This window comes from Sciurus vulgaris (genome assembly GCF_902686455.1).
Source record: "Sciurus vulgaris genome assembly, chromosome: 1".
Lineage (NCBI taxonomy): Eukaryota > Metazoa > Chordata > Mammalia > Rodentia > Sciuridae > Sciurus > Sciurus vulgaris.
The window spans coordinates 19,832,755-19,904,843 of record NC_136461.1 but is presented as its reverse complement, the minus strand read 5'-3'; the positions used below and the strand labels follow the sequence as shown (position 1 = coordinate 19,904,843).

Sequence of the window (72,089 nt, the reverse complement as noted above, 5' to 3'; positions counted from 1 at the left end):
CCACTGGAATATACACAACCCCTCTGGGTGACTTCTCACCGTTAGAGTGTCAATGTAAGCATCACACTCTAAAAGACTCCCCTGCACCCCTAGGCAGAGTGCCTCTCTGTTGCACCCTTACACACAGAAAGCATAGTGCATAAAATGTTCTTTCACATTCTCTCTCTCTCTCTCTCTCTCTCTCTCTCTCTCTCTCTCTCTCTCTCTCTCTCTCTCTCTCTCTCTCTCTCTCAGTACTGGGAATTGAACCCAGGGGCACTTTACCACTGAGTTACATCCCTAGTCCTTTTAATTTCTGAGACAGGGTCTTGCTAAATTGCTGAGGCTGGCCTCAAACTTGCAATCCTCCTGCCTCAGCCTCCCAATTGCTGGAATTACAGCAATTGCCTGGCTCTGCGGTTTCTCTTCTTAATATTTCTTCCTAGTCAGCCTGAGTCTCACAATGGCCAGGCATGTCTTTTTCTCATGTGTATCCACAGAGCTTGGCATTTGTTGAATAGTTGACTGGAGGATTCTGGAATGTGGGATCTCACCAACTCCTTCAGCCATACTATCCTCCAGGTCCATGAGAGGGACCCCCTCCCCCAGGGGAGAGGGACATTCCCTGGGAAGTTCAGAGCCTGAGTACCTGACTCATCTTAGTCACAGTCCCTTCCCAGGGCTGCCGGAAAAATTAGTATCCAGGTAACACTCAGGCAATAGCTGTGACCCTCTCTCAAGCCTTAGTTTTCCTAGCTGCAAAGGGAGAAGATTGAAGTTGAAGATCTTCGGTCCTTCTTCCTCTGTTCCTTAGAACTTCCCAGTCCAAGACCCTGCCTTACTGCCCACAGGCAGCATACCTGCCCCGATGTCCTCTGTCCCCTCTAGCTATGTCTGTTCCAACCATCCCCAGCCCGGACATGACATAAACTTGAATCTTCCTGCATATGGGGTTGGTGAGGGGGCCTGGCACCCTGGGAGGGAAACCTTGCAGGCTCTAAGCTCATAACATCCTGAGATGCAAGCTTTCTCCTTCTTTCCATTTCACAGAAAGGAAGACTGCCACCTGGAGAGGTAAGCCGTGTGCCTTTAGCCCACAGCCAGGAGAAGGATGAGAACAGCTCTGCGCATGTAGCTGGGAGCGGAAAAGCCCTTCTGGCAAGTTCCCCTTCTCAGATCTCCAAGCCCTCCCCACAGAAACCCCCTTGCTCTGTCTCCTCATAGCTTCTACCTCCCCTGAGGGTTTCAGACTTTCTCTGAAACTTCAGTGCCGTGGCGTCTTCTCCAGCACTCCTGAGCCCCTGGTTCAGGGCTGCGGCCATATGGTGGTGCAGGTGAAGGGCCACAGCTCAGGACGCAGACTGCTCCTTCTGGCTGGGAGGGAGGGTGGTGTTAGCTGCCCACTGGTGGGGAGGGATCCAGGGACCTGTGAGGGAGAAGGAGGAACCGTCTCAGTCATGCCCACCTGTTTAGGGCCTGCATGAGGTTGCCAGGAAACAGACAGTGGGTGAGAATTACTCAAGGGGCCCTTCCTTCTGCAGCCTGGGAACCAGTGAAGGCTGCCCAGAGGAAGTGCTGGGTGACTGAGGGCAAGCGGAAGACAAAGGGCAGAGACACGAGAGCAAGTTGCGGAAGTGAAAGAAATCGAGTGGGAGGCAGGGAGGGACCAGTCATGCGGGGCTCAGAAATGAGCTTGGCCTTTGTCCTGGAAATTTTGGAGAGGAGAGTGATGTGATGTGAATTGCCTTTTCCCAAGATTCTGGTCCAGGTGTAGAAGGGTCTGGTGTGGCAGGGAGGGGGCGGGATGGGGCCCAGCCTGCGGCAGATGGGAGGTGGGAGAGGCATGCAGGAGGCAGAGCTGAGCCCACACGGCCTGGGTGAAGTGCTCACCCCTCTCTGGGCCAGAGTCTGAGGGGCGGGGTGGTTGGGGTTACTGTGACCTGAACCGCTTGCCCTAGAGTCCTGCTGGAGCATGCAATGGTGACAGTGGCTTGGATTTTCTCTAGCGACCCCCCATAACGGCCTCAGAGGTTTGAGTCCCTGGGCCAGGTGGCTGTCTCCACCTTCGGGGGTTCTGGTTCCAGAGTACGGCTGCTGCCAGACGACTGTAACCCAGAGTACTGTGCTGCGTCTTTTTATTTATTTTTGCAGCACTGAGGATCCAACCCAGGGCCTCATGCCAGACAAGCGCTCCACCGCTGAGCCACACCCCCAGCCCTGGCCCTTTTTAGTTTCTAGAGGCTGACCTCGAGTTTGTGCTCCTCCTGCCTCAGCCTTCCCTCTTGCCGGGTTACAGGTGTGCTGCACTGTGCCTGGCTTCTTTCATTACAGTGAGAGTATTGGCAAGTTTGAATGCTGCTGTGAATGGCCCAGAGTAGACAGGGACGGTGTCTGGGGTGAGGGAAGACAGGCTGCACAGAGCTGCAGGAGTGAGAGGGCGGTGGGATGTGGCAGGAGCTGAGATGGTCAGGCTGGGAGGTTCCCTTCTACTGGGCGCCTGCCTCTGGCATCTCACCTGCAGTTCCTCTTGGGAACCGTGTGCCCAAGCAGTGAGTGCAAGGGTCCGTGAAGAGCTCCCTGGCCTTGACCTGGCCTAGGTATATAGACTTAATACTTTGAGCCCCACCTACCACAAAGGGACCAGTGAAGGGCAGCAGAAGGGATAGGAAACTGAGTAAGAGAGAAATCAGAAAGAGACCAAAATCCAGAACACTCTCTGACTCTGGAGCAGATGGGGCAACAGCCTGAGTCAGGAGCGACCGGTGCGGTTCACACTCCAACACATCAGGGACAGGTACGAACTCCTACTTTACCCCATGCCTGCGGATGACCATGATCTGTGTGCTCTGAACCTTAAGTTCTCCGTCTGTAAAATGAAGATACTACCAGCCCTCTCTCGATGCTCTTTGGGGAAATTGAGGCAGACAATACCAAGTATCTGGCAGGATGCCCAAGAAGAAGTCAGAATGGTTTCCTCCCCTTTTTCCCCAACTTCCGCCCTGCGGCTCTGGAGGTCATAACTGGTTACCATAGTGCTTCCAAGGGTGGGCACAGGGCCCCACCTGCTGGTGAACCCTGGAACTGCAACCCTGAGCCAAGGTGAATGCCCGACTCCAACAACCTCCAGGGAAAAGGCAATGATTTTAATCCCTAGCAACAAGAGAACTCTGGAGGTATCCAAGGGCCTTCCCATCACCCATGTGCCAGAGGCTTCAATCCATTCTGCCCCATCTTTACTTCTTCAGTTGCCTATTTGGAGTGTGGCCTCCCTCCATCACTTGGATACAACTGTTGCCCTTTTTGAATCTTCAAACCATGACCCTCTTCTCAGCCCCCTCCCCTTCACAAACTGAATGGGGACATTCTGAACACTTAGGCTTATCTCTAGTTTTGCAAAAGTGCAGGAGAGACAGACAGAACTAGAACACATTCCTGAGGGTTCTGGAGGCCAGGGCATCACCTTATTCACCTGCTACCAGGGGCATTTTCTAGTCACCATCTGGGCCTGAAATGCCCGAAGTCTCCCCAAGGAAGTTTCCTCCCAACTCTGGGTGAGGAAGGTGTGCGTGTTTGGGGGACTGTGTGTGTGTGTGTGTTTCTGAAGTAGACATACAAGCGTTTTTTTTCATATTTTGTTTGTTTTGTAGTGCTGGTGATCGAACCCAGGGCCTCCAACTTTCTAGGCACTCGACCACTGAACTACATTCCCAGTCCTTGAATTTTTTAAGTAAAGGTAAAAAATGCTTCCTGGTACTTTCAAATTCCCCAGCAGGGCTTAGAGGGTAGACTCTCCTCCCTCTTCAGATGCTGGCATCCCCATGCCATGTCCTCCTCCCATGCTCCTCTTGGTGGTCCCTCCACCTGGAAAGCTTCGGTCCACACTCCTCGGCTACTGAGTTCCCACTTGTTCTTCCGTGCTCAGCCCACTGTCATCTCCCCAGATGCCTCCCTGACCCCTCAGGTCTTGGTCAGGGGTTATTGTTCTCACCCTCACCTTATCTCTCCCTCCATTAAAGCTCTCAGCCATCTAGATAGACAGCACCTGCAGTGTGTGACTGCTTCTTTCTGGAAAGTGGGTCTCTTGTGGGCAGGGGCATTGCACTTCCATATGCCCAACTGAGACATTCAGTCCTTGGCAGTTGAATGCGGAGTCCATACTGCCAAGGTTTTCTCACCAGAAAATGAGGAATCTGGACAGATCTCCTGAATTCCAACATGTGCATGATAAGCAAGCAGTCATCAAACAGCTGATCCTGAGCAGGGACCCCTGGGCACCAGGTCTGTTAGTAGGTATTCTGAGACTAAAATGCATGGCATAGTTCCTTTTACCAAGAATATATTCTAGGGGCTGGGGAGATAGCTCAGTTGGTAGAGTGCTTGCCTTGCAAGCACAAGGCCCTGGGTTCAAATCCCCAGCACCGCAAAAAAAAAAAAAAAAAAATTATATATATATATATATATACATACACACACTATCTAAATCCTTTAATATAATTCCAGGAATTATTCAGTTTGGACATTTTTAACTTCAAAACAAATACCCATGAGAGAAAATCTAGCTATAGCCAAGTGTAACAGAGTGCCAGCCCCAGGCCACATAAACCTAAGGTGCTGGATTCAGAAGTTTCACACCAAACTTTATATTATAGTGGGCACATAGGCAACTTATTTTGTCCCTGAACCTGTTTTCTCATTTCCAAAACAAGCATAAAGATACCTCGTAGGGCCATGAGAATTAAATGACATGTTCTAATTGGTCAGGTGGCAGGTACATGCTCAGCAAGCAAACATTCACCACCCCTAGCCTTTCCTACAATGAGGAAGGAAGGTATTAGCCTCAAAGATGAGGACTCTTTTTTTTGTACCAGGGATTGAACCCAAGGGCACTCAACCCAAACCACATCCCCAGTCCATTTTTAAATTTTGAGACAGGGTCTTGATAAGTTGCTGAGACTGACCTTGAACTTATGATCCTCCTGCCTCAGCCTCCTGAGCTGCTGGGATTAGTCATGTGCCACTGCACCTGGCAAGGACTTTCTTTACAACCTGCTCAACTTTTTGAGCAGCTGTGATTGCATGGACCTCTGTTCTTTAGAAGGCTGCTCCTGCTGAGCCCACACTCTCCACCCATAGGATTTGGAACCTACTTGGCATCTCCATCACAGGTGTGAAAACACATCTCACCATACTGTACTTATTGCGAGATTCCAGTATGCAGGACACTACCATTCCATCCAAACTCCTGCTGAAATCCTTTCTAAAGTCACTCAACTCACTCAACTTTAGCTTCTTTCTGTTCCTGTGCCCCAAGCTGTAGCACAAATGCACACAGAGTGGATGGATAGGGTGAAATTGTGCACATCCCAGGACAAACGCCAGTCTCCCCTCATGAGGTCCCTCCACCACCTCTTAACCCACTTTGCTTTATGAGGCCCCAGTCTGGGGACTAGAATCTCTGATCAGAACTTCCACATTCTTCTGATACTATCTTTATTTGTGATAATAAAAGGGGACAGGGCATCACCTCCTAAGCCTGACAGTCATATACCTCTGACCTAAATGTACTCTGATCCCAGTGGGAAATCAACTATGGTGATGACAGACTCAAGACTGCACCCGAATGACAAAAGTTACGTTTAATTTACAATGTAATAAAGGTTACAGGTAAAAAGCTACACATAAAGCGTGAAAAGGCCTATTACACAAATGTACAAATCTCTGTACAAAGCTCATATCAATGTTTCCTACCTGTCTCCTGTTTGTTAGCCAGGTCTAGTCTTGGAGCTCTGAACAACCAAAGCTCTCAAACGAGGGGGGAAAGAGCCGCCAAACCAACAGCTAAAAAGTCCTCTTAATTGACTTCAATTACTTGCAAAGTAAATCTTTTCATTTTTAATTGGAGTTGCCCTAACTAGTCATATCCTTTAAAAATTGCCTCATAACACACTCAAAAAGAAAAGTAATGCCTCAGACAGTTCAGGACAGCACTCTGAAATTAAATGAGAAACACAGGCAAGTGGAGTGCTCAGGTTTGACAAGAAAAGTTCACACAACACTGTAAGTTAAAACTATAAACCTGTGCCTCTGGCACTGGTCACAGACAAGGGGAGTCAAAATGTTCACATTCCAACAGAAAGGACCAAAGAGAAAAGCCTAACCATTGGACCTCAAAACCAAAGACCCGAGAAAACACTTCTGAGTTTAAACCTTAGCTTAACTGAAGAATGCTAAACCTTTTTGCTCATCCTGGGATCCATGGCAACCCTTCTGCCACCTGGGACTTGCAAAGACAGTAAATATAAATGAGGCTGCAGGGACTCCTGAGACTGGTGAGGCTAATGCTACCTCCACAGCTCTGGATTCAACCTGGGGTATGTGACTTCACATAAAAATGATCCTAGAAAGGAGAAGGAAGGAGGAGGCAATAAAAGGCCTTGGGAAAGAGCCAGGGCAATCTGCTTAGAAGGACCTATGAAACCTTTCTCTGCATGGAAAGTGTTCTGAATACAGGTCTTTATGATATCTTAGCCCCACCCCCAGTCTTAATATTACATGGTTAGGACCCCAGGAGACATTCTGAAAGACGATACTGCACACATGGAACGTTTTCTCCCTAGTTCATTAGTGCCCCATCACCCTTCCACCCCATTCCCACCCAATCCCACCCTTCTCCATGACCAAAAATATCAAATCAGTAAGGAAGGTGTGGGCTTCTTGCCCGGCCAAGCCTCTTTTGCATATTTCTTCTTCTTGGGTTCATTAACAGCTTCAGGGTTATAGACTGCAGGATTTGGTGTGGGGTTCATGTTCACTGCTGATGGCACGACAGGAGTCAAGTCCACATCAGGGGCGAGGTTCGGGTATGGCATGGGCAAGCCACCGATGAGTGCTGTCCCATGAATGCCATGTGGCTGAGAGCCTGCTTCACTGTGTGTGGGGGGCAGGCCCCCGTAGAGTCCTCCACTGAAGGCAAAGTTCTGCATGCGCCTGCTCCCTGATTCCTCCAGGCCCAGGGAGCCAGGGCCCTCTACCCGTTTCTTCTGTGGTTTGCCATAAAGAGAGGGAAAAGAACAGAGAGGAGACAAGAGGTCAAACAAAAGAGTAGTTTTTAAAAATATTTCTCCCCCATTCCAGCCTCTGGTAAAGGTCCCTAACTTCTAGCCTGTTCTGCTTCCCAGACAACCTATTCCATGGTCCTGAAACCTTACAGTTTGAAGAGATCATACAGTAGTCACCTAATACAATGGTCCCCAATGCTGCCCTACCAAGTTTTCACTATTCTATGTAATCAGAAAATTGAGGACAGTGTCGTAAATTTTATGGAAAGCAAAACATATTCAATTTAAATGACTATTCTCTATTTTAGTCATAACCCTTGCTCTCATGTTAATGTAAGAATACCTTATTAGGAAATGGAAGTAATAATTCATCTATTTTCTTTGGGAGGGGGAAATAAAAAGCTGGCATTTCCATGTTGGGTGCCCAATTCTTTTTTCAATTTATTTTTTAACAAGGGACAGGGTCTCACTGTGTTCACAGGCTGGATTGCAGTGGTTATTTACAGGCATGACCCCATTACTGATCAGCACAGGAGTTTTGATCTCTGACCAGGCCAATCCATCCCCTCTTAGGCAACCTGGTGATCCCCGACTCCTGGGAGGTCACCATACTGATGCCAAATTTAGTACACAGTGCACAGGCCATCAGATCAGCATAGCATACTACAGCCTGAAACTCCTGGGCTCAAGCAATCTTCCTATCTGAGCCTTTTGAGTAGCTGGGACTATAGGTGTGTACGCCCTCACCCAGATGGGTGCCCATTTCTTTTTTTTTTTTGATACTGGGACTGAACCCAGGGGTACTTATCACTGAGCCACATCCCCAGCCCATTTATTTATTTACTTATTTAGGGACAGGGTTTCAATAAATTGCTTAGGGCCTCATTAAATTTGTTGAGGCTACCTCTGAACTCTTGATCCTCCTGCCTCAGCCTCCTAAATTGCTGGGATTACAGGTGTGCACCAGGCTGATTGCTCAATTTTTGAAGATTAATCAGAAAGCAAAACAATTTGCAGTGGAGAAAGTAGTCTACTGGTGGCCTGGGAGTTGAGTAGGAGGGGAATGGTTGCAAAGGGACAAGAGGGTGCTGGGCACAGTTACTCAGGAGGCTGAGGCAGGAGGATTGAAAATTTAGGGCCAGCCTGGGAAACTTAGTGAGACCCTGTGTCAAAAATAAGATAAAAGTGGGTGTGGTGGCTCACGCCTACAATACCAGCAATTTGGGAGGCTGAGGCATGAGGGCATGAGGCCAGCCTCAGCAACTTAGTAAGACCCTGTATCAAAATAAAAAATAAAAAGGGGTCTAGGGATATAGCTCAGTCGGTAGAGTACTTGCCTTGCACGCACAAGGCCCTGGATTCAATCCCCAGCACCACAAAATAAATAAATAAAAATAAAAAGGGCTAGGGATGTGGGTGGCTCAGTGGTTAAGCACCCTTGGGTTCAAGCTTCAGTACCAAAAAACACAAAACAAAACAAAACAAAACACCATCGCCAACAAAAAAACCCCAAAAGCAAACAAAAAATTAAGATAAAAAAGGGTTGGGGATATAGTTCAGGGGTTAAGCACCCCTGGATTCAAAGCCCAGTACTGCAGGGGTAAAAGAAAAAGTACTTGAAGGATATATTTTTTTTTTTTTTTGGTGTACTGGGAACCCAGCAGTGCCCTACCACAGAACCACATCCCCAGTTCTTTTTTTTTTTTTTTTTTTTTTTTGAGACACTGTCTAAGTTGCTGAGGCTGGCCTTGAACTTGCACAAAATAATGGCATGGCAAAAGCCACAGGGGCTATGCAGTACTGCAGTAATGCTTCTCTTCACATAAAAGCTTACTTTGAGTCAGAGGGAATAGCCACAAGGAAGGTGGGTCTCTCTGCACCATTCTCAAAGTTAAATTTTACAGATTCCTATTAGCACATAATTTACATTTCACATCAAACTGGGTGGTCACCTGCAGCCTTTCTGTGGTATTCCAGGATTCCCTAGACATAAACAGGATAAGGGTACTTCCAAGGAATGAAAAATATGAGGAACACAGAATGTGTTTTAAAGTTACTCACTAGGGTTGCAAACAGAGACTCTCAATGGTAGAGCACTTGCACGTGTAAGGCCCTGGATTCAATCCCCAGTACAGGGGGGCGAAAAATAATGCATATAACAGAGACCCCCCTCCCCACATAGAGTGTTGGGGTTCAATCTCAGGGCCTCAAATCTGTTACGCACACGTGGTAGCTATACCTCCACCCCCCAGAATGGGTTTCTGAATCCAGACCACATGTGATTTCAAATACTGTTAAAATATGCTCCCTACCTTCACTGGGACGACTGCAGTCTGCACCATGTTCCGGAAGCGACCAACTGAGGGATCTACATCCTCTGCAAAAAGAGATGAGGGCAGGGTTTGGTTGATACTCTGCTGGGAGGAATAAGGGTATAGGGGTGACTGTACACTAAACCACAACTCAAACGGTCAAATGCAGCTAACACTGGAAGTGTTTACTGTGCACTGGACACTGCTAGCTCCTCCCAACAACCCCATGAGGTAGGCACTACTGCAATCAGCATCAGGCAGATGAGAAAACAGAGTGAGGCTGAGAGGAGTGAAGGGACTGGCCCAGTCTCCCTGCTGGAGGGGAGCAGTTGAGGCTGCAGCCTCAGCAGCCAGAAACATGGCTATGCTCTACACCATGATACTGCACTGCCTTCCCCAAGTTCTTTCCCATTCCATGCATTTCCCTCTTTTAAAGGGAGAAAAAGAGTAGATACTATCAATCTTATGTTAGTGTTAAAACAATGATAAGAGGTCACACATCTTGCCAATGCCTGCTCATTGGTGAAGAACAGATTTAGGACCGAGAATCAGAACTTCAATTTACCCTGGCTTTTTGACCTGAATAATGAACTTTATAAAGCAGTATACATGTATGCATCTGAAGCCTCCTGTCTAGATAGGATGGAGAATGGCTCCCTTAAAATGGCTTATACACATATCACTGTACCCTGTAAAAGTTCCTGGCTTTATTCACTCTGCAGGGAGAAAGCACTAGGGTCAGGTCCTTGCTTTTCAATCACTCAAGTTTCATGTACTGGTCACCAGGTATGGAGATAAAAGTAAGATAGTGTCCTGCCTTTGAGGAGTACACAATAACAGAACCAGAGAGATTACAACACAACAGAAGTGCTTCTAAAGAAGGGCCAAACAGCTGGGCGTGGTGGTGCACAAGTGTAATCCCAGAGGCTTGGGAGGTTGAGGCAGGAGGATCTCAAGTTCAAAGCCAGCCTCAGCAACGGCAAGGGGCTAAGCAACTCAGTGAGATCCTGTCTATAAATAAAATATATTTAAAAAATGGACTGGGGATGTGGCTCAGTGGTTGAGTGTCCCTGGGTTTAATCCCTGGTACCAAAAAGAAGTGCAAAACAGGAGTCCTGGAGCACAGAGCACAAGACAGATGGGCTGAGCCACCTAGGATATGGGAGTCTCCTCACCAAAGGCTGAGCATGTGGAAAAGAGCAGGCACAGACACATCACTACTACAGAAAACTACTCCAAACCCCATTTAGCTTATCATGGTGGGAGAGAAGGAATTCTTTTCCTCATAGATGTTGTACATCTTCTTTTTCTTTTTTTGGTACTGAGGATTGAAAGCATGGTATTAACCATTGATCCACATCCTCAGCCCTTTTTATATTTTATGTTGAGAGAGGGTCTCACTAAGTTGGTGAGGGCTTTGCTAAGTTGCTGAGGCTGGCTTTGAGCTCATGATCTTCCTGCCTCTGGCTCCCAAGTTATTTAGATTACAGGTGTGCACCACCATGCCCAGCTGTACTTTAAAAAAAATTTTTTTTTAAATTTGTTCTTTTTACATATACATGACACTGGAGTGTATTTTGACACATTATACATACATGGAGTATAATTTATTCTAATTAAGATCCCATTCTTGTGGTTGTACATGATGGGAGTTACACTGGTTGTATATTCATATATGAACATAAGAAAGCTATGTCTGATTCATTCTACTGTCTTTCCTATTCCCATATACATTTTATTTTAAATGCACTGAAGTTGTCTGCTATTGAAAAAAACATTCCTATGAATCCCCTTGGTAAATACAGAATCCCTATTTAATTTGAATAATTTGCTTCTAGTTTATTTAAGTCTAGGTTTTCACATATTAGGATGCCTCTAAAGAAAACCTGGTATCGTGTTCATAACCAATCTTTGTTCAATGAAAAAAGATGGCTTCTACTTGGAAGAAAAGAAAGGAAAAGTCCGAGGGTCATTAGGAAAGAGACGAGGTCCTTCCAAAGGTGCTCTATCTTTTCTCTCATTGCTGTAGAAGTGCTACTCCAATCGCTTTTTCAGCAAGGAGGGCTAAACGAAGCATAAGAAGCCAGATGCAGGGGCTGGGGAGATAGCTCAGTTGGTAGAGTGCTCCCCTCATAAGAAGCCAGATGCAGTGGTGAACATCTGGAATCTCAGTTATTTGGGAGGCTGAGGCAGGGATATTCCAAGTGGAAGGCCAGCCTTGGCAACTCAGACTCCCATCTCAAAAAAAAAAAAAAAAAGGCAGTTGGTAAGCTTAGCCAAGCAGAGCTCAGTCCTCCAGGCATCCCTGTCTGTGCTGGCTAAAGGGTGCTCAGGGTTTTACCCTCTGCTCCTTTTTTCCAGTCATTCTAGTTCTAGAAAGGATACACTGTTTCAGGTTATCTGTGCTCCAGAAGACCTATGCACAAAACTCCTTGTTAACTTTACCTTTGGTGTAGGAAAGGTGGCACAGATGAAAGACAGAGGATGACAAGTGATACCAGTTAGCATTTATTGAGAACTTTATACTAAGTGTTTTTGTTTTTCCTTTTTTTGGGAGGGAACAGGTACTGGGGATTGGACTCAGGGGCACTCGACCATTGAGCCACATCCCCAGCCCTATTTTGTATTTTATTTAGAGACAAGGTCTCACTGAGTTGCTTATTAGCACCTCACTTGTGCTGAGACTGAACTCGAAATCTTCCTGCCTCAGCCTCCTGAGCTTCTGGGATTACAGGCATGCGCCACTGCGCCTGGCAAGAGAACTCAATAGTAAGTGTTAAGCACCAAATATACTTAAGTATTTTTAAATATACTCACTAATTTAATCTTCCTGACAATCCTGTAGGTCAGTAGTCTGCTACTTTACTTGGCCAGCTCACACAGTTACTAAGTGCAAAGGTGGATTTCAGACCCAGGTCCCCTGATATCAAAGCCCTGTTCTAAATCACATTGTATTAATAAAGCTCCAGGGTGCTAATTTTCAAGGAGAAAAATAGTAGCTCATACCATGACTACCAAGAGACTTTGGAGATGATCTAAGTATTTTCCAAATTGCTGGCTGTTTATTAGTATATAAACAGAAACTGTTTATCTGTTTGTTTTGATGTTAGGGATTGAACCCAGGTGCTCTACCACTGGGCTACATCTCCACCCCTTTATTTTGAGACAGGATCTTGCTAAGCTTTGAGGTTGGCTTTGAATTTAGGATCCTCCTGCCTCAGCCTTAATTTGTTGGGATTAAAGGCATATGCCACAGTGCTTGGCCAGGGTCTTGTTTAAAAACACAAAATTCTAGGTGGCTAGAAGGGTAGCTCATGGTAGAGAACTTGCCTAGCACGTGCAAGGTCTTGGGTTCAATCTTTAGCATAGGGGAAAAAAAAAATCTAGGTCTAACCCATGGAAACTCTTATTCAATAGGTCTGGGGTCCAGAAATAGGTTTCTCAGATTGGTCTAGTCCCTGTTCTGAACATTTTTCTTGCATACTCACTACTTTGAGAAGGAATCTGTTCCACTTAATACACCATCAGAGAGTGAATCTGTAGTCCTAGCATGAATGCCCTGATCTCTTTTTTTCCCTAATGAACCCATTTTTAAAAAATTAGAGCATTATAACTATATAACTATATATAGCATTTGGGTTCCTTGAATTTGATTTCAACGCCCATTCCCTCTCCCTTTTCCTTCTTCTACTCTACCAATCTTTATTTAAAAAAAAAAAAAAAAAAAAAAGAATTTGTTTTTAGTCGTAGATGGACATAATACCTTTATTTTATTTATTTATTTTTAAGTGGTGCTGAGATTTTATCCAGTGCCTCACATGTGCTTGGCAAGCACTCTATCGCTAAGCTTCAACTCTAGCCTTTTAGTTATTTATTTTTTAAAGAAGTATGTTCTTTTTTTTTTAATAAATATTTTTTTTTAGTTGTAGGTGGGCATAATACCTTTATTTTTCTGTGGTGCTGAGGATAGAACCCAGTGCCTCACATGTGCTAGGTGAGCACTCTACCACTGAGCCATAACCCCAGTCCCTATTTTATTTATTTTTGATTGGTACTTTCTACATATAATAAAGCAGAAATTCCCTTTGGCACATTTATATATGCCCTAATCTCTTATAGATGATTCTTTAATTCTTTAAAGATAAGTTCAGAGATTTGCTGTTTTCCCCTTTTTCTTTTTTCATGATACACCACATACTTGGTACCCACTGGTTCTGATTTTGTCCCACTCCTTCCTGAACACAGTGGCCATGCCTCCCTCTTCTGCTGTTACATCCTTGGCACCCAGGGGACTTATTCTATAAGCCTTCCTACAGGACTACACAACATTTTGGGGGGTGTTCTGGTCAGAATACAGACTGGTATGGTTACTATTCTCCCAGTCTACTGTTAATAAAATCCTGAATTGCACTTGATTTGTTTCTTCATCCCCTGATGATTCAGACTGCATTTTAATTAACCAAAATCTCTAGATCTCCCCCTGACCCCTTGAGCTGTCAGTGGAGTAGGTGTCCATTTGAATAATTTTAAACCTAATTCCAGGACTTGAAAGTTATTCTCATAGCACTTTAATCTGGGAAATAAAAGCAACTTGAGAGGCTGCATTCCTCATTTGTATCCACTGAGATTTATTTTCAAACAAGGTTTAGAAAAAACAACAACAACAAGGGCTGGGGATATGGCTTAGTTGGTACAGTGCCTGCCTCGCGAGCACGAGGCCCTGGGTTTGATCCCCAGCACCGCAAAAAAAAAAAAAAAAAAAACAAAAAACCAACCAGTCCTATTGTAGTAACTATATATACTCCCACCCCCATGTCACCCATCTACCAGAGCACCTCACATTAACATAAGCCCAATAAACGAATGTTGAGCAATTTAACACACTGGCAAATTTTGAGGGTGTTCCTATAAACTGAAGCGTGAATCCTGCTCAAACTATCCATTAAGTGACTTCCTTAGAGACAAGCAAGTCTTCAAGTGATTAATGATGGCAGGAGAAGGTATTCAAACCTTGGAGCTACCAATCCTACTCAGAACCTCATACATACAATAACGTTCTATTGTGAGGTAGAGATAAATAACCATATGTTACTTAAACTTCCACTATGATATGAATATGCTGGATCAGCAAAGGTTAATTATAGCCTTATTATGTAACATCCAGGGCTCTTTGTCATTGTACCTGGATAATTCTTGAGTGTTTAGGCTACACCACCTTTGTTGTCTCTTATCCTGAACTTTGTTGAGAAACATCCCAATTGACCTGTAGGTTGAATACACTACTGAGACCAAAACATTTTCAACAGAAAAAACCAGGAAGAGACCTCACCTGGGTTGATGATCTCATCATCCTCGCTGAAAGTCACCCGTGAGTTCTTCCTCTTCCTCTTTGGTCTCTGAATGTCCAGATTTCCCTCCTCAATGGTGAGGGTAGAAATCCGTTTGTTATGGGCAGTGTTGAACTCTGTCAGATTCTAGGCCAAGATTCACATAGCAAAGACAGGAGTCAATACTGGGGCTTTGATGGAAAAAATAATACTAAATAAAGGGCAGAAAGGCAGTAGGGGCTTAATCAGACCTCCAAGGCAAATGAGACTCTCTTCTGCATTTAGGGAAGATTCACACTGTCTTTAGATTGCTAATTCTAATAAGCTTCATTTGAAAGAAAGTGGAATATCTACACTGACTAGTGAGGGAATACTATTCTAAAGAGGAGGTGAAGTGCATTGACTGAATACCCTTGAGTTTTGTGTGTGTGTTGTTTTTTTTTTTTAAATCATGTTTTCATGCTGAGAATTAAAATGTGTCTGGGAGGACTCCAAGAACTGTTTTAAAGTAACTAAACAGATGAAAAAGGACAACTGACTGTTCTTTTTCAATAGGGCTCTCCTTCAAAATTCTTAAGGACACTGCCAGTGCACTTAATTTTTGGCATTAATATTTTGTCACTCTCCTTCCTACGTCTGGCCCCAGTTCTATTCATAAGCATCCATCCACCTCTCTTGATGATTAACGTGGCCTTAGCACTGCTGCCTGCCTCCTTCTCAGTCCACTGGACTTATTCCAATCTGCAATGCAGTTTGAGATATTCAAATGTCTTAGAATGAAGACCAGATAAGACCTAAAATACTGAACTAAAATACAGGCAAACAGAATGGGGATGCAGCTAAGTGGTAGAGGACCTGCCTAGCATATGTGAGGTCCTGGGTTCAATCCCCAGTACCTTAAGAAACAAAACAAAACAAAATACAGAGGGAAGCAGCCTGGAGAGGAAAAGAGGAAGCATAACCGTCAGCAAGAACCTTACAGTGACTTCTAAATTACAAGAGTTCTATCGTGTCATTCTTCCTAAAGACTAGGAAACAGGGGCTGGGGAGATAGGTAAGTCGGTAGAGTGCTTGCCTTGTAAGCAGAAGGCCCTGGATTCGATACCCAGCACCCAAAAAAAAAAAAAAAAAAAAAAAGACTAGGAAACTGCTGCCTTGGTAGACAGGAAGAGTAAATGCATGTGGGTGGTTAAAGACATGCTTCCATTTGGTCTAGCTGAACCAGTGCAGTGATACATGTAAAGGATAAGGGCCACTTCACAAACTACTAATGTTGGCCTCTAGAAAGGGAAACGGGCTGGGAATATAGCTCAGTGGTACAAGTGCATGTTTAGCATGTACAAGGGCCTGGGTTCAATCCCAGAGCCAAAACAATGACAAAAAAACTTCTAGCATTTTAAATTTTGTAAAAATTCATGGCCTCAGGGCATCCAGGCCCATAAGGATAAAAGCAGTTTAATTCTAGTTAGAAGACTCCTGGGCCGTTCAGATGGTACCAAAAAAGCTACATAATTGAATGAAACTGTCAGTCCTGCTAAGCTAGTGCTGTCTGACAACTTTCTGCAGTGATGGAAAAAACTGCCCTTAGGTATCTGAAGGAGACTGGTTCCAGGATCCCTTCTCCATGGATACAAAAATCTACAGACACTCCAGTCTCTCAAAAAAGTGCATATAATCTATGTACATCCTCCCATATATTTTAAATCATTCTGGATTATGAATAATATATAATACAATGCAAATGATGTGTAAACAGTTATTATACTGTATTATTTAGGAAATAATGACAAGAAACGTCTGTACATTTTATATATAGGAGCAACTTCCCCTCAGTGAACAACTCTGATCTATTGTTGGTTGAATAAAAAAAAGCACAATCCGCTAATGTGGAGCATCAACTGTATTCTTATTTACACTATCCAAAATGGTATCCACTAGTTATATGCGACTTCTAATTATTTGAAATGTGGTTAGTAGCTACTGTATTGAATGATGTAGTTCTAAGCAGTCACAGGGACAGAAAAATATAATTCCCACTGGCTTCTAATAGCCATTGAAGGAGAACAAGACCCCTAAAAGGTCTAGTGGCAGACCACATTGTCAAGAACTCATTACTGGGCTCAAGAGAACCTCCTGCTGCTAAGTCGTTGGCATTTCAAGCTACACAGAACAGCAAAAACCAGGGTCCAAAAAGACAAAACATTGGATAAAGAAACTGAGGTATATTCAATGGACTATTACTCAACCATAAAGAATAAAATTATGGCATTCACAGGTAAATGGAGTTGGAAATATCATGCTAAGTGAAATAAGTCAATCCCCAAAAACCAAAGGCCAAATGTTTTCTCTGATAAATCAATGGGGGGCGGGTGAAGAATGGAGGAGTGTTGGACTGTGTAGAGAGAAATGAGGGGAGGGGAAGAGAACAGGGGAAGGAAAAATGGTGGAATGAGATAAATATTATTACCCTATGTACATGTATGATTATACGAATGGTGTGACTCTACATCATGTACGACCAGAGAAATGAAAAGTTGTACTCCATTTGTGTGCAATCAATCAAAATGCAGTCGGCTATCACATATAACTGAACAGAACAAACAATAAAATAAAAAAAAAAAAAAAAGTAAAAGCAATAAATTAAAAAAAAAAAAGAACAATGACATAAATTCGGAATTACATCAAGCTCGGTTTCTTCTTCTGGAAGCCCCAATAGGCCCTTGAGTTCATCATCCTCTCCACTCATCTTTTCATCTCCTTTCACAGCTGATGGCAGTGTCTGAGGCTTCTCACGCAGAGTGTATGCCCTTGTGGAAGCACCAAATGAGACTGTGGAATCGATGGGAATTTGTTGTGGCTTGTGAGGTTCCAACCGTATGTGACCTAAGAAAGTGCCATGTGCTGGGAATAACCAAATCAGAAATGTGTAAGAGGAGACACCAATAACAGCCTGAGTTTCAGAAGGGAGAGCATCATCTTTGATTCTCTTATCAAATCAGCTCCTCCCAGAACATCAGTTTTGCTTTTTAAATTGTTTTTAAGTTATAAAAAACAATTGAAAATTGAAAATGCCCACATTCAGGATTATAGTCATCAGAGAACAAGGCTTTTAAATTGAAAATGGCACTGGGTCTCCTGCATCCTCTGACATGTGTTACAGTGAGAAGGAAAACTCCTTCATTAAGCCTTCAATATCTTCAATGGATTTTTTTTTTTTTTTCCTGAGATGAGTTCGTGCTAAGTTCCTGTAGCTGGCCTCAAATTTACGATCCTCCTGCTCTGCCACCCAAATGACTGGGACTGCAGGTATGCACCAGTGTGCCCAGCTTCTTCAGTGGATTTCTTATACATCTTCAGACCTGTTTCATTCATATAACACCACCATTGCCTTTTCTCTGCTATCAGACAGGCTTGGTTCCTCTGGGTCTAGTAGCAATGGCTCCAACCCAATAGAACTCAAACTACCAAGGCATGAGATAGGCATTTCTGTGGTCTGCCTTCTCCAGCTTCAAGCCTAAGGAACATAAAAATTGCTGGCCTGGTGGTTTCTCCAAGGACCAGAAAGGGGCTTGGCCAAAATAGGTACACTGTCAATGCCAAGGCAAGACAAAAATTCTACTAGAGAGTCTAAATAGTTTTTCATGTTGCCATTCTGCATGTGATGAAATGCAGAAAAAAGTTCTTTTGACATGAGGTTTACCCAGTACCTTGTATAAGGTATTTGTCTACATGGTTGTGGGGTGATGGAAGAGGAGTCAAACACAATGATGAGCCTTACAGGAAGCAGGACCCTTTACACTTCACATTGTATTGATACACAGGCAAAATGAACAAACTTCAGGGACACACACAGTGAAGTCTTAATCATTCTTCTGTTATCTTAAGTTTAAAATCTTACTAGTTTAAACTAGTTAAATTAAAACTGATGTAATTCACAATCAAAGCAAAAGAGGGCTGGGGATATAGCTCAGTTGGTAGAGTGCTTGCCTTGCAAGCACACGGCCCTGGGTTCAATCCCCAGCACTGCAAAAAAAAAAAAAAAGGCAAGAAAAAGCTGGGTATTGTGGTACATGCCTATAATCCCAGGTATTCAGGAGGTGGAGACGGGAAGATTGAAAGTTTGAGTCTAGCCTGGACAACTTAGTAGACCCTGTCTCAATATTGTAAGAATGAATAAATGAATCTGAAGATGTATCTCAGTGGTTGAGTAACCCTGGGTTCAATCCCAGAACTGGGAGGGGAAAAAAATAAAAAGCAACCCAAATGTACTTGGGATAAAGAACCTATTATAAATAACTAAATTTTGCTCAAGTTTTTTGTTTCTTTGTTTTTGGGGGATTGAACCCAGGGTACTCTACCATCGATCTACATGTCCAGCCCTTTTAAAAGTTTTTATTTTGAGACAGGGTCTCATTAAATTTCTGAGGCTGGCCTCATACTTGTGATCCTCCTGACAGCCTCCTGAGTCACTATATTTTTTAAATGTCTTATAGTGTTGCTTTCTTACATTAATGCAGTTAATCATGGCTTCTGCTTAAATTGAACCACAATTTATCATGGTCTTATAACGCTCTAATATCAATACTCCCTAGTTCCTCAGAGCCATTTTTGTTTTCTGTGTATACTTTGTGCCTTCCCCAGGACAATTCTATGCAAAGTCCTCTTCTCTCCCTAGTCAGTCATCAATTACTTCAGGAAAACAGAAGCACTGAAACAGAAAGACTGATTTAAAAACCAAACAAATTTTTTCCTTGATGAATGAAACATGTTTTCCAAATTAAAAACCCAAAAAAGCATTTTTATACTGCCAACGTTAATATGTAAAGTGGGAGAGATACTTACTACTGTTGAGATCTATCAGGAAAACTCTCTTCAGATGCTTGTGGTAGACCAATGCAGCATGGACCCGAGAGCAAGACTGGTGGTCAATGGTAAAGTCACACAAATCAGGGTTTCTCCCAAATAAGTAATACTTCTTCTCATCAATAATGAGTTTCTAAATAAATATTAAATTAAATATTACTTAAATCTTGTTACAACAAGGTTTACCAAAAACCCCAAATCAAGTAAGGAAGGACCTTGAATTGATACAATTTCTTGCTAAGGAGGGAAAAAAAATTTCTATTGTTTTGGTTTTTTTTTGGTACTGGGAATTTAACTCAGGGGCAATTTCCACCTAGTCCCTTTTTATTGAGACAGGGTCTAACTAAGTTACTTCAGGCTTTGCTAAGTTGCTGAGGCTAGCCTTGAACTTGCAATCCTGTCTCAGTTTTCCAAGCTGCTGGGATTACAGGCTTGCGTCATGGCGCCTGGCTTTTTTTTTTTTTTCCTTTTAAACTTGAGGGCACAATAAAAATCAGTTTAGGTACCCCTGCCCCAACAAAGATCCCACTGTCTTTCCCACAGCAGGCTCCAAAGCAATCATCAAGGTCTAATCAGTCACATAAACTATCAAATAGGGATTATCCTTTACATTCATTACATTAATTCCTAAATGGTTAATATCCAGTATTTTCACTTCTAGGTAAGAGAAAAAGCACTTTGGTACATAATTTCACCTACTGGCTCCTGAAAGGCTTATTAACCAAATCTGCCATTACAAAAATGTGTCATCGATATCTTGAATGGACTTCTCTCCTATGGCACTGGACTCATCCAACTTCAGCAGAAACTCCTTTGTGGTGAAACTGTTGGGAGAACTGAGGTCAGGGGCTACTGAACAGGAAAATATGTCTCTGTTCATTCCATAAGCATGTCCTTTCAAGTCACTACCACCTCTCCCAGTCAGAGGGTACAGATGACCTCAAGAATGCTTCACCCACAGACCCAGTTGCACCTTAGTGTGCCCATTATTCTTTAATATAAAGAATAATTTATTAAGATAGTTTTTTTGGGGGGGAACACTAATTTATGAAATGCAGTGTTTAATTGTCTAGTGTTGGTATGAAAATAGCTTTTCTTAATTCTACTAGATGGCAATAAGTCTGTCACCAAGAGATAAAGAATTATACCAAGAACAGCTGTCTTCTGCCTATTGGAAGTTTTGCTGGTTCTTAATTTAGTTCAAACAGGAAATAAGAAGTGCAAAGTATGTCTATGAAGTAATAAGATTGCTCTTCAGAAAATAATACATTCAAAAGAAGATCATCACTTGGTTGGAAAAGGAATGAGGAATATTCTAATCATGCAGCCATATCCCCAAAGAACTCTCTTTAGATACTGAAATTACATTAGACATCATTGTATGAACCCCCAAATCCAACTTTACCATTTCATTTTACTGATTACAAAAAAAAGTATTATATAGAGTTAATTCTAAATGAGTATTTACCATGTCCAAATGTGGAAACACCTCACATAACAAAGACTTCCTAGGTTTGGGGCAGGATAGTATGAGAATTAACATTTACTGAAAGACTATTACTACTAGGCATCTACTACTGTCTCATCTAATCCTCAAAACAACTCTGTAAAGTAACTATCACCTTTATTATTTTTTTTGTGGGGGAGGGGATAACAGGAATTGAACTCAGGGACACTCAATGACTGAGCCACATCCCCAGCCCTATCTTGTATTTTATTTACAGACAGGGTCTGAGTTGCTTAGTTCCTCACATTTGCTGAGGCTGGCTTTGAACTCTCAATCCTCCTGCCTCAGCCTCCGGAGCCGCTGGGATTATTGGCATGTACCACCACATCCGGCTGGCTTATCCTCTTACCTTTATCAATGATGAGAGGATAGAGTCAGAGATGAAGTCAGCCACCTAATGTGGTTGGGCAGGTTAAGTAGCAAAGGTGGGACTTAAACACAGATATGACTGAGTTGCAACACTAATATCCTAAACAACGTGCCATGGGTCTGGGGCAATTCTGAGAACTCCACAATGTTTTCAGTTGCTATATGGCAGTAGGGGGGAAAACTATTTAATACCATAATATAATAGCAGAAAGGGGAATTTCACAGACCAGCAAGTTATTATTTAAAAACGGTGGGGCACTGGGTTTGATTCCCAGTACAAAAAAGAAAAACTGTGTGGGGGAGAAGATGCAGACATAGGAATGTAAACTTTTTATTTTGTCAAATAAAGGCGCTTGTATGTGTGTGGGGAGGGGTGCTTGGGACTGAAACCAGGGCCTCATGCATGCTAGGCAAGCACTCTACCACTAAGCTATACCTCCACAGCACTTAACTGTCATGACTCAGAATCACCATCTTCTATACAAGGGTCACTTTATCAGAAAATGAGTAGGTAGGGCAAGGATGAAGGATCATTCTTTAAGTTGAATTTTGCTTTATGAAAAATTCACCCCCACCCCCATCTTTGTTTCTTTTAATCCTGATCAATAAAGGCATTTGCCATAGATAGGTGTAAACCAAAGTGTCAAAGAGGAAGAATGCTAGGTGAATTTTTACTAACACTTCTTCCAATTCTAAGAGTCCAGACCACTGCTAATAGTTTAGTAATGTAGTTTGCCCACTGAAGAAAATTCTTCATTCATATATGCTATATTTTATTTATTAAAAAAAAATTTTTTTTGGTACTGGCAATTGAACCCAGGGGCCCTCTACCACTGAGCTATATCTCCAGCCCTTTTTATTGAGATGCTGTCTTGTTAAACTGCTGAGTATAACCTCAAACTTATGATCCTTCTGACTTGTCTCCCCCCAAGTCACTGGGTTTACAGCCATGTGCCTGTCTTTCTCCTTTATATTCAAGGTATCATTAAGCGCTAGTTCATATTTCACATTAACTCTTTCTATAATCCCTGAGAAAAGACAGCACAAAGCTGAGAAGTATAGTCAAATTAGTACCAGACTAGTAATCAAGGAGTTGTATTTATTCCTGGCTAAGTCCTTGAACTCAGTGAGCTACTGTTCTCAACTATGCCTCTAGTGTCGCAGTATCTCATGCAAAGAGACTCTCAGCAGTGATAATGGTAACAACTGCTGAACATTTATGTGTCACATGTTGTGCTATGAAAGTTTTTTATGTTGTCATTTTATGTGAGGACAAGCATCCTGTAAGGTGAGTAGGTACTATGCTTCCTATTTTTATAGATAACAAAACTGAGACATAAATTAACATAATCAACTTCACACAGCTAGATATTTGTGGGGCAGGTTAAAAATCCAGATTTCTCTGACTTTAGTGCCTGGTTCTTTGAACCAGATTATATATTTTCTTCATTCCTAAGATCAAAAGATGCACCATATATCAAGGAATATTTTAAGGAGTGAATAAGTACTTGGGCCACACTGTTAATTTTTCTATAAATAACCACTTACCTAGTTTCTTTCAAACTTAGCTTGAAGGTTCATTGAGTTCAAGTTAGCTTGGATATATGGGTCACCTCTGGGAAATCCACTTCCAGCAGTGTCCATCTACTGCTGGTAGCACTCATTCCAGGCCCACACTACTAGAGAACACCAGGACTTAACAACAGGTTGACAATTCAATTAGATAGTCACCTTGTGTCTGCTTTGGCTTAAGTTTTAAGACTTGGGTTAAAAATAAGACATTGCAGGGCTGGAGTTGTAGCTCAGTGGTAGAGCGCTTTTCTAGCACGAGTGAGGCACTAGGTTTGATCCTCAGCACCACACAAAAATAAATAAATAAAGGTATTGTGAAAAAATTCTTAAAACAAAACAAACAAACAAGCAAAAAACCACAAGATTGAACTGGGTATGTATTGTTGAGACCAGCCTGACCCGAGCCAGGAGGACGGTGCTGGGGACACAAACAAGAAAGCAGAAGTGAATCAGGATCTCACTTCCACCATGCAAAGTCCATCAGATTCGTCTGTGATCCAACCTACGACTCCACAGGCCTGTGTGGATCCACCATCTCCCCATACGGATAGTTCACCAAAACAACCTACGAGTGCAACACTTAAAGACAAATTAAAGAAAACAAGATTGTCATTTAATTCCTGTTGCAGTGTGATAAAACGTCTTAAAGTAGAGAAGGAAGAAAATGACCAGACTATTTCAGAGAAACCAGCATCTTCAAAAGAAGAAAACGCTTTGGAATATCAAGAAAGTTCTAAAAACAAAGGCAGTGAATCTGAAGAAAATGCACATTCGAAAAATACCAAGAATATCAGTGCATGTAAATCTGAGTCACTTGATTTTGTGATTGAGAATCCTAAACAAGAGTTAAATGAAGAAAAAGCAGAATTGATGAATCAGGTTCAGGACAAAGAAGAGCTTCTTTGGAGGCTAAAACTAGTCAAAATGTATAGGTCAAAGAATAACCTGTCTCAGAGTTGTTAATATCGAAGTGGAGAAACTGTAGCCAGCTGTTGCTTTATGAGCTTCAGTCACTTATGTCAGAAGAGAACAAGAAACTAAGCCTTACTCAATTGATAGACCACTATGGGCTGGATGATCAATTGCTGCATTATAACAGACGTGAAGAAGAATTTACAGGTGTTTAATTCATAATTTTTTTCTTGAGAAATATCTTTGAGAATGACAACTCAATGACAAGATACTTGCACATTTTAAAGGGGGGATATGCACATTAGGGCTTAGAAGAAGGTGTCTTGACATCAGTTTAGGGCACTCATAAATTTTAAGTTCTAAAATTTAGTGTTTTGGATAGATTTGGTAAAGAAAACTTGACATTAAAAAATAAAATCATTTAAGAGTAATTTGGATAGTTCTGGAACCCAGTTTTAGTATATCTGTTGCTTTTGTAGCAGAAAATTTTATTTTCAGTGTTAAAAAATAGTTCCATCTAGATGGGAATCCCTGAGGACTTGTGTTATTCTAGTGCCTACCAGGCAGCCTCCATCAATCACTACTGCTTTTGGGGGGTGGGGGGTGGAGGGTGGAAAGGCAGGCAGTAGCAGCTAAATGTGGCAGGGGAATCATGATGCTCCTGGTGGTAGTGGTGATGGGTGGTTTTTTGTTTTTTAATTTTTTCTTTTTAGATATTTGTGACAGTACAGTGTATTTTGACATATACATATATGGAGTATAACTTATTGTAATTAGATCCCATTCTTGTAGTTGAACATGATGTGGAGTTAAACTAGTTGTGTATTCATATATGAACATAGGAAAGTTATGTCCAATTCATTCTACATGTTGGTGGTTTAAAAGTGCCTTTCCCTCTCTAGGTTTATGAATCTTGTTTCCATTCATTTGCCATATTTTTTCATCTGCTGATCTGATAGGGTTATTAAACTTTTTATGTCCAAAAAAAAAAAAAAAAAAAACCACAAGAGATTACTTGAGAATTAAGAGCCCTGAAATTTCAACTTTTTTTTCTCTAGGTAATATTTGTTCGGTCTGAATATTAATGCATTTTTCATTCATATCAATATGCACACAGATTATGTTCTCACAAACTTAAAAATGCTAAACACAGTGTTCACAGTGGGTCACAAGGAATACATAAGACCACCAGTTCTTGGAGTCTGATGTAACAGTGAACAAATTTTATTATTCCAGGGTGTCACAGACATACCAGAGATTGAGAGATTTGTTTGAAGCAAAAAGAAGGGGCCCTCAAATTAAATGTACACATTCACTATTAAAGGCTTCCCAATTATAGCAATGTTCAAATGCATGAAATCTTAAAGGAAAACAGTATTTCTCACAATCAAGGAAACATGTTAAGTGAATGAAATAATAAATTAGTTTTTCTATAGTCGTTAAGTTCAAAACTCCTTGACCAGCTATGGCCAATGCCACTATCCAGTTGTGCCTTTGAGTTATAACTCAGAGTGTATCTTTACACACTGGGCTTAAAAGACTCATGGCTTTGTTTTAATATTGCACTTCTTCAACCCAGCTATCACAGCACATCACAAGCCTTTGACAAGGCTAGGATATAGACAGCTCGGTTAGTATCAAGTGCTGATGAAAGTCTAAATTCTTAAAAATCTGGGTTAGGGGTGTAGCTCAGTGGTAGAGCACTTGCCTAGTATGAATGAATACCTGGGTTTGTTTCCCAGCACTGCAAAACACATTTCTCAGGTCTATTCCTGTTAAGAATAATACGGAGATATCTAAGGACTGCAACTTGATAACTGTGTGGCAACTCAGTATGCCTAAGAGCACTGAAAGACAGAGAACACTATCAGCAAATGAAAACCAGTACTCATAGGGGTGCTGGGTAAGTTAGAGTGCTTTGAAAATATAAATTATTTTACAAAAGAATATGATACTACCATTAAGGCTAGGCCTCTTTGCCTGTTCCTGTTGCACACAGGAAGAAAAAAAGATTTACTAAATTCTTATAACAAAATAGATTTTTATATGCCTTCAAGCTTCAAGTTATTCTATTTAGCAACAGATATATTTTGTATCTGTGAAACCATCTATAGCAAAAGAGGTTTTACAGATATTTTAGCTATTTCCTTGAATAATTTTCATATTTTAACCAGGGGGTTCTATGGGACTGGCTGAGAGCAAGATGAATTAATAATAGAATTAAAAAAATAATAATAATAGAATTCATTATAACTCAGATGCTTTCATATTTTGCAAAGTATCTGGTTACTGCCACAACATTCTAAAAGTGACAATACATTTGCAGAGCATTCTTCAGAAAATGCCATTAGCTTTTCAAGCTATCAACCACGGAATTACAATGTTTTAATTCTGTACATTGAAGAAAAACAACTGCACTCAATAAAAGGCCTTGAACCTAAATTCTAGCTAGGCAACCAGTGGGCTTAATCTCTACTTCTTAGTGAATAACAGAATAAGGATTTAAAAAAAAAAAAAACTTACAGCTAACTTGTGTTCTCTTGAAAATCTATGTGGTATTCACTCTAAAGACTTGTATAAAAGCAGAAATTCAGCTAAACTTTCCCTTTATTGTACTTATTTCAATTATAATTATGCAATTTTTTGCGTGATTCTCTCACTGGATAATTTGAGGAGAGAAAACATGTTTGTTCTGTCCTCTGTTGTAGCCTCTTCTGCTAACTCAGTGACAAGTACATAGTAAACACCCGGTCTTTTGAATGAATGTATGAATTTTACTGTCATTCTATTTGGTGGAGAAAGTGGCTTTGTTTACTATACTTCTTTGAAGGTGTTGGGCCTGAATCTCATAGAAGCAACTCAAAAGTTAAATTCAATCTACACCATTCATTTTCTTCTTCAGTTATCGCATACCTTGTGCCTTCCACACAATTCCATGTACTCAGAGAGAAGGAATTCACCAAGTTAGAAGGCTTCCAGTCTGACTGGGGCCCATAGGCCCATGACCTATTAAAACTCTTCATTTGGAAGGTGAGAGAAGTCACAAAAAACTGAGTATCTGTGGGAGATATGAGCTTTGAATGTGTTATATCGTCATGAGCTTTTAATAGAAAAAAATTTCAGGATGAACGAAAGTAGCATTGCTGGAAAACAAAGCACAGGAGAGGGGGTGGAATAGTGAGTCACTGGCAAAAATCTTTAGAATGGGGGGTAAGGAAAGACATATATTTTCATACCTCAATTAGTTTGTCTCCTTTGACTACATCCAGATGTAAACCAGGTGGGGGTTTACCTGCCCTGAAAAAAAGATGAAAAAAAAAAAAATTTTCAGGATGAGTTCATAAATGTTATTTACAATTATTGTTCCATTCAATATTGCAGCTCCCTTACCAGCCTATAATTAGTTCATGTTCAGGCAGAAATGTCATCTACTTCACTGTTATAGCTCCTTTCTACATTTGACACTTATTTCCCAAGTGATTCAATTGCTCTAAAACAGATTTTAGTGGCTCTGTATTTAGAGCAGCACCAAAGAAACCTATATTTTAACACTGGATATTCACTTCAAAGAGAAAGCAACAAAGAGACTGAAAGTACTAGATCTGGTCACCCAGAGTGTGAATCCTACCCTAATATATAAAGATAGAATAAATGAGTTGTTGTTTGGTGCTGGTCAAGATTGGTCTCATCACAGAATAAGCATTGAACTCTAAGAACAAATCAGAGGTGCATCATTATTGCCTAGGGCAATTCAGAATCATGCCCACGAAAGCAAGTACCAAATTCAGGAGCTGTGTTATCCTTGAACAAGTCTTTCTATAATAGCATAATTACGCAAACTTCTACAATTCACCATACTGTTCAAGGGGGATACACCTATGTCAAAGTACCTAACACAATGCCTGGTACATAACAGATCTTGATGAAATGGGAGGTGATCTCAAAAGAGTCTCTTCTAACTTTGTTTGCATTTGAAATCAATGGACCAAAATGGACACAGAATTTGTAGATTGAAAGCAACTGGATGTTACAAAACTGTAAAGGAATCCATAAAAATATCCACACATTCACTTGCTTCCTGGATTTACTCATTTGATGTTTCAAGACAGAACAACCTTACCAGAGACCCTACATTTGAACTTGAAAAATGTATCCTATCTAAAACTGAAGATGCAACATAATCATCTCACAGTCCTACCCAACTTCTCTATGGCAATAACTAAAAGGACAGCGCACTGGACAAAAGCCATTTGGACCAGAAAACAGGGGAAAATGTTACATCCAAAACATACTTTCTTAAGTCCTACTATGTGCCTGACTCATGCTTTGGAGCTGAGAATACAAAGATGCATCAGTCTTTGCCCTTGAAGATCTCAATATAACAGGAGACAGAGGAGGAACACTTTAACAATACACTGTGATGAGCTACAGCAGAGAAAGCTCTAAATGGGAAGCGTCTCCCCACAGAGCAATTCTTAATTCATTCATCTTGTACCCTACTCAAAGGTTATATTAAATTATTTCATTATTCTCAAAAACTTTCGAAGGGATGAGACGCGCTCATTTCAACAATCACTGATGCTTTTTGTACCAGAGTCCGAGAGGACCACTGAGAACAAGGGGATAGGTCAGCGCCATCCCTACCCTCAGGAAGCGCCCAGTCTATGAAGACATTCAAGTTTCATACGCGGGATGCAGCAACGACAGAGGGATGCTGGACTGAGGCTGGTTTGGGGTCGGGAAGTTGGCTCGTGCACGCTCCGGACGCACAGGAGGGGGTCAGGTACAGGGCTCCCCAAGAGCACCAGGCACTCAGTCAGGAGTTGGGGGCAAGTTCGGGGCCAAGGCCCTATAGCACACCAGCGAGCGGCCCAATGCCCAAAGGGCTGCCTAAGTGGGCTCCGTTGAGTCCCCAACCCCAGATTTCCTCAGTTCTTGGGCCCGAGCTCCAGGTTCCCGGTTCCTTCACACGTCGCCCGGCCCCTCAGAGCGGACAGTTTTCCCTTAACTATTCCAGGATCTTTGAGCCATTCGGTTCGCCGCCAAAGAAAACCGACCTCCCTTCCAGCCCAGGATTGCTGGAGCTAAGTCACTTCAACCCCGGCCGCCCCGCCACTTACCAGGTTGGGCAGTCGAACAGCGGGAGGCTGGAGCCGGAGTTCGCGGCTGCCGCCATCTTGCGTCTCCCCCTCCCATTTGGCGGGCCCGAAGCACGCCGGGAAACTGGAAGACCGGGAGGGAAGAGGCGGCTTCCCAGCAGCCTGCGCGCCCGCACGCACGCGCGCACGCACGCACGCGGGGCGGTGCCTCTAAGTGTGTACTAAGCTGATTTTGAGATCTTTTCAGAGCTGACCTCAGGGATTCTGTGGAAGTTGGTTTTTCTTGGCCGGGAGGTATCAGTGAAAAATGGGCTTGAAGGGAGGAGTGTCAGGCTCCTCCGTCCTCCTGCAAACGCTCATGAACTCTATAAATCTTGCGACTGAATGGTTCCCCAGAGCTTGCCCTCAATCTAGAGAAAGGATAGAGGGCAAAATTCAGAGAGCAGAGTGCCCATTCATTCTGTTTCTCCTCTTCCGACCCCTTTCCTGAAAGCTGCACCCTACCCACTTGCCCTATGTGTGAACCTTGAGGGCATCTGTAAATTATCTGGGAATTTGCGTTAGTGTGTTTATGAAAATTGGACAAGCAGGAGCAGATCCGATCAAAAGGCAGGCGTCCAGATTGTTACTGTGCATGTCTCAAATGGTTATAATCAAGTTGCAACCCGTTAGGATTTTTTTCTTTTCATCATAAGGATCATACTGTGCAAGAAAGCATTAGAATTGCAGTCTTGCCCTAGGCCACCAGCTGGCTGAAAGAGACCACTAGCAGGGCCTTTGGTTGTTAATAGCTTTGTGTATTGAGTAAGTACTTACCTGAGCCAAGTATGTATTTTATGTGAATCTTTCATTTAATCCTCACAACACTTTTTTTTTTTTTTTGTACTGGGGACTGAATCCAAAGGTGGTGTTTTACTACTAAGCTACATCCCCAGCACCTACCCAACCCCCACTTTTTAAAATTTTAAGACAGGGTCTCCCTAAATTGGGTAGAGCCTTGCTAAATGGCTGAGGCTGGCCTTGCCTCCTCCTGTCTCAGCCTTCTGAGTTGCTGGGGATTATAGGCATTTGCCACTGCCCCCACGACACCACACTCTTGAGATAGGGATTATTATGATCCCTGAGTCTATATAATGCCAAATGCTCATTAAACAATACCATCTTTCACACTTTTATTTTGGTATAACCATACTTTTTGGTATGCAGCAGATGGCCACTTTTTCACGAAGTCAGAGAATTATCTGACCTGCAGCTTTTCTTATTTTAAAGAAACTAATTGTATCGTTATCATTCACCCAGAAATAGGTATTGCTCAACAAAATTGGGGATCATTTTTGTATGATGAAAGTTCTCTATATTAATTCCCTGCTACTGTATAGCTCTTATGTAGAAAATCAACTTATCCAAAAGATTTTGCCCTAATTGAAGTCTCCAGTACTCAAGATTTAACTGCAATATAACATTAACTTGAAATTTAACAAGAGAACTCCTAGGTAGGTTAAAGAATCACTTTTTCCTCTGCCTTTGAAGCACAATAAACTCATCCAGTAAGGGTGGCAGATAATCAGATCACTTATTAAATGGCCTGTTAACCCATTTTGTCCCATCGTTCCAGATGTAGAACACCTTTAAAAACTTGGGCAACAAAAATGCCACTTATGGCAACTTTGAAATAATCATGTTATTGGAGGTCTTTTGAGAAAAGTAATAGGTGAATGGTTAAGAGTGTTAGAAAAAATTTACATGAAATAACATGTAAAGGACATATAAGCTCTAATTATGATTTCCAACCTGTGGGAAACTGATGCATCTATTAATTTGGTGAAATATACACATAATTAAAAACTTGGTAATTAATGGATTCATATCTTCCTTTTCAGTCTGGTGATCCCAAATTAAGACCAGTCTGAAAGAAAAAGTCTTACTACTCCTAAACTTGATTTCAAGAAAACAAGTAATCCTATGGCTCCCTCCTTTGAGCACAAGGACATGATTTTTTAGAAAATATGAAATAGTCTCAAAAGTGTTCTGAGTGTAACAAAGAATAACATATTTTATCTACAGTGATTATGTGGGCCTTCGAGGTTCATGCCCCTTTCAGCATGAGGCAATGTTGAAGCCATTTCTAGCTGTCAATGACCTGACAAAATCTGAAGTCAGCTTTGCCTTTCAGTTTCTCAGCTTCTGCACATGGTCCTTCCAGTATAATCCTCACAGCCAAGAACCATAAAAGTTATAATCTTACCCTTGTAATTCTTTACTCCTTGGCCATGTTCCCTTGTTTCCAGCACAGCTGATATTCACACTGGCCTCTGATGTAATAGCACCTTACATTTACCCAGGCCCTTATAAAGCAAAATGCTCTTTGTTTGGGCGCCAATGATGTCAGTACAGACCAGCAAACTGGATGACAGTAATGTAGGCCTTTAACCTTTTAAAATGGAGACTGCTGGACTAGCTGCCTGTGGATTTTGGTCTCAACAAAGTGTGGACTAGAATCTAAAGACATTAGGAACATATCAATGTCAAAAAATTTTTAAATATCTTTGATATGTTTTATGAATGATCAAAGAGAGACATTGAAAATTGTGTGTGTAGACAATATAAGCAAGAAGCTTCATTTAATAGGGTGGTAAATGAAAAGTACACAACATGATGACAGAAGAAAGAATGTTCATGAAAAGTTGGGTAGAAATGGTCATTTCTTCAGATTTTTAAGGAAAGCCAGGTGCGGCAGTACATGCATATAATCCCGGCAACTCAGGAGGCTGAGGCAAGTTCACAGCCAGCCTCAAGTCTCAGCAACTTAGTAAGACCCTATCTCTGAATTTAAGAAAGGGCTGGGAATATGGCTCAATGGTTAACACCCCCACTCTCAATATTCCCAGTACCCCACCCCACAAAAAAAAAAAAAAACACCAAAGACAAACAAACAAACAAAAAAAAAAAACAGATATTTTAAGGAAAGCTTCATGGAAGAGGTGGCAAGCAGAACATCAAAAGATTTATTTATCAGCAATGCATGGAGACATTATATAGTGTCTAAAGGTGTGTTTTGAAAGTCTAAGTGTTTCATTAAATCCTGGCTCTGTCACTTGTAAGCTGTGTGACCATGGGCAGATAACTTACTGTACCTCAGCTTCCTAAGCCATTAAAAAGGGATCCTTGGGCTGGGGATATATCTTGTTTGGTAGAGTGCTTGCCTCACAAGCACAAGCCCCTGGGTTCAATCCCCAGCACCAAAAAAAAAAAGAAAAAACAGGGAGTCCTTCCATGGTTTTATGGGTATAAGTTAATAAATGTAAAACATTTAGCATAGTAGCTTGCTGTTAGGGTTAAAATATCCTACAAATGACTATTCACATACAAAGCACCCTCTTGAGCCTTTTAATTCCTGTATTAGCCTGCTATTCCTGCCTCAGTCCTTTTCTTGTAAAATAATGAGGCTAGTTTACCTGGGTAATTCAGGACTTTAGAGATGTCATGGACCAGACAATATAATATATGGTGTCATTTTTTTTATTTTGCCAGTTAGGAGATTTTTAAAAAGAAGTCAGCCATCTAACATCGCCACCATTTCACTTGAATAATATTAAAATATTCTGTGTGTGTGTTCTGGGTAGTGAAACTGGGGCCTTGCACACATTAAGCTTTACCACTGAGCTTTATCACTTTGCCACTCAAGTTACATCCCCAGCTCTGTGATAGCCTTTTAAAAAAGTTGAAAGAGGAGAGGGATGTAGCTTAATGGTAGAGAATTGTCTAGCATGTGAGAGGACACAGATTTGATCCCCAGAAACTGGGGAGTAGGGGTAAGGTCACCACATCATTTTTCTAATTTCTCCATGGGCTACTATAAACTTGATCCTTAATCACAAACCAACAGTAAAAACTGTATTGCACACTTATATTTTAAACATTGGATTAGGGATATAGCTCAGTGATAAGACTAGTTGCCTTGTGTGCAGGAGGCCCTGGTTCAACACCACACACACACACACACACACATTAAGTGCTATATTGTGAATCAAATTTCATTTCAGTGAAGTAGTAAAATGAACAACTCAATTGGTCCACAAGTAGATCATAGGCTAGGAATCACAATCTTTCAAACTACATCCTGGTTAAATGGAGATTCTAAAATAATTTTATTTTGTGATACTGGAAAGTAAAACTAAAAAAATCCTTTGAAGCTTAGGGATATATTCAATATGCTTGGAAAAGCAGAGAAGAAGCAGGTGATTCCTAGCTTATGGAACAGGATTCTAGACTGAGACATGAGTGAAGCTCTGATCACTTAGTGATGAAAAGCAAAGTAGCATTCCCATGACTGAGGAGAGTCTCTGAATAGAAAGAAAAACTAAATGGAGCAGGCTCAGAGTGTTTGGCTTTGCACAGACTGAATGGCAGTTTCATTTTGATGTTTTTATCTGATGGTGCAAGACAGTATAAGTTTGGCTTGGGAGTAGATTGTGCGTTTTAATGGGTGAACACTCCCATCCCCAACCCTTACAGAAATCACACATACACACATACACACACACACACACACACACACACACACACACACCTACACCTCTCTGTGAGCATCAGTCTTATCACTTAGCAAGTTCTTGTTCTAAAACATTCCCAGATGAAGTGGCCAGAATATTTCTACTTTACCCTATACAAATTTTAATTCCTTTAAAGAGAGAATGCTGGAGAGCACACAGTACTCCTAGAGCATTTCAATAAAGGAAGGTAGAGGGCTGGGGTTATGGCTCAGTGGGAGAGCACGTGACTAGCATGTGTGAGGCACTGGGTTCAGTCCTCAGCACCACATACAAATAAATAAAATGAAGGTCCATCAACAACTAAAAAAGAAAAAAATAAAGGAAAGTAGAAGAGGAGATGAGGAAAGGAAAACGAGTAGAAAGGCAAACATACACTTTGTATGTTCATACTAAACCATCATCTTTATAGTCACAATTTTATAGCTGGGAAGAACAATTTAAAAAAAAATAATTTCTAGATGTTGACAGACCTTTATTTTATTCATTTATTTATATGTGGTGCTGAGAATCAAACCCAGGGCCTTGCACATGGTAGGCAAGTGCTCTACCACTGAGCAACATCCCCAGCCCCTGGAAAGAACTATTGAGAAATTTGGGGCTTATGGGTTAAGTGACTTGTCCAAGTATCCTCAGTAAATTAACCGCAGAGCTAATATTCTGCAGGTATTTTGTAATCCAGTCTACTTTTTCACCTCCAAGCCAATGGTTCTCACAATGACCACATATAAGAACTACCTGGAGCTTTTAAGAAATTCCTATGCCCAAGCCATAGTCCAGACTAATGGAAGTAGAAGCTTGGGGTGGGAATGATAAGGTATCAATATATTTTTTTAAGTTTCTAATTTATAGCCATAGTTAAGAACCACTGTCCTAGAGCATGGTGGCTCCAAAGAAAAGCAAGGTCGAGAGGAGGAGGACTCTGTGAAAAGGTTTATCAGGCCCATCTAGCAAGACCTCTTTGGCAACTGCCACAAATTCTAGGCCAAGTTCATATTTGCTCACTGTGACCATCATTACAACCAGTACCGGATTACACAGTACTACAGAATAGAATGGTCACTTTATTTTACCTAGATGCAACTAGTTTTTCACAGCCAATACATTTTCTTTCCTGGAATTTTTAAAATGATATATCCAAATTCAACTGTAATCTGGTGCAGAAGGGCAGTGACCAGAACTGTGCCACTGTGCCACTCCAACAGCTCTATCCTCTTTCAACACACATTCCACCCCCTAAGCAACCCTCACCAGGTCTCTAGTCTTGCAAGTCTCAGTTTTTCTCACAACACACATTTCTTTAATACCTACCTCATGAGGATGTTAACTAATAAAAACTTACTACAAAAGATTTGCAAATGTTTATTTGTATTAAGTAGGTAGAATGGTGCAAAAGTGCAAAGAAACTTATGCATTTGGGCTCTTGTTTCCCTGCTTTTTCACATTAATTTAGTACAAGAAAATTAAGTAACATTAAGGGCAATGAAAGAAATGAACATAAATATATGCCAAGTAGCCAAATCTTCAAATTCACTATAGGATGAACTAAAATTGTTGGCCCTGTTCACATTTATGTTCCCTTTAATTAACTGCTCTAGGTCTGTCAAAAAGGGAAGTGGACAACATTTATACTACAGGACAACAATCTTTTATTGAATCTTTTTTGTCTAAAACTCTGAATGGAGAGATTAACCTCTTATTCATAAATTAGGATAAGTCTAACATCACTATACCAAACCAGTATTATTTACAAAAACGAACCTTTGCTTTATCACCAGGTTCACAGGACTAAGTTTTAAACCCAACTTCAGTTCAACTTTTAAATCTTCCTGCCATCAAATGCCCAGAAACCCTTACAGGGTAGGGGCAGCCTTCTGATGGCAAATTCATCATTCACCAGGAATGTAAAGTCACAAGTGAACAACAAGAACAGAAAGATTAAATCATTCCAAACAATTCCTATTTGCTTTCCAAAAGCATGCTATGTCTAATTCTCCCTTTTTTTGCAGACAAGTGGGAGAAGGACCCATAGAGTATAGTAATGTTGATTAAATTAACCTCTTTGAAAAGGGAGCAAGATGGCTTAGTGTATATGAGGATGAACTGCTGTGGATGACACTAGCAGATAAAGTAGATAAACTTCAAAACCAGATTATAACACATACCCAACAACTGGTCAGTTCAAATGGATAGTTCTCATCTTTTTTCTCATTTAATTTAAATCACAGGTGTACTTTGTTACTTTCCAGTTAAATATAGTGCCAAATCTTGCAAAATAGAGAACAGACTTCTTATAAATTCAAATTAAAATGTTAAATAATAAAAATTGCTGGCATATTGTACAGTTTCTGACAGACTCCAGTACACTGGGTGCCAGAAAGTAATTCATCTCAGTTGCTAGTAAAAAGGTAATTATATACACATAAAAAGACAATATTATGAGACTGTAGTGTCACCTGTCAAAAAGAATATGTAGAATGGAATTTTCAGTAAACACCTGGAACGAAGGGCAATCAGAATACAAGAGAAAGCAAAATTCGTATAAGTTAATTCCTAATTTGAGAAATCAATAAATTGAATACATAAATTGATAAATACTGTCTCCATAGGTCACTAATTCCAAGGACTAGTTAGTAGTTAGTTTCTAACTAAATTATTACAGGACATTCTGGTGTATGCTCTCTTCTTGTGATCAGTTTGTTCTGGCAAGACTCCAACAAGCACTTGCCCTTGAAAACAACTCAGCAGGAGAAGGCTCTGAGGCAGTCACACTTCATTTAGAAAATAGCCAGATAAAAAATGCCAAGACTGCAATAACCACTGACAGGACAAGTACCAGGATACACATCTTCTTGCGAGACTTTTTCTGAGGAAAGAAATATGTAAAGAAGACACTCATGAAACAAGTAAAATTTTCTATATCTAAGACTCCAAGAGTGCTTCATAAATCTGCCTCCTTGTATTTCAAAATTAACTCTACTCATGCACAAATATGAAGAGACCTTCCCCAAAATCTAGCAGCAGTAGGCAGTAATATAGATTTTAATTGTTCACAAACACAGTTTTGCAAGGGAGATGTACCTATGCTGTTAGGCATTATTTGCAGTGAGTTACTTGTACGTATGTGTTTTAGTAAGTTTTAAACCTATTACAAAGTTTTATGTTCACTGTATAAAAAAAAAGCAAAAAGAGAAAATTACCCACTAATAAAACTATTGACTGTATTCTGACCTCTTACCTATGCATACAATTGTCTAACATAATTGGGATCATACCTTTGATATTTTCCTCACTAAATGTTTAGCATCAACATTTTTGTTATTATAAATTCTTCATAAACATCTCTTAATTTACATATCACACAACATCAAGTGGATATATATAATTTAATTATGCTTTTATTGTTGGATACTAAAGTCATCACCAAGTTTTTAAAGGAAATACTATTATTAAATACAAATTCCCTTAAGAATATTCCCAGGAAAAATATCCCCTAGGAACCTGAAAAGTGACTGAAATGCTATTTATTTATAAAAAGCCATGCAACCCAAAATGAAGGGAAATAAGTAGAACTTATTCACAATATCTGTACATTGAAATAAAGACCAAAAACAAGTCATAAAATCAGAGTCTCAACTAATAAGGGGAAGAATTTCACTCTATAGGCATAGCTTCATAATAATTAAGCCTTATCTATTCACATATAAATAGCTATCATAGTTGATTCTGTGTCCATCCTCTATGGCAACAGTCAACATACAGTATCTATGAAGTCCCACTTTACCTGTACCTCTTACTATCCTTATGCAAACACATTTCAGCTGTGTAGGATATAAGATTAGACTTATACTAGGTTCAGTTATCATGGCTAGCTTATGGGGTTAGCTTTGTAGCTAAGAGCCCAAAGAAGAGACTGCAGTTGTTTAATGTGTCAGTGTACCATGATGGCCCATAAAGTCTACAGTACCAAATGACTTTCTTTCATATCTGCTTTTACCTGATAGTAAGCAGCTCGCTGTAACTGATCAGTGGCTCTTTCGACATGCACCTCTGAGCTTTCCACATTGGCTTCTATGCTATCTGCAAAAAGGACAGGGGATGTTTTAGCACACTTGGATGTTTCAAGATTGCAAAATGAACAGACTTCTGTTGTTATGGGTCCTGGATTCACTATTGACAGTCATGAAATAAAAAATTACTACCTTAATAAGAAAATAATCCTATTCTTTGGAAATAAATACCGAAATATTAGGGGAAAGGATTTAAGAAGTATGTGACTCATCTATAAATGATTCAGAAAAAAATGCATACAGTGTGTGTGTGTGTGTGTGTGTGTGTGTGTGTGTAGCACAGTTTTCCACTGACCAACAAAGAGCTGCTTGGTTTGTAGATGGCAATTCCAGAGTGAAATGACAACATCCTTTTTGGATATATACACACAGACACATACATTACACATACACAGTAAGAGTACAAAAAAAGCAAATGGGGCAGAATGATAACAAGATGTAAATTTGGGTAAAGGGTATAAAGGAGTTCCTTGTATTTTTAAAAACTTTTTATAAACTTAAGATTATTTTCGCATAAAAAGCTTTTAAAAAGTCACTAACCCCATAATTGTGCAAATATTTGGAGAGAAAAGCTTGGAAGCTGACAGTTATTTGTCTAAGCAAAGACTTCCCAAGTGCTATGGCGAGTAAATAGGGCCAAGTATTCACCAAGGCCTCACTTTAACTTCCACATTTACTAATACATGAATATTGCTAAGAAAATGAATTTAGTAATTTAAAAATGATAGTCCCAAACTTTAATTCTATATCTGACACGTCTTATTGACTTCTTAGCACACAAATACTATCAACTCACCTTGATATTAAAGGTATCAATAATACATACCAATCAGATCACCTTGGTCATGGATCATCATGGCCAAATCTTTAAATATCTGATTGACATCCAAAATGTCAGCCTAAGAAAGACAAAAAACAATTAACATTAAGCAATATGTTAGACAATTTCTTTCCTGTAATTACCTAAAGTTTTGGCTTTTTTGTTGATTATTTTGTTTTGTTTTATTTGCAGTAGATTGAACCCAGTGCCTCATGCATGCTAGGCAAGTGCTCCACCACTGATCTATATTCCCAGACCCACATGTGGTTTTTGGTGCTGGGGATTGAACCCAGGACACTTTATCACTGAGCTACATGCCCAGTCCTTTTTAACTTTGAAAGAAAATCTTGTTACATTGCTAATGCTGGCCTTGAATTTGTGATCCTCCTGCCTCAGCTTTCCAAGTTGCTGGGATTATAGGTGTGTATCACTGTTGCTCTCCAAATGTGTATCATATGGCTTCCCAAACATGTTTTTAAAACTGGACAAAACATGCTTTCTCCATAACAGAAAATAATTTATCACTACTTACCTAAGAGCATAAAATGGAAGGCATGTAAACCTAAGAGCATAAAACGGAAGGCATGTCAAGCAATATTAGTTGAATGTGCTGTATGGGAACCAGTAAGATCACCCAAGACAAAATGGTATAGAATATAAGCTAGAGTACTGGGATAGATAAATTCTTGGTATGATAGCTCTACATGGAGCCTAAATGGGACCTTTTGGCAAAAGCCTGTGAGTATCAACATATGACAATGACTACTCTGACTTTGGACTAGAGAATTTAAATGATTTATATGGGATCTTGCTACCTGGTAAATGCAAGGAAGAGGAGATACTCACAAGAAGGAAGCCTCTTTTCCTCCAGGACTGATTCTGTTGGATTCTACTGCCACTTGGGCAGTGCCCTAGTAACACTAGGGAAATAAGTACATAATAAGATAAATAAGAAAGGGTGGTAATAGAAGAACTGACTAATGAATGGTACAGAAAGAGTGCAAAAGAGGAAGACTGCAGTACAGAGACGCCTTGAGCTGTGTCTTAAAGCAAAGGAAAGGTCATATAAACAGAAAGGAAGTGAGATAAAGAGCAAATAGTCACAGACTGAACATGCCCGATCTCGTCTGATCTTAGAAGCAAAGAGTCCCATTTGGCTATAACATGAGGTTTGTATGATAAGATAGGAAATGAATGGATATGAAAATTGAGCCCTACTGGACTGTCGAATGTGAAGTAAGGCCATTCCTGACATTCATTATATTATGTTCCTTTCCTTAACTCCATATGTCTCCCTCTGCTCCCTGTTAACATTTCTAATGTTAGATAATCAGGTCAATGATTAGCAGATGATAAAGAGTAAGGAAAGATATAACATATTTTTGTTTGTATAATTGTTTTTCATTAGTTATTTTTACTTACATGTAATGTTAGGCTTCATCTTGACATAATTACAAAAGAGATGTGACATTTGAAGACAATAAAATAGGTATAACTTGAGGATAAACTGTCTCATCTAAAAAGAGACGTGTCAGGCACAGTGGCACACACCTGTAATCCCAGTGACTTGAGAGGCTAAGACAGGAGGATCTCAAGTTTGAGACCAGCCATAGCAACTTAGCAAGGCCCTAAGGAACTTAGTGAGACTCTGTCTCAAATAAAGGGGAGGTGGGGGGCTGGGGATGTAGCTAAATGGTAAAGCACCTCTGTATTCAATCCCCAGTACCCACCCCATCCCACCTGAAAATAAATAAATAAATAAAACAGATGCTGATGGACCCTAGAGCAGTGGGTCTCAATTCTGGTTACGCATTATAATCACTCAAAAAAATCATAATCATTCAAAAGAATGTCCTCCATGTCTTGGAAATATAAAACTGAGGAAGTCAAGAGTCCCCAGGCCTTTAAGATGCTCCTAGTGATTATTAAATATCCATGCCCAGGGCCTCACCACTAGTACTTATAATTTATTAGGCTGAGTCATATAAAATTGTGGATATTTGCCCATTTTTAACCTAAAAAAGGAACTTCACATAATTAAGTACAGGGTACAGGTACAAGGGAGAACTCGGGCATTAAAAAAAAAAAACTTTTCCAGGTGATTCTAATGTGCATAAACTGGTTCAAAGCCACTACTATAGATGAAGGTCAAGGAGGAACTTCAAGTTTCTCCACTCTCCTCTCCACCCCAGGGATGGCAGTCATCTACCTCCATGGAGGAGAAAAACACCTTATTTAAGAATATTTTACTGGATACTATGCAAAGTTCAAACTGGAGCTCAGTTATTTAAGAAAGGTCTACAGACACCCCCCCACTCCCCAAAACCCCTACCTCAAAAACTGTTTCCATTTCTCTGACCTGCTGAAATGATAAGATCTGCAACTTGGAATCCGACTCTAGAATGCACAAAAATGGAGCAAGACTTTGGGTCTGTCTGTATACTGTGCTAATCAGATTAAGCAAAGGGGCTCTCCATAGAATCACGCCCAATCTAAAGGTGGCTATTGAGATTTGGGAACAAAGTCCTAATAAAAAATAAAATATTTGTTTGTCTTGCTCTGTTCTCCATGCATTTCTCAAGGAGACCATGTAAGATGTGGTGTTTGAGAAAAGGATTTGAGGACTCCTGGTGCCAAGGCCAATACCATAATAGCAACTTAGCAGCAATAATTAAAATCCACCATGACCAAAATGAGACAGATAATGTGCAAACATAATGATTCATTTTATGCTTTTTCATAATAACTCAGAAAATTCAGGCTAAAAAGCTCAGAAACCTGCAGAAACAGAGTCAAACAAAAAATATGACCTAGCTCTCACCTCCAGCTGCCGAATAGCCGTTTCCCTCTCTTTAATGAGTTCCAGATCTTGCTCAGTGATGGCTGCCTCGTCCTCCTGGCTCTGCATCTGGTTCCACTCCTCATGGCTGCAGGGAGACAAGCACTGTAGATGAGTCCTCCTTCCTTAGGTGTGACGAGACATATCTACAACACCTCTGTTGCCAGGTGAACCTATGTAAAGACATTACTGGGGCACCAACTCCTCTGCCATCACTACTAAGTCCCTGAGGGCTACAAGTTTCAGAGGAAAAGAGCCGGTAATACCAAGAAAACAAAGTTGCAGACTCTGTGCAAAACTGAGATGAAGCAAAGTTATGGGGGATGGGATTCCTTGTTTCTTGCATTTAGGGGAAATGTAATCTTGCTAGGACTTTTTAGACAAGGAAATAGCCTAAGATCTGAATTCAATGAATTACTCTGACTCATCCTTTACCAGGGCATTCTCAAACGCAAGCTGTATTGGTACCATGGATACTACTAAATGAGTGGAGGAGAGCAAGCTAAGTAACCCATCAGTGCTTCACCAATTCATTTAACAGAATCACATCTCCTGGTTTTCAGGAATTTCCCCAAGGTTATGCTTTGGGTTATATACCTCTTAACAGAAAACCAAAGTAAAAGCTAGTGAAATGTTATAAAAATTCTGTATTTAGAAGAAATTATTATACTAGATACAAGACACTTTGAAAATGCAGTGATATGCATTTTTCAACAGTACGTATGGATCATACTTTGTCTCCACTGTATTTAAAGAATGTCCTCCATGTCTTGGAGATACAAAACTGAGTGAGTCAAGAGTCCCCAAGCCTTTAAGATGCTCCTAGTGTAGTGGGGAAAACAGAGACATGATAAAAAATTTTAAGTTCCTAACTAATACCATGAATACATATCTGAGATTAGCTTAGAGAAGTTAAGAGTCATCTTTCAGATAAAACTATCTGCTTTTCCTCTTCATGTTCCTAGAAGGATGAGCTGCCTTTATTTTAGAGGTGAGTAAACAGACCAGAGAACACTGACAAACTTAAATCTGAATTAGAGATAAGATGCTGAGACCTCCTAATCTGTAGATTTGTGGGTTCATATTTATTCCACACTTATTCCTATGAGTGAAGTTTCGTCCCCCACACAAGGACATCAGGATTTCCTGGAATTTTTTGTTCACCTTAAATTACTCCTCCTGTAATTCAAAGACCTTAAATAACCCGTGGCTCCCCTTTACTTTGTACTTTTTTCTCATTGATTTTGTTTTATTTTATTTTTGTTTGGTGGCAATGAGGATTTAACCCAGAGGCATTCTACCACTGAGCTACAAACCTCAGATTCCCAACCCACCCTCGCCCCTTTTAACAGTCTAAGACAGGATCTTGCTAAGTTATTGAGGCTGTCCTCAAACTTAAAATCTTCCTGCATCAGCTTCCTGAGTTGCTGGGATTATAGGCATGTGCTACCACACTTGGCTTCTCATTCATTTTTTAAATTAAAAGTAAACATAGACAGGCATGGTGGCTGTAATCCCAGCTACTCAGGAAGCTAAAACAGGAGGATTGCAAATTGGGAGGCATCAGAAACTTAACCCTGTTTCAAAATCAAAAATAACAAGGGCTGGGGATGTAACTCAGTAGTAGACCACCCTTGGGTTCAATCCCCAGTACCACAAAATATTTAACAGATAGAGATAGGGACACCCACCAACTATCCAGCAGGTGGATAAATAATTCTTTACCTGTCAAATGAAACAAGCTGCTCCTCTCTTTGCCTCTCTTCTGCCTAGAAAGCAGATGGCATTATTATTGCTGTTATCCAGAAACAAATATGTCACAGACACATAAAACAAGGGTTTGCTTAATTATAGTATAAAGAATTAACATCCCTGACTTCAACAGAATCTTTAAGATGACAAGAGAACTCTGGCAATCTGTGTGTCTCAACTAAGAAACTAGTGTGAAGTGGCTAAAAGCAAATCAGCATTTCAGCTGGGACCCAGAAGAGAAACCATACTAACAAGGACCAAAAGAATACAGGTAGGGGAGAGGGATTATTATTATTATTATTATTATTATTATTATTTTATTGTTATTATTATTATTCCTCTTCTTCTTCCTCCTCCTCTTCTTTGTCACCACCACCACCACCACTATGGAAAACATTTTAGCTGTATCCTCTACTGCTGAAGGACATCCGGATGTTTTTAATTCTTTTTGTGGTGGTGGGGATTGAACCCAGGGCCTCATGCAGGCTAGGTGAGTGCTCTGCCACTGTGCTTCAACCCCACCTTAATGTTTCTGGTTTCTGACTACTACACATAATGCTGCTCTGAACATTCTTGTACATACATCCTGGTACATATGTATGCAGGTTTCTCTATGGTAGAATTGCTAGGCATAAGGTATGTATGTGTTCTGAAGAAGCTGCTGAAATGTTTTCCAAAATACTTGCTCCTGGGCCAGATAGGAGAGTTCCTGCTAATCATATCCACAACAGCCACCCCCAGTATCCACAGAATTTAAAATGTCTGCCCTTCTGGTAGACATGAAATAGTACTGCATTGTTATTTTAATCTGAAAATCCATGACAACTAAAGAAGTTGAATACCCCTTCATTTCTTGGACCATTATTCAAAATAAAACCAATATGTTTATTTGCCTTTTTCAACGTGTTGACATTTACACTTGTGAAGCAAAAGCAATAGAGGACAAAATGGCAGTGGCACCAAACTATACTGTCTTCTTCATCACCAGGCACTCGCAGTTAAAAAAATAAAGAGCCAGTTTGTCTTTGATGAAGTCATACAAATTATTCATTAAATATCTACCTCTTGATATACATCTTTTTAATACTCTGTAGGGTGAAATGGGAAATATATATAAAACATTATTCTGTTACAAAACGAAACTTGATGTTTGTCTCTAAGAAAAGCATTTGTGTAGTTCAGTTGTAGGCTGAATTAGTCACATTTTTAGGGAACGCCATTTTTATTTATTCCATTTTTTTTGAAGCGGGGTACTGGGGATTGAATCCAGGGGTGCTTTTACCACCAAGTTACATCCCCAGCCCTTTTTTTTTTTAAATTCTGAGACAGGTTCTCGTCCATGTACTGAGGCTGGCCTCAAACTTGTGATCCTCCTGCCTCAGTCACCTGAGTCTCTGGGATTACAGGCATGTGTCACCATGCCCAGCTTTGATATGATTTTATAATATGTTTAAAAGTTTATAAAACTTTTATAAACATACACATGTAACTCAGTGGTTACAAAGCCCCTGGATTCAGTATCAAAAAAAAAAAAAAAAAAAAAAAAAAGTGCATGGGGTCCTGAGATCAAAAGTTCAAGAACTGTCAGGCCTGGTGGTGCAAGCCTATAATCTCATCAATTTGGGAGGTAGAGGCAGGAGGATAGCAAGTTTAAGGCCAGCCTGGGCAACTTGATGCTTATCTCAAAATAAAAAATAAAAATGGATGGGGATATAGCTCAGTGGTAGAAGACCCCCGGGAGCAATCTCCAGTACCAAAAAAAAGTTTAAGAAATGTTCTATTGGTTGTACTTTTTTCACATTGACCCATGGGGAATTCTTTGTACAACATATTCAAATTCTAGTCCTTTGTCAGTTACACATATAGTGACACCTTCTTGCAGTTTGTGGCTTATCTTTTCACATATTTACTACTTTCTTTGCTCTTCACTCCCTTCTGCTCTTCAGACTTTTCTTTGAGGATCACTGCCTTTAGAATTTCCTTGAGTAAAATGTGCTGGGCTTATAAGAAAAAAAAATTTTTTTTTTTTTGGTACTAGAGAATGAACCAATGGTCACTCAACCATGAGCTACATCCCCAGCTCTTTTTTGTTTTGAGACAAGGTCTTGCTAAATTGCTGAGGCTGGCCTCAAACTTGCAACCTTCCTGTCTCAGCCTCCCAAGTAGCTAGGATTATAGGCTTTCACCACCAGGCATGGCAGGAACTGAAAATGTTTTTAATTAGACCTCTCTGTGGGTATTTATTTTTACTGGGTTTAGAATGCTATGTAGGAAGTTACTGTCCCTCATTAACATTCAAGATAGCATTCTGGGTGTGGTGGCTCATGCCTGTAATCCCAGCAGCTCTGTAGGCTGAGGCAGGAGGATTGCCAGTTCAAAGCCAGCCTCAGCAACAGCAAGGTGCTAAACAACTCAGTCAGACCCTGTCTCTAAATAAAATACAATAAAGGGCTGGGGATGTGGCTCAGTGGTTCAGTGCCCCTAAATTCAATCCCTGGTACTCCCCCAACCTCCTCCAAAAAAGATAACATTCTAGCAGGGTGTGATGACCGAAGTCTGTAATCCCAGCGGTGTGGGAGGCTGAGGCAGGAGAATCTCAAGTTCAATTTAACAAGGCCCTAAGCAACTCGGTGAGATCCTGTCTCTAAATAAAATATAAAAAAGGACTGGGAATGCAGCTCAGTGTTTAAGAGCCCTGGCTTCAATGCCTGGTACACACACACACACACACACACACACACACACACGCACATATTCTACTGGTTTCCATTGTTAATAGTAACAAGTTAACTGTCAATTCCAACTATTTCATCTTTAAGGTATTCAGTTTTCCCAGTGATTTTGGCAATTTTCTGTCTTTGGTGATCTGATAAGTTTTTTGGGCTGGGGACATAGCCCTGTTTGTAGAGTACTTGCCTTGCGTGCACAAGGCCCTGGGTTCAATTCCCAGCACCACAAAAAAAACAAAAAAAGAGTTTTTTAAATTTATCCTGCTTGTGATTTATTAGGCTTCTAGAAACCATAGATTAGGGTCTTTCATGAATTCTAGAACATTATCAGACATTATCTCTTCAAATGTCACCTCTGTTCTATATTTGTTCTACTCTCATTCTGTAACTCTATTAAAACCAGGGGAGCTTAACCACTGAGCCACATCCCTAACCCTTTCCTTTTATGTTTAATTTTGAGACAGAGTCTCACTAAGTTGCTTAGGGTCTCACTAAATTGCTGAGGCTGGTTTTGAACTTGCAATCCTTCTGCCTTAGCCTCCTGAACCACTGGGATTACAAGGATACGCCACCATACCTGGCCATGTCTCATAATCTTTCTTCCATATTGAGCCTCTTAACCCCCTGTGCTACATGCTGGAAAAAAAAAAAAAAAAAAATCTAACCAATTTTCTAGTTAAACCACCCACCTATTAAGTTTCTCATTTCTTTATTGTTTTCCAATTTTAGAAACTATTTTGCTACTTTTCCAAAACTTTTTGTAGTTTTCTGATTCCTGTAAATATTTTCAAATTTTTCTTTTATTTCTTTAAACACAATAAGTATAGTTGTCTTATAATTCCAATATAGTCCTTACAGGTATAATTTTATTTTACTGTTGTTTCTAGTAGTTCTTGTTCAGGATAACTTGTTTCTTTGTGTACTTGGTTATTTTTAACCAAGTGCTACTCACTGCGATTCAATGTGTTGAGGATATTCTTTCTAGACCAGGATAAAGGTCTCTCCACAGAGTGGATCTGGATTTGCTTCTGCCTGGTACAAAGGTGTTTTACCAGTCTAGGACCACTTGTAGCTTGAAGCATCCAGTATTTGGACATTAAATCTGCCAGAAGGTTACTTTGTAGCAGAACTTAATGTCTAGATCTTCCCTCCCTCTTGCCTGTTTCTACCATCTGCTTAAATCAGTGCTAATGCAATCTTTTTGAAGGAAGGCTTACTTTTGGCTTACCTATATCCTAAGAATACAGTCTTTAAGGGTTCAGTTTAATTTTGGAAACACCTTTTATATTCTCTACCATGCATGGACCCTGGGCTTTGACTTTTGTCCTCTTTATGACCTGAGGACATCAAAACTGAAGTTCAAGTTTGCCCTCAGTAAATGTACTCAGTGCAAAAGCATTATCAGTGCTCTCCACTTACCTCTCTCAGATTTTGACCTTAATATTTATTTTAATGGCTATTTGCTACTTTTGAGAAGTTGAGTTTTTAAATCCCAGTGTTTGATAATTCTTTTCAAAAAGAGAGCTAGTCCAAACAACCTAGCCTGCTATAGTCTAGAAAATAGACTCAATCCTTTGTTTTTAACAATGATTAATATAACAAAATGAAAAATTACACATAATTCTACCTCTTTTTTAAAACCATTATGCACATTTCATTTTAGTCTTTGACCCTATGCAGACATATTTTTTTACACAGGTTATACCAATCTGACTTTTTGGGGGGGAGTTGGGTGCTAGGGATTAAACTCAGGGATGCTTAACCACTGAGTCACATCCCCAGCCCTTTTTTATTTTATTTTTTTTTATTTTATTTTGAGACAGCCTCACTCAGATTCTAAGGCTGGCTTTGAACTTATAATCCTCCTGCCTCAGCCTTCTGAGCTGCTGGAATTACAGGTGTGTGCCAATGCACCCAGCCAATCTGTCATTTTGTAATAGCTGATGTATATGTTTAAAACAAAGGCTGATGGTCACCGAGAAAGGAAGGGGAAAAAACAAAAAAAAACTTTGGAAAGAACATCCTGAAATTGAAAATTTACTTTTTTTTGTTGTTGTTGTTAAACAAGTCTTTTCATTTTCCAGTTGTCGATGGACATTTATTTAACTAATTTATTTATATGTTGTGCTGAGAATCAAACCCAGTGCCTCACACACACCTGGCAAGTGCTCTACCACTGTGTTCTACCACACCCTAGCCCAAAAATTTGCTTTTAAGAATCAACTTACAGAAAGACGAGATCCAGCTCTTGCTCTGGCAATACTCTCCTTTTCCTTTTCAGATACCCTTCTCTGCACAGCCTGGAAATTATTTAAGGCTGCAGAGAAGTCATTCATGAGGCGTTCTTTCTGAAGTTTCTGCTGGCGCTAAGGAAATTAAAGAAAGAATTTGAGATTTTATATTAACCCAGAATCATTTGGCTTTAATTCCTATTAAAAGTAAAATTATACTTCTTGCAGATTTCCAACAAGAAAAATTATTATAAAATAGAATCTTCTTTAAATTAATTAATTCACTCCTTGCTAGCTCAAATTCCCAGTTAATACTCTTCAGACCAAATCAGAAATTTCTTTCTTTCATTCTGACAAATCTGGGAACTGGATATCATTTATCTTGTAATATCAGAAGAAAATGCAATTCAGAATTTCTGTTCCCTGGAGAATCTAAAAGAAGAATACTATCTTTGGATTCAGTCTGGACCCAAAGATTGATTTTTACAAAAATGTTGAAACTATATTTGTGTATACTGAGTTCACAGTTTCCCAGCAAACCATAATCATTTTTATTTATAGGCTTTTATTTTAAAAGTAAGGTTTAAAATCTTTAAGAACTTGATAACTACTTTATCTACAGGCTATCTTTATTAGGCTTGCTACTTCTACATCTCAAAAAATACATGCTGAGAGCACTTGCTGTATACTAAGCACACAGAAATAACTTCAAATAGCTCATCATCTATTTAGAGATAAAGAATATAGACACATAAGTGACAAAGTAATAAATAACAGCTATATCCAACTAATACAATAGAAGTTCAGAGGCGAGCTAATCAGTAAGAACTTAAGTGGTCAAGAAAGGCCTCAAGAGGACGTGGAGACTGAAGAAAGAGTGAGCAGAATAAGCAGAAAGACGGGATAGAGCAAATCCAATCAAACAACAGTGTGAGCAGAGGCTGGTAGGAGAAAACTGGGTCTATAAGGAGATGGTCCGGCTGGAACCAAGGTTTATTCGTTAGAGAAGATAAAAATGAAAAGGCAGGGAAGGGGCTAACTGTAGGGGATTTTAAATGTCAACTTAATAAATCTGGGGCTTAACTCCTAAAGAACAAAGAGCAATGAAGATTTTTCATATGGGAATATGACAAGGACAAAGGAATAACTTACAAAACTCAGTCTGTGATGACATGCCAAGTGGAATGGAAAAAAGAAAGGAGTAGAAACAAAAAAATTCTGCTACAGGGCAGAGGACATAGCTCTGTGGCACAGGACCTGTCTAGCATGCACTAGGGCCTGGGTTTGAACTCCAGAAACTCAAAAAGAAGAAAAAATTACTGCAATAGTTTAAGTTTAGGAGGACACAGTATCAGTAACTGGATCATAAAGAAATGAATTTAAGAAACATATTGACTGAGTGAGAGATAAAGAATGACTCAAACTTCAAACCTGGAAGAATGATGGTAACACCAAAAGTAAATTTAGGTGAGAAATTTTTTCCTCTTTCTGTGATTTTTATTACATAAATAATATTATAGCAATAATGGGGGAAATCACTCCCTAACATTGCCATCCAAAAATACTACCTTCTTTTCTTTTCTTCTTCTTCTTCTTCTTGTTTTTTCTTTTTTGTTTTAGTGCTAGGATAGGATCCAGGGGTCTTTGCACATGCCCAGCAAGTACTCTACTACTGAGCTACACCTCTAGCCCCCTAAATGCTGTCTTTTCAATATATCATAAACATTTTCCATGGTACCATAATCTTCATAATTATAATCCTTGAAAACAAATGATGATCTTTGTTATATATCCCATCAAGCTTGTTATATATCCCATCCAGTAAATTTTATGTAAATATTCCTTCTAGATTGTTCCCAGTTATTTTTATTTATTTATTTATTTATTTATTTATTTATTTATTTATTTTTGGTGCTGGGGATCAAACCCAGGGCCTTGTGCTTGCATGGCAAACATTCTACCGACTGAGCTATCTCCCCAGCCCCCTTAAATATATTTTTAGTTGTAGATGGACACAATAACTTTTTTTTATTTTTATGTGGTACTGAGGATTGAACCCAGTGCCTTGCACGTGCGAAGCAAGCACTCTACCACCACGCTATAGCCCCAGCCCTGTTCCCAGTTTTTAACTATTAAAAATAAAGCTCACAATGGCTGGGGATATAGCTCAGTTGGTAGAGTGCCTGCCTTGCAAGCACAAGGCCCTGGGTTCAATCCCCAGCACCGCAAAAAAATAAATAAATAAAAAATAAAGCTCAAGTCAGCCCCACTGTAACAGCTAATATTTATATTTAGCTCCTAAGTACATATACTTATTTTTCCTCAGAATTTCTTACCTTAGGACAAATTTGTATGAGTGTGAATATTAGGTTAAAAGCACAAACTTTTTATGATAACCAGTATCATTAGTCAACTTAGTTGAGGGATTTTTTTTAATATATATATTTTTTTAGTTGTTGATGGACCTTTATTTTATTCACTTATTTATATGCAGTGCTGAGAACTGAACCCAGTGCCTCACATATGCTAGGCAAGTGCTCTACCACTGAGCCACAACCCCAGCCCTATTTGAGGGGTTTGAATGAGGAATCCCATGTAAGATACCATATAAAATATTTTTTGCAAGTAGGAGATATGAGGACAGAATTGGCACTATGGGTCAAGTAACTCAAAGGCTAGAGTTAAAAAAAGATTTGGGGGTCATGATCCTAAAGGTAACAGGGAAGTCATAAACGTAGATAAGACTCCTGAGGGAGAAAATAGAGTGAAAAATTAGAGCATCAATGACAAAACCTTGGGCACACCTACTTCTAGGAGGATATATTATCAAGGAAGGAAACCTGAGTATCACCAGATTTGGGAGAGAGAATGAAAGAGAATCGTGGGAAAAAAAGAGTTTCAGTGGTTAAACGAACAAACAAAAAAACCCGCTAGAGGACCAAAGAAGTCAGAGAAGATAAGTGAATAAAAACTCAAAAAAGGCCACTGAACTTGGCAAGTTGGTAACTAGAAGATCATTTATAATAATACATAGGTATGGGGGAAAAAAACAAAAAACAGAATATATGGTTTATGCACAGGACAGTAGTGAAAAGATGGGTGATAGGACTAAGACAGATAAAATAAGGCAAGAGTAGAAAGAAAAAGGGTACACAGCACAATAGGAGAAAGGGAATCAAGGAGTTATATTTCACTGGAGAGAGTGTGTTTGTAGATCTATTTCATATTCTTAATGAGCCAAGCTAATCCAAAAATAACTTCTATTTGGTTTTTGAATACATTAGATGATTCTGGGGATAGCAGATTTAGCTTTCTATTTATATTCTGCTTAGACTACTATTTAAACCTTAAGTACCTGCAATACTCTGTCTGCATCAAATCCTTAGACTCCTGTCTTATTACTATGAAAACTATCTACAAATGTATATTTCCTAAGTACATAGCTGGGAGGAAGAAATATAATTTGGGAATAAGCTGGAGATATTCGATGGTAAGGGGGAACTGGTCCGTAACGGAAATGTCAGCAAACAACTCACGTTTGGTAATCATGTTTATCAAAAGTATTTTGTAGCAGGATGACAAAGCTTCTAGTCTTGGCTCCTCTTTTGTGCAAAGAACACCAAAACTCTGGACTGAACATTGCTACATTAAACAGCTTGACATGTTAAACTGCTGCTTTTCAAGTTTTTGGAGACCCACAGTAAGAATTTGATATCATGACCTAGTACCATATACACATATATGTTTCAAAAAAAGTTTTGTGTAATGATATTTACTCTTATTACATGGTACGAACTCTGATATTTCTACTCTATTTTAGTTTTTGAAAATGCCAATCACAACATACTTAAATGACTTCATATTTCAACAGTCACAAGTCACAGCTGTATTTGTTGTGCTGTCTTCCAGTATTAGGGATTGAACTCAGGAGCACTCTACAACTGAGCTACATCCCTAGCCTCTTTTATTTGGGGACAAGATATCAATAAGTTCCCCAGGTTGGCTTTGAACTTATGATCCTCTTGCCTCAACCTTCCAAGCTGCTAGGATTACTGGTATGGGCCTCAGCCCAGCAAGCCACAATTTTTTTTTAATTTTTTTTTTTTTTTTTTTGCAATGCTGGGGATTGAACTCAGGACCTTGTACTTGCAAGGCAGGCACTCTACCAACTGAGCTATCTCCCCAGCCCAGCAAGCCACAATTTTAAAAACAACCCAAGATAGGGAAGTTAAAGTTTTGTCTTTAGAGCTATCTGAGATAGGATATCATAATCTTAAAAGTTCATAATAAAAAGTCATATAAGTCAGGCTGGGGATATAGCTCAGTTGGTAGAGTGCTTGCCTCTCAGGCACAAGGCCCTGGGTTCAATCCCCAGCACTGAAAAAAACAAAAAAAAAGTCAGGTAAGTCAAGTGCCCCCACAGAGAAGTTTTTTTCTTTAAGATAGACCATGAATGATAGGTAAAAGAATCAAACTATGATGGAGGGGACACATCTGGTTTCTAGAATGAAAGAAGACATTCCATATTAAGGGAACAATGAATCCAAGTAAAAACTGTGTTCATTTAAAGAATTTAAATGTCCTTTGAGTAAAATGACTTGGGGGAAAACAAAACATCTTCCCTGAACATTTCCTTAACCTGAGACCTGTGAATAACCCTTGATGGGATGCTAAAGTGATGGCAAAATATGAACGAAAGATGTTCAATGGAAATTTGTAGATAGTGGATCCAAAACAAATTAGGTCTAAGTCTAGCAAAATATAGCTGCTAGCCAAATCCTAAAGAGATGCAAACACTGAGATTCCAATTCAGCTAAATCCATTTTCTTAATATGTTAATAATCTGTTATTAATAATAGCACTACCCCATATTGAGTATCTAGTGAATGTCAAGCACTTTGCTACATCTGGTGCATACATTCCTTCTAATGCCACAATAGTCATATCCCCCCACTTAATGAATAAGGAAACTGAGGTCCAGGTTCTAGCACCAAAGGCCAATTTTTATTCCACCATCCTGCCTTTCTACTACAACAAAGTGCTTTCCTATTAACAAAGCATAATAGAAAATACCAACCTGTTCTGAAGTAGATAAGGGAAGGGGCAGGGACCCTAATTCCTTCAGCAATTCATTTGTTTCCTTGGCAAGCTGATTAGTGGAGTGCTGTAACTGTTGCCTAAAAGAAAAAAGAAATATATCAAGATGCTTCTTGAGAGCTATCATACTGAGTACTACTTTGCTCTCAGAGTCTCACAATGCAGGGAATGAAGGACTATTTGAAAAAAACAGGCCCCTTGATGCCCATGTTCACAAAAAAATGTCAGTAATACTACCCAGGCAACCCACCTCCAGGCATCTTTACGTTACTAAAGCAAGAACCTGCCTCAGTGACACCTGCTGAAGGAAGCACAATCAGGAATTTTAACTCATTGGGGAGAAAAGAGAAGCACATCAGCAGTTCTGATATAACCAGAGAAAGAGCAACTGCTGCCCACACCTAAATCTCATGGTTTTAATGCCCTGAACTTCCTCATAAAATTCTCATACTGAATTGCTCAGGAGTTCTGCCTGGTTAGTCTATCACAGTCCACTGACTAGAGTCCAGGCATAGGCAGTTGAAGGAAATATGCATTAAAAGCATAGCTTCGTACCTACCCTAGGGAACAACCTCCAAAGACCTATTCCCTCATTCTTGCTTAAAGGCTGATTCTTTTTCAAATTTATTTGGCTGCCTTCCTGCTCTTTATGCTTGACTTTCTTCCTCCCTTCAAAACAAAGAAGTCCTATGCTGTTTAAAAATATATAAGGGGTAGAGGTATACCCAGTGATATATAAGAAGATGGGGAAGTGATACTGGCCAAATTGTATTATTATATTGTGTGCATGTATGAATATGTGACAAAAAAAATCCCACCATAATGTACAACCATAATGCACCAATAAAAAAAGATGGGGGTGGGGAACTGGGTGGTGGGCATGGTGGCACATGCCTATAGTCCCAGCTACTCAGGAGGCTGAGGCAATAGGATTACAAGCCCAGGAGTTCTAGGCCAAGCTGGACAACATAGTGAACACTGTCTCAAGAAACAACCCAAACAAAAGGAGTAGGGAAGAGAGGACATTAAAGAGGCAAAAATATGTAATATATTAAGTGAGATTAGAAAGTAGAAGAGTTCCTTTCATTTGTGGTTTCCTCTACTGTCTAGTCATTTTTGCAAAGGTTTTAGGGAGGACAGACAAACCCCATGATACAGTCTGAATGTACATGTCCCCCCAAACTCATATGCTGAAATTCTAACCCTGCAAGGTGACAGTATTAGGAAATGGTACCAGGAGGTGATCAGATCACAAGAGTGGATTAGTCATGAATGGTTAGTCCCTTATGAAAGAGGCCCTGGAGAACTGCTTTGCCTCTTTGACCAAGGGAGAACACAAGTGAGAAGGCCTCATGTATGAAAAGGCAGCCCCTCCCCAGACACTGCATCTGCCATGTCTGGATCTTGGATCTTCGATTTCCCAGTCTCCAGAACTATGAGAAATAAATTTCTGTTGTTTATAAACTAACTGGTTTATAGTGTTTTGTTACAGCAGCTTGAATGGACTAAAATAACATACTACTATTAATGTTTTTTCACTGTAAATGGGCCTGCAGGATTAAAAACAAGGTAATAAAAAACGAGAGAGTCAATCAGGAGCCAGAACATCCCAAACAGTACTAAAACAGAGAGATTTCATCTCTCCCTGGAAAACGCTCACAGTAATAATAGTCATTCTTTCACTACAGAATGTTTTAGGACAGGAAACAGGAATATTGCTAAATATATTTTAATGATAAGGAACTAAACTTCTAATCATATCATTCACTTCTAATTATATCATTCATTTTTAGACTTCCTGAAGGAATGAAGGAATGAAGTCTAAAAGAATATGATTAAAAAAAAAATCAGGAGTTCTACTACCAGTTTACTGTGCTCTCCTTCAGGCTCCCCTTGGGTCATTCTGAATATTCTTTCTAATATCATATATAGTTAAAAATCAAACTAGACTAGATCATCAGGAGTCCTGTGTCAACAAGGTGGCTTGTTAGGCAGAACTGTGAGCAGAATATAGTTTAAGAGAGGTAGAAGTCCCCTTCTCTATGTGCCCAAATTGTCCTACTAATCTGACCAAGGGAAGAAAGTAGTTCAAGGTCTTACAGAAGCAATGGAAATCTGAATTCGTTAATATACTTTGTTGCCCCTCTCTAAATCCAGCTATTAGGTCCTGATCCACTGCTTCTCATTCTGATTTCACAGACCTGAAACCTAAGCTGCCACTCAGCAAGGACACTAAGTCCTCAAAGGGCCCTCACAAATCCCAACCTTGTTAGGAAGCTACTCACAGATTTTCCTGTAGCTTGCTTGAGTCCTGCTTAGTTCCTAGTTGGCTCATCAAATTCTTTATCTGAGCAGCTGGGGAGAGGGGAAAAAAAGATTTATTTAAAAGAAACATATATTCATCATGAACACCCTACTTCTCAGATCACTAGTCTATCCACACCCTGAATAAGAAATCATGATATGATCAAAACCTTAGCAGACACATTCCTCCAAAAACTGATTAGCTTTACCTATAGAGTAACTATGTCACTAAGCAGTACATGGTGGTTTGGTTTATCATCCTTAAAGAAAGTAATAATTTTTCCAGATCTCCCATGGCACTGGTTAAAAATGTAATCACCTTTAGGGCTGGGGAGGGAGCACAGTGATAGAGCAAGTGCTTAGCATACCCAAAGACCCTGGGTTCAATCCCCAGCACCAAGCAAACAAACAACAACAAAACGCCCACACAAAACTTTTGAAAGGGTCTTGATAACCAAATATCAATCCCCAACAATAAAATATTAAATCCAGCCAGGTACAGTGGTACACACCTATAATCCTAGCTACTCCAGAGGCTGGGGTAGAGCAATTCAAGCCCAGCCTGAGCAATTTAGTTAACCCCTATCTCGAAATTAAGGGAAAAAAAAAAGACAGGGATAAGAAGAATGTAGCTCAGGGGCTAACACTTGCCTAACATATATGAGGCCCTGGGTTCAACTGCCAGTACATAAAAAAAAAAATTAAAGTCACTAATACATACAAATTTTTCTATAGCCAATATTTTGGAATGATGATATACAATTATCTTTATGAATAGGTTACTACTGACTGAGCACTTTGATGTGTTTTGTATGCATTCTATTATTAATTTTCACAGAGATAGTCTGAAGTAGATGTACTTTCATAGACAGGGAAATATATTTAGAGAGGTTAAGTATTTTATGTAAGCATACACAATCAGTTGCAGGGTAAATCTTCAACCGCAGGCATATCAGACTCCAATGAAATGTTCTTTCAACTGTGCTGTCTACATCAAGACACGAACAAAGATATGCTTTTGTTTAATCCTTTTTACTTTTTCCTAGAGATTCTGCTATGACTTAGAAAGGTCATAGTTGAATCCTGGGCATCTAATCCCTTATCCTAGACCAGGAAAGCAGAAGTTAGGGAACTGACCTTCTACAAGTAAGAAGGAATACTCTTTTGTTTTTTTTTGTGTGTGTGGTGCTGGGGATTGAACCCAGGGCCTTGTGCTTACAAGGCAAGCACTCTACCAACTGAGCTATATCCCCAGCCCAAAGGGATACTCCTAATTCCAGTCTGCCTAGGAATGTGACCACCCCTGTCCATCACTGATCTCTCCAACAGGAATAGAGTCCATGATTTCTTGTATGTCTTGCTTTCGATTTTCTTTTTCTGATTGCTAGGGAGGTCAGAGATTTTTTAATTCGGTGAGGTTGTTAGCTGTATGATTAATGTATTATTATTATTATTATTACTGGAGATTAAACCCAGGGCTGTGCATGGTAGGCAAGTGCAGTACCACTGAGCTACATCCTCAGTACCCACCCATGCACCAACCCCTGCTTTTTTTTTTTTTTATTTTGAGACAGGATCTCACTAAGTTGCTTAGAACCTTGCCAAGTTGCTGAGGCTGGCTTTGAACCTGCGATCCTCCTGTCTCAGTCTCCTGAGTCTCTGGGATTACAGGTGTGCACCACTGTGGCCCACTTGCCTTTTTAAAAATATTTTTTATTTGTCTTTTTAGATATACATGACAGTAGAGTGCTGCCTGTTTTTTAAGATAATTTATTGTCTTCTATTACAAGTAGATGAAGTACAAAACAGATTCATCAAGTGCTCCTTGCTCAGGAACATATTTAAGTTGCAACAGAACTTCAAAGATAACATAACACAATAGCTATAAAGCTCCTTTATGAGTGCTTCTTCCATCCTTTCTGGATTACCATCAAAGTTTTGCCTGTGTAATACCCGACTGCTAAATAATAGGCTTAGGGGAAGAAAATTAGGAAAACAATGTATATTGTATAATCTGTGAAGATTATAGGAATAAGGTATGTTCAAAAAGAAAAAATGCTCACTTATTAGAATTTTGAAGTTGAAGAATTAATTGTTCCAAATTTACTTTATGTTAATGGTGCTCTTTAAAATAACATGTTGGGATCACAGTTATAATCTTGTCCCTAATTAGCAAAAAAACAACAAAACAAAGCAAACTAAAGTTTATTAAGTACCAGTTACTTTACAAGAGCACTGACATGCTAATTAGCCCATAAATCTGATAAGAAGCAATGATTAGACAAAAATCTTCTAATTCTTTGCTGAGTGACCCCACTCCTGAACAGAAATGGAAATATTTCTCCCTAGCCAAAATCATTACATCATGGGTTTTACAAAGCAAAACTTTTCTGAGTGAAGAATATATAGGTTTGCAGCACTTCAGATAATGACTTTCCTTTTTATTAAAATTTGTTCTAATTAGTTATCCATGACAGTAGAATACATTTTGACACATCAAACATAAATGAGTATAACTGCTCACTCATCTGGTTTTACATAATGTAGAGTTACACAGGTCATATAATCATATATGCACATAGGGTAATAATGTCCAATTCATTCTACTATCATTCCTACCCCCACATCCCCAATTTTTAAAATTTTGATACCACATTTTCCTAGAAAAATAGACTTTTGGGCTAGGGATATATATAGCTTAGTTGGTAGAGTGCTTGCCTTACAAGGCCCTGGGTTCAATCCCTAGCACTGCAAAAAAAAAAAAAAAAAAAAAAGACGACTTTCAACTTAGCAAGACCATGGCTCAAAATAAAAAATAAAAATAAAAAAGGGCTGGGATGTGGCTCAGTGATAAGTACCCCTGGGTTCAATCCCCAGTCCAAAAAATAAATAAATAAATATGTGTGTGTGTGTGTGTGTGTGTGTGTGTGTGTGTGTGTGCATGCGTGCTGTGGTGTAGATATATACATATATATATCCACTTTTATAATGGAACATAGAATTCATGATTAAAAATCTGCCTTTTGACAAAACTTCCCTAAAATATATCTATTCTATTAAATGCAGCTATCAGATGTTCCATAGGAAAATGTAAGCACAATTCCAATTACTGTATTCTGCTAAGACAGCATGAGATATAAATAACCATTCTTCTTCATCACTATCATGTACAGTTCTTCTTATCTAAGTTACTGGGAATGAGGATACCACTTTAAAGCTATTAACTTAACAGTCACAAAAGTAATTTATGAAAGAGGGCAGGCTTTAGCATTTACTGAGCATTTACTATGTAGCAGGCACTGGGCTAAGTACTTAGTAAGTATTATCTTATTTGACCCCAACAATGCTTTAAGTAAGCATCAGTATCCATGTTGCATATGGGCACAATGAGGTTCCTGAGACTTACAGAACTCATTTGTTCACACAGAGTAGGTACTCCACTCTGCAGACATCTGCTTTCAAGAAGCTTACATTCTCAGTGATAGGTAATAAATACACATCAGGAGGTCATGAGTGCTAGAAAGAAATATAAATTCAGGTGAGGGCTGGAATAACAGAGGGAGGCAAAGGGTACTAGTTTATATAGGGTGGCCTGAGAAACCTTTCTGATAAGGTAACACGGAGCAGAGATCTAAAGGAAATGTCAGTTCAAGCCACACTGCTATCTGGGGGAAAAGCATTTCAGACAGAGTAATCAGTACAAAGTTCCCAATGCAAGAGAGTCTGTTGTGGTGGAGAACAGCAAGAGGGCTAGGGTGGCAACAGCAGTATAAGCAAGAGAGGGAAAAGCAGTAGTCAAAGCGAAAGTGGGGAGTCAGATTTACAGGGCTTTGTTAATGATTATAAGGACTTGAAATTTTTTTAAAAAGAATTTAACCTTTATTATTTATGTATTTGTTTTTGTGTGGTGCTGAGGATCAAACCCAGTGCCCCACCGGGGCTAGGCAAGCACTCTACCACTGAGACACAACCCCAGCCCTAGGACTTGAAATTTTAATTAAATGGCAAACAACTGAACTGTTTTGAGCAATGTCATAAAAACCAGAATTCAAACTGTAGGCTAATTCCCCAATGGCTACATTCTTTGGGTCGTACTATGTTCCTTTAAAGGGCTGACTCTTAAAGGAAACAGAATGTAGTTGTACAGGGCAAGCCTGGACTTCCCAGTGTTCCACTTTGCCCCACCCTTCTTATCTATATCACCCAAACTTCACAGCTCACACTGCAAATAGGCGGAAGTCCGTGCTCTTACCTGCTGCCTTCCCAACTCCCACCCACTTATGGGAATATTCCTCTGTACTCACTGGAGTCCAGCAGAGTGCCAGGCCCCCAGTAGAATGTAAATAATCATGAGTAATTGAGTCAGCCTCCTCCCTTTGACATTTTGGCATTGTCTTTAAAGCAGATGTGAATTAAAGTAGATTAGGAATAATGAAATCTGAAATCTAAGCTAACTAAATGTATGGCAGTGGGTAAGTCATTTCATTTTGCTGGATATCTTTTTTTACCAATTGTAGATTATATTCAGATTTAGCTCATATTTATGGAGTACTTAGTATCTCTGGGGAGGAGTATTTTCTCTCATGAAATCTTTATAATTATGTGAGAGCTAAATGATCTCAATATACTCCCACACTGCTTAATTCTGCTGGGGATGTAGTCTAGAGGCAGGGCACCTGCCTAGCAGGTATAGGGCCCTAAATTCAATCCCCAAAACTGAAAAAAGAAAGAGAGCAAGAAAGCACGAGAGAGCAAGAGAGAGGGAGAGAGCGAGCAAGGGTGCGACACTTTTTGAGAAGACCTGATTTTGTGAGATGGGGGTTTGGGGAAGTACATTTGGAGACTTTATAGGATCATTTGCTAGCCAAGCACCAGAATTAATCTAAACTTTCATTAACTCTTTCTACCTTCCTGAATATTATTTTCCAAGAAGTTTCCAGCAATATGCAGTACTAGATACCCTAAAACTCAAATCACAAGGACGATGGTGTCTTAGTTTATGGGACCCCAAAGAAAAACTTTTTATATACTACCCTCAGTAACCCCTACCAATCAGGGATTTTTTTAAAAACTAGTGACTCCTTGATCCATATATTTTACAACTAAGATCTATATCCTTAAATAAACCTAAAGCACAAAAAGAATTAAATGTTTACCAAAAAAATCTCACTTATAAAAATATTAAAAAGTGATACTTTTTGGAATTTTTTGGGGGGGGTGGTCAGAGGGAATTACTGGGGGTTGAACCCAGGCATGTTCTAACACTGAGTTACAGCTCTAGCCTTTTTATTTTTTATTTTGAGACAGGGGCTTACAAAATTGCTAAGGGCCTAGCTAAATTGCTAAGGCTGGCCTTGGAATCGTGATCCTCCTGTCTCAGCCTCCTGAGTCACTAGGATTACAGGTGTACAGCACTGTGCCTGGCCTTTTTGGAAATATTTTTATCAAAATGAGTTGAATCTAAGAGAGTTTTCTGGTCAACTTAATTAATGAGAAAATTACTTTTCCCAGTATTCTAGTAAATGAAAAAAAAAGTTTAAAATTTAGATCAACATATTATAACATATTGGATGCAACTGGGAATCTCCAATGAAATGCAACATAATTCTAAAAAACCAGATGACTAGGTCAAATGTAAAGGCAAGTCCTTCAATTTTGTGTAAGTAATTTTGTTATTTTAAAAACTAGGCCTCAATTTCTTCTATCACTGACCTCTCACTTTTAAAACTATGTCCTTGATAAAACTTTCAAGAGGATAAAGCAAATCAATTTATTGTACATTACTGCTAACGTCAACATTAGGAACTAATCTAAATTGAACACTCCTTACGTGCTTTTGAGCAGATATCAGCAGAATCTGAATCTCCAAATGAACCTTAATCCAAATCAAAGTCTAATCATCTTGAAAGCCACTACCATCACAAAATTTCTCATTTGATAAAATCTAATGCTGTAATTCAGTATATTAAAAAAAAAAAAAAAAAAACCCTCAGTGGGGTATGGTGGTACACACATGTAATCCCAGCTACTCAGGAGGCTGAGGGAGGAGGATCACAATTTTGAGGCCATCCTGGACAACTTAGTGAGACCCTGTCTCAAAAAAATAAAAAACAAAATAGGGCTGGGGATGAAGCTTAGTAGTAAAGTCCCTTTGAATTCAATCCCCAAAACTGTGGGGGTGGGGGAAATCAATGAAAAACCCTTACTTACACTAAAACAAAAAACAAAACAAAACATTATTTATACTAAATGAGAAAATGATAGCCAATAGCCTGTGTGGTGATTATGACAATGAAGTCATCTCAGTGTTTTGCTCTGAAAATTAGGCTGACATTCTATTTCTATATAGCCACAATGAAAATTATCTGACTTTTGAAAAATCACTACTGTACTACAATAGTAAAGCTCTAAACTAATTGAAAATATCAAAGGTATAATCTTCCATTTCACATACCAGTGACAGAATACGCAGTGGCTAAGAGCACAGCCTCTGAATTAAGACTGCCTATGTTTGATTCCTGGTTCCACCACTTCCTGGCTGAGTGATACTGAGCAAAAGGGAACATTCCTGTGTCTATTTCCTAACCTAAGAAATGGGAATAACAAGAGAACCTTCACATGGTTGTAAGGATGAAATGAGATAATATGAGGCCAAGTATAGAACAATGTCTGGCATATAAAAGCTCAATTAAGGACAGCTATTATTATCAAACTCAAGACCAAGAAAAATGTACTCAGCAATGATAAAATCAATTAAGTACATACTGAATGCCAACTACAGCTCCACTGCTGTGCCAGGCACTATAGCTAAAGAGAAATGTATAATGCATGGTCTCTCTATCCCCACAAAACCCATAGTGATTGCTCTATTGCAGAGACAAGGTCAAAAACTGAAGAAGACAGACTATAAGTAAATGCTAAACTATGAAAGAAAACTGCATGTGAATCCACAGAAAAAAAAAAAAAAAGAAACACCCTAAGTTGATAGCTAACATTTCTTAAGCACTTACTATATAATAGGTACCATTTTAATACTTTACATGATTATCTCATTTAGTCCTCGAAACCCTATAAAGTAGGTATTATTAACTCCAGTTTATAGATAAGAAACCTGAGTAATAGAGAGGTGAATTACAGTGTTTACACAGCTAGTACGATGTATATGAACAATTCAAGTCCAAGGCAGTATGACCCTGGGCCTACCTACATAACTACTAAACTATAGTAGGCTGGGGGGGACTCAACAAATAATATCACTATTTATTGATTATCTACATACCAGGCAGTATACTAGGCACTTTCAAACAACCCCTTTTAACAATTCCATTCATTTTACAAATAAGGGTAACAGGCCAGGTGCAGAGGTGCCTGCCTGTAATCCAAGATACTCGGGAAGCTGAAGTGGGAGGACCACAAGCTTAAGGTCAGTCTCAGTAACTTAGTGAGATCCTATCTTAAAATTAAAAAACAAAAAGGGCTGGGGATGTGGCTCTGTGGCAGAGCAGCCTAGATTCAATCCTTAGTAACATTAAAAAAAAGTAGGCAAACAAATCAAAAAACGAATAGGGTAACAGACAAAAAGGGAAAACAACCTGCTCAAAATTAACAGTATGTAGTGGAGGGACTCATTTACAGATATGCTGACACCCTAAAGCCCATGATCTTTAAACCAAAAGGAGGCTTAGTTATGAGGAGCAGGATTTAAGTACAACTCAAAGGATTTGTATCATTAGGTGGTCAGTGACATGGAGAGAGCAAAGAAAGGAGCAATGAAATGAGCAAAAACTTGAAGCAAAAAAAAAAAAAAAATCAGGATATTAAGAAAAACAGGTCAGGGGTTATGGCTCAGTGGTAGAGCGCTTGCCTAGCATGCATGAGGCCCTGGGTTTGATCCTCAGCATCACATAAAAATAAAATAAAGGTATTGTGTCCTCTTAAAAAAAGAAAAAAAAAAAAAGAAAAAGAAAGAAAAACAGACTGCCTGTAGCAAAGAGTGAAGAGGAGTAGAAAATGGCTAATTTGGGTTAAGAACTCAGAGAATGAAAGCAAGATGGAATGTCAAGATCTAAGAAGTAGATAACAGAGCCACCACAGGTTCTTGAGGAAGTGAGGAGTACAATGAAGAGAATATTCTAGACATACTGATAACAGCATCATCTGGATGAATTACAACGGTGAGACTACAATCAGGTGTGCTGCTGGAGTACAACTGTTTTTTTTTTTTTTTTTTTTTGGTGGTTCTGGGGATTGAACTCAGGGCCTTGTGCTTGCAAGGCAAGCACTCTACCAGCTGAGCTATCTCCCCAGCCCAAGTACAACTGCTGACATGATAAAGACTTAAGATGGCCATGAGGGCTGGGGTTGTGACTCAGTGGTAGAGCACTTTGCTACCATATGAGAGGCACTGGGTTCCATCCTCAGCACTGCATATAAATAAATGAATAAAATAAAGGTCCATCAACAACTAAAAAAAATTTTAAAAGATGGACATGAAATAAAAAGGGAGAAATTATACGAAAATAACTTTGAAACAACCCACAGAATTCATGAACACCTAAAAGTTCAACTATTTATCAGTAAAATAATACTACAATAAATTAGAAATGCTGTCCTTTGATTTCAGAGTTAACTTTGAGGATATTGGGTTTTTTCCTCCTATCTGCCTCAGCAACACTTGCCCTTCATTCACAATTAGCAGTCAAGTATTCTTCCTCTGTACCCCACACATACTGATAACAACTGTTTGTACCAGGCAGCCAACCTTAGCTGTACCTGTTACGACCCACGCAGTAGGCTGTCCTATCTCAGGCCAATGTGCTCAACAATTCCAAACCCCCATCTGTGGTTGAACTGTTTGGAAAAAACAATAGCTATTCTCTCAAATTTTCAATGGTACAGGTCCTTGCAGGGCTGCATGGGTATGTGGGTATGTGTCTGTATGCTTACATTTTTCATGGGTTATGCTGGTCATGTCTGGGAGGTTTGGGAGACAGGCACTAGCCTGATAACTAGGTGTATCCAATGTCATCCAACCAATTTTAATTCCCAGTCCCTCACCAAACAATCCCAAGGGAAGAATTTCAACTCAAACTGCCGAGAGTACCTGGGAGATGGTAGGTACCACATAGTATAAGGGGAAAGAGGCAGGAAGAGTTCTGAAATGGTAGAAAAACCTCATTCATTCAAATCAATTGAATATAAGTATTAAAACTTCAAGACCCTATGATCTGATCCCTGGCTACCTCTCTGACCACTTTTCCTATTTCACTCCCCTCTCTACCTGCACTCCAGCCATATTAGCCTCCTTGCTATTCTCTGAACACACCAAAGCCTTCGCTCTTGCCCTCCATCTGGAACGCCTTTCCCTGCTACTCACAAAGCTCCTTCATTTGGGTATCTACTCACTCATACACCCTCTCCTCAGAGAAGCCTTCCTTGACCAACTTACCTAAAATAGCATACCCATCCCTCCTCTCCCTTCATTCTCTATCTTACCCTATTTTATTTTTCTTCGTAGCACTGATGATTTATGTGTGTAAGTGTGCACGTGTGTGCACACGTGTGTGTGCATATACACATATACCTACACGTGATATCAGGGCAGTGATTTTTATCACATGTTCATTGCTCTATCCCCAGGACACAGCAGGTGCTCAGATAATATTTATTGCTCCCAGCTACTCAAGAGGCTGAAGGGGGAGGGTCACAAGTTTGAGGCCAGACTGAGCAACTTAGTGAGACCCTGTCTGAGGATGTAGCTCAGTGGCAGAGAGCTTCCCTAGCATACATAAAGGCCCTGGGTTCAATCCCCAGTACTGAAAAAAAAACAATTATATATATTTTATTTATATACGTGTGTATATATGTGTATATATATATATATATAATGTTGTACACTGAATGAGTGAATATGTCATATGCTTGGAACTGTAATAAGTACTAGAAATATAAAGCTGAACAAGTCATGTCCCTGCCTCAAAAGAGATCACAATATAACAGAAGAGAGGGGCATATCACAAAAGACAGCACCACAACTTCAGGTAGTCCCCTGCAGAGTGTCCTCTACAGAATTAAAAAGCAAGTCACCTGTTTACTTAAAGTGATAACTGCTATAGAACTGTAATAATCCTTAAAAATCATAAAAAGGTAAATTGCTAGATGGGCACAGTGGCACATGCCTGTAATCCCAGCAGCTTAGGAGGGTCACAAGTTCCAGACCAGCCTCAGCAACTTAGGGAAGCCCTGATGAGAGCTTGTCTCAAAATAAAAAATAAGGGATGAGCATGTAATTCAATGGTAAAGAACTCCTGGGTTCAATTCCCAGGAACAACAAAACAAAACAAAAAAGGTAAATTGCTAATCATAGGAGACGGACCTGGTTTCAAATTAAGATGTTTTAATTTAAATTTCAACTAAATTTGAATTGTTAGTTGTTCAATTATTTAACCCTTCTCAATTTGTTTCCTAACCCATAATACGGAAATAATATTGGTCACTGTTTCACAGGATTGTTATAAAATTAAGTGAGATACTGCCCATAAAGCACCTTTCATACTGCCTAGCACATAGTATGTACTTGAAAGGTAGCTATTAATATTATTAATGGTTGACCCTAATGATCCCCTGAGCCCAATACCCAATCAACAGCTAAATCCTACGCATTTTATAACCAAAGGAACCTCTCCTATCTTTTCCTTCCTTTTCATTTTCACTGTCCCTAATTGGTATCTCTGATTTCAGTCTCTCTCCCTTCCAATTCAATTTACACATTCCTAAATAATTAAATCCAAGTCCCTAATGTCCTTCCTGTTTGTGCCACAACTTACCTTTCCAGCCCTACTTTCTACTTTCTGGAGTTCATCACTCTAGCCAAATTACTCTCCTTTTCTGTACACACTTCATGCTTTCCTACTACTATGCCTGTTCATGTTATTGTCTCCTTCAAAGGTTTAAATTCTTTTTACCATTGTCCCAGACCTGGTTCAAATGCCTTCCCTGATTTCCTTCTTGAGAGAGAGAGACTGAAAATGGTCTCTCTCTCCCCTGAATACCTACATGTTATTGTTACCTAAAACTCTTCTATACCATCCCTTTAAACTTTGTATTTTGATTCTTTATGTTCTCAACAGATTCCCATAGTCTGATACTCAAAAACTACAGAATATTACAGACATTAAAATCAGATTTAGCCAAACCAAAAAAAAAAAAAAAATTCAGCCTCGAACCAGAGTTTTCTGATCTAACCTGTATTACAGTTCCTTCACAAAAGGAAATTGGAACACAAAGTACTATACCTTCTAACCAGCAGTCATATTTTTTTTAAATTTCTGGACTTAACAGGCCATACATTCTTTCCATTTTAATCCCTTCCCATCAGAAACTTCCTACCTCTCAAATTCTATAATATACATATAAATCTAAAAGCAAAGTGGTAGATTATTCTTTAAAATATGGAAAATAATTAAAATTCAGGACCAAGTAGTTCTATTAACAGAGTACAGCCAAGATCAAAAAACACAATAATAAACAAGGTTGATGATCACCATTCTTTCCAAGTAAAGTTTCTGCTACTGTTTTTAAAGCTCTGAGATTATTTTCAAGCACACGAAACAGCCTGTGTTTGACTCTTAAGCTACAATCTCCCTCAGATCTTAATGGTGAGGAGAGTTTTAAGATAAGTAATGTCATTCTTAATTCCACCAACAACTCAACCATCTCTTACTTGCTATGCGGTTGTGGTGAAGTCCCTGAGCTTCTGTGTGTATCAAATTTATTCAAAAGAGTAGCTCGACAGGGTTACTCTTTTCATCTGTTTGAAATCCAAATATACAACCAAATTCTTTGTGACAAAAGACAAAAATAACATAAATTGAAAGAAATGTTTCCAGCGAATTCTCTTTATTAAAACAGAAGTCATTCACCATCCCGCCACCCCCACCCCCAACTACCAGTCATTGTGTCTGACTTCCAAATTCATTACAGGAAGGATTGTGTATTGTCACCCAAACACGTGCACTCTCCACTTCCCTTAATTGAAAGTTGCTGATTTCCGAGGAGCCAGTGGCTGAACCTAAAGCTTCAATCAGTAAACAACCCCTGATTCAAACTGGCCAAAGAGGAAAGCTAGGTGGGCGGGAGTAAGGAGGATGACAGGAAAAACTTGGCTGACCACTGCGCCAAGTCAAGGCACTCACTGCCCTCGAGGTGACACACACACACCCTCGGGCTGTTAGGTCTGCTGTGTGGATTTCAACATTGGGCAGAACTCTTGAAAAGAAACTGGAGCTTCAGCTTGGGCTCCGATCCTCGTGGGACCCGGGCCTGACAGACGCCGGGATGACAGCCCGCCGCCCCCAGAGTGGAAGCCCGAGACAGTCTCAAATGTGGCCTTGGCCGTGGCCCCAGCCGGACTCCGCGTCGCGGCAGCCTCACCCAGGCCTGTCCCCAGGACGCCCCCCGCCCCCAGCTGGGTCCCTGGCTCACTGGCTTGGCTGATCCGCTGGATGTTGCCGCTGCATGTCTGGATGATGCTGTTGAAGTCCCGGAGCTGGGGCCCCGAGGGCCCCGGGTTCCGGTACATGTCTAATGGACCGTAGGACATGACGAGGAGCTGAAACCAGCTCGCCTTGCACCGCGTTCCTACCGGAAGCAGCCACCAGAAGGTACCTGCAGGCTGAGAGGGAAACCGGGAAGAGAAAGGGCGGGGAAGGGGCTGAGGCTGCGTGCGCACTAGCCCCGCCCATACGCAGCGCGCAGGCGCCCGCCCCGCCCCGCTCCGCAGTGCGCAGGCGCCGCTGGACTGGCGCTGCATGGTAACTTAGAGACAGGACTCTCCCAGGCGTGGGGATGTGGGGCGGAACGATGACATCAGATAGTGGGGGCTCCTATTGGGTGATCTTGGGTGGCGGTGTTATTTCTCGCCTCGGCGTAGTGACAGGAGGCAAGAATTTTCGATTTGCATAAAATTGTACCAGATGATCTCAGCCCTTACATCCTATTCTGTTCTGTTCTGAGAATTCAGGCCCAAATATGGGAGAATTAAACAACCTTGAGACAGATCCGTAACCAAACCGTAGCCCGAAATTTTCCTCATTTTACTTTCATCCTCTACGACTTTGGTAGTATTTGCGAAGCACTTTTATGGTTTTCAAACCACTTTCATTTCTCCCTCCTCCCAATCTAAACAATAAAATAATATATTTGTTGAGCGTGTACTGTTTGTGAATATTCACTGCAGTTCACTTGTTGATAAGCACTTTCACGGCAAGGGACAATGTCCTGTCTGTATTTTAATCTTTAAAATAGATAACGAACAGTCGGGTTTTTTTAATTTTTTTTTTTTTTTTTTACTTGTAGATGGACACAATCCTTTTATTTATTTATTTATTTTTATGTGGTGTCAGGATCGAACCCCTTGCCTCACACATTAGGCATGCGCTCCACCACTGAGCTACAACCCCAACCCCGACAGTCGGTTTTTAAAATGTTGTCGGAAAGTAACTCAAAAAACTAAACATTGTTTTTGAAATTATAATTATCAGAAATTTTTCCCTTTGGGGAATATTTCCTTGATACATTTTGTCCCAAATTTAATAGCTGAGTTAAAATGTAGGAATGAGTATTCTTTTTGTATATTTTCAAATAGTACCTCAGAGAGATTTAATGAATTAACTGTTCTCTTAGCTCCCGTTTAAGAGAGAAATTGACAGATTTGCCCCAAATCAATTTTCTATCATTAAAAATGTTTAACTGGTGTGTTAAAAAAAATTAAACATTATTTTCTCTTTTACAGGTGAGAAAATTAAGAGAGGTTAGTCACTTTATTGACGTTTGACTGTAAAACCCAAACATTAAACTAGTCATCTCGCTCCTTCCCTAAAACTCATTCCCTTATTTCCAAATTCATTCTCTATCTAAATTTCTTCCAAATAGCCTGTTCATCTGTATCCCAAGCCAGGATTTCTTGAAGAATTAGACTCCTAAAATTTAAAAATCATTTCCTTAATTTGGAGTGTAAAGCACAATGTTTCCATAGAAGACTGCATTTTGTGAGCCTATGGTAAAAGGAAAGACATGGATAGGATTTGGGTTTGGGAGGATCCAGATAAGCGAAGGGGAACTAACCGGGCAGTTTCCTGTGTACTCCACCCAACCCCACTGGAGCCTGCTTTGTTATCTCTGAAAAATGCTGAGAGGAAGCAGCTTGCTTGTGTGGTAGGGGCCCAAAATGTGTGAATGAGCCTGTGTTCAGCCTTACAGCTTTTTAAAGTAAGGTTATCTCTACTTTTCCTTGGAGTACATTTATGACAGCATTTTGTTTTTCTCCATAAAGAAGGACAGATGACATTTGGGACTCTTGTTCTGGTTGTTAAACCCTACTAATTCTTAGAGTCCATGGGTTGTTTTTGGGGGGAGAGTACCAGGGATTGAATTTAGGGGCACTGGACCCCTGAGCCACATCCCCAGCCCTATTTTGTATTTTATTTAGAGACAGTGTCTCACTGAGTTGCTTAGTGCCTCAACTTTTTGCTGAGGCTGGCTTTGAACTTGAAATCCTCCTGACTCAGCCGCCTGTGCCTCTGATTACTGGTGTGCCCATCACGCCCAGCAGAGTCATAGGTTTTTTTTGTCAAATCCTATAGAAAAGTCATGTGAATTGTACTTTTTGACCTATAAAATAGTCGAGATTTTTTTAAATTGATATATGTCACTTTTTTATATTTTTTAGTTTTGGTGCTGGTAATTGAACTTAGGACCTCATGCATGCTAGGGAAGCACTATACCACTGAGCTACATCCTTGGCCCCATTTGACACTATTTAAAGTGAAGTTCAGTAAAGGTATTTTTCTCCTAAGAATTGATGATATAATTATTGTTTTATTTCTCCATATAAAAAATGGTGATTTTCCATCTGTGCATCTCTTTTTTTAATTTTGATTTTTATTTGTAGGTAAACATAGCACCTTTATTTTACTTTTATGTGGTACTGAGGATCAAACCCAGGGCCTCACGCATGCTAGGCAAGTGTTCTACCACTGAACCACAACCCCAGCCCTCATCTGTGCATCTCTCATAGCAGTAAATCTGTGCCTGGCAAATACAGATTTCAAATAAACATTTATTAAAACAATATATGAATAATACAAGTAATTTGACCATTTTTAGTAGGTACCAGACAGTGTGAATATATTTGTATACATTCTCAGTAATCCCCAAGGAAAAGTCATCTGATAAAGACCACCTGATGTTTGACAAAGGTTAAATTTATTAACTTACTGCTGTAAACTATACACTAGAAGAATCATGGGGGCGTGTCACCAAGCACAGGAAGAGGTAGAGTTATTTTAGGATTGGAGGAAAGATGGACTGTAGGTAAAATTTAAAAACAGAAACATTTTTTTGTTTGTCGGTTTAGGTCTTTGCAATTATGGGGATCAAATCTGGGGCCTTAAGCATGCTAGGCAAGAACTGTACCACTGAGCTACATTCCAAGGCCAGAAGCAGTGTTTTGGCAGCCTCAAGCCACACCAGGCTATGTGTAAAAGGATTATCATCAGGCCTGAGCTAACAAGAGGACTCAGGATCCTGTTTCCTTGGAAACTAAATATGAAGATAAATGTGGAACGTTGTATTTGAAAGCCTCTTATCTGAAATTCTGAACCTGGGTTAGAAATTGAGGCTGCCACCAGGCACAGTAGACACACCAGTAATCCCAGTGACCTGGGAAACTGACGCAATAGGATCACAAGTTTGAGACCAGACTCAGCAACTCAGTGAGACTCTAAGCAATTTAAAGAGACCCTGTCTCAAAATAAAAAATAAAGAGGGGATGGGAATGTATCTCAGTGGTTAAGCACCCCTGGGTTCAATCCTTCATTCTCTAGTACAAAAAAAAAAAAAAAAAAAAAAAATTTTTTTCAGGCTGCCTCTCTGGGTCAAAGTAACTCAGATTTTCCTGGTAAGAGTAGAGTATTCATTTTTTGTTTGTTTGGTTTTTGGTACCAGGGATTGAACCCAGGGGCACTTAACCACTGAGCCATATCCCCAGCCCTTTTTATATTTTATTTTGAGACAGGGTCTTGCTGAGTTGCTTAGGGCCTCCCTAAGTTGCTGAGGCTGGCTTTGAACTTGCGATCCTCCTGCCTCAGCCTCCCCCAGTGGCTGGGATTACAGGCATGTGCCACTATGCCCAGCCAAGTATTCTGTTTTTATTGATATATCAAATTTTTCTGAAAATCTAGGATTTTAAAGAGTAAGATTAGGCTGGGGAGATAGCTCAGTTGTTAGAGTGCTTACATCGCGAGCACAAGGCCCTGGGGTCAATCCCCAGCACCGCAGTTAACAAAAACAGGCTTCCCAGGTTTGCCCCCATCAAAGTGAGATTAGCTCCTTGGTACAGATAAGGAAACTGGAGATCCTGGGTATTTGCCCAATGTCATACAGCTGTTAAGAGGCAGAGTCTACATTCATATGTACCCTGCGATCCAGAAATTCTAGTCCTAACTATATACTCAATTACTTGCATACACATGTTGCAAAACCCAGGAATAGTTCATAGTAGCATCTTTAGGACTAAGCAGTATTTTCAATACTTAAGTTTGATTGAATTATAGCTGATATGTAATAGAATGCAGATATGAAGGGTTCAGTTTAATGAATTTTGACACCTGTGTACACTCATATGAGTACTAACCAAACC

General features: G+C 39.9%; 2 protein-coding genes and 1 pseudogene across 3 annotated transcripts; 1 reads left to right on the top strand and 2 right to left on the bottom strand.

Annotated features, from left to right (window-relative positions):
• Nucleotides 1-5,598: 5,598 nt before the first annotated feature.
• PPP1R8 (protein phosphatase 1 regulatory subunit 8) lies at nt 5,599-29,168 on the bottom strand. The gene is made up of 7 exons (XM_079115283.1): nt 29,020-29,168; nt 27,136-27,196; nt 19,519-19,672; nt 17,357-17,577; nt 14,679-14,823; nt 9,350-9,414; nt 5,599-7,019 (listed from the first exon to the last, which is right to left on the bottom strand). The coding sequence occupies exons 1-7, from the start codon at nt 29,073-29,075 to the stop codon at nt 6,666-6,668; spliced, it is 1,056 nt and encodes a 351-aa protein (XP_078971409.1). The 5' UTR covers nt 29,076-29,168; the 3' UTR covers nt 5,599-6,665.
• Nucleotides 23,386-24,444, top strand: LOC306646622 (swi5-dependent recombination DNA repair protein 1 homolog; annotated as a pseudogene). Its single transcript has one exon. The product of its transcript is annotated as a swi5-dependent recombination DNA repair protein 1 homolog (transcript).
• A 5,729-nt stretch (nt 29,169-34,897) lies between the features above and the next one.
• Nucleotides 34,898-68,121, bottom strand: STX12 (syntaxin 12). Its single transcript, XM_079115175.1, has 9 exons — nt 67,874-68,121; nt 55,372-55,441; nt 53,067-53,166; nt 47,987-48,124; nt 43,003-43,046; nt 41,260-41,365; nt 38,445-38,517; nt 37,546-37,628; nt 34,898-36,414 (listed from the first exon to the last, which is right to left on the bottom strand). The coding sequence occupies exons 1-9, from the start codon at nt 67,989-67,991 to the stop codon at nt 36,322-36,324; spliced, it is 825 nt and encodes a 274-aa protein (XP_078971301.1). The 5' UTR covers nt 67,992-68,121; the 3' UTR covers nt 34,898-36,321.
• Between the last annotated feature and the right edge of the window lie 3,968 nt (nt 68,122-72,089).

Bases quoted from the DNA above. Each gene is read 5' to 3' on its own strand.
- PPP1R8 (XM_079115283.1), bottom strand. From the start codon at position 29,075: ATGGCGGCAGCCGCGAACTCCGGCTCCAGCCTCCCGCTGTTCGACTGC. The intron at 27,197-29,019 runs GTAAGTGGCGGG...TCTTTTTTTCAG, and splicing joins CTGTTCGACTGCCCAACCTG to GGCAGGTAAACCCCCACCTG. The intron at 9,415-14,678 runs GTGAGGTCTCTT...CTCTTTTTGCAG, and splicing joins TGATGAGATCATCAACCCAG to AGGATGTAGATCCCTCAGTT.
- STX12 (XM_079115175.1), bottom strand. From the start codon at position 67,991: ATGTCCTACGGTCCATTAGACATGTACCGGAACCCGGGGCCCTCGGGG. The intron at 48,125-53,066 runs GTTGGTATTTTC...TAATTTCCTTAG, and splicing joins CCTTATCTACTTCAGAACAG to CGCCAGCAGAAACTTCAGAA. The intron at 37,629-38,444 runs GTATGTATTATT...TCCTTTTTGCAG, and splicing joins TGACCAAGGTGATCTGATTG to ATAGCATAGAAGCCAATGTG.